Source organism: Malus domestica, chromosome 06 (assembly GCF_042453785.1).
Source record: "Malus domestica chromosome 06, GDT2T_hap1".
NCBI classification, from domain to species: domain Eukaryota; kingdom Viridiplantae; phylum Streptophyta; class Magnoliopsida; order Rosales; family Rosaceae; genus Malus; species Malus domestica.
In genome coordinates, this window is record NC_091666.1 from 21,787,101 (window position 1) to 21,859,189 (window position 72,089).

The window sequence follows — 72,089 nt, forward strand, 5'->3', positions numbered from 1 at the left end:
TTAAAGGATGAAATGATTAAAGGATTAAAGAAAGTACAAAATGTTACCTGTTTGTCCCTTGGAGGAAGATGTCAATGATGGATCCTTGAATTATGTCCTTCTTGCTTGCATATAGTACACTTCAAAGCACCTTGCCCTTTCTTTCCTAACTTAAGTGTCTTAAGATGACCTTCAGGATTATTTGGTGGGTTGGTAGGAGTTTGTTCACCATCTTTCTCCAATTCACCAGCTTCTTTGTTTCTCTTATTCCTTGGTTTTCCAGGTTGCCTTGTATATAATGGAGGAAAGATTGTTGGGTTTTCAGTATCCTCCCACAATGACATACCATTCATTGGCATTATTAAGTGAGAATAAACTTCCAAGTACCGTACCTTTGAATAGTAAGCATTCACATAATCCTCAGGTTTTTCTATCTTGAAATGGATGGTAGTTATTGCATGGTTGCAAGGTATTCCCTTCAAGTCATACTTCTACAAGAGCATGTCTTCTTAACCAAGTCCACCACATATTGTTCCCTACCTCCAGCATCCACTTGAAATTTGATCCCTCATAACCATTGTGTAATGCACCTGCCACTTAACAGTTTGGCCTCCAACTTCTTCTTTAATCTTAGGGCATATATCTCCTACTTGCTTCATCATTATACCTCTTCTCATTTGAATTATCTTCATCAACATAGTGTAAATCATTTGCAGCATAGTTATAATAGGCTTTTGCCTTGGCACTAGTATGATTGCATTGAATGATTCACAAAAATTATTTAGCAACATGTCACACTTTGGATAGCTTTCAAACTGGGACTTGCTCCATTGAGTTGCAAGCTTCTTTACTAGTCATTTGTAGGCCTTCTCATATAGCTTCTTCACATCCTTCATTGCCTTTTTGAAGTGTGGAACCGTTGTTGTTTTGGTAATTGCCCATAGAGCATCCTTTAAAGCTTTCTTTTTGAACAAATTCCTATAGTTTGTGTACAAATGGCTCACACAAAATCCGTGGTGGCATCTGGGGAGAACCTTTTGAAATGCTGGAATTAGACCCTTTTGCTTGTCACTGATAAATGTCCACCCATCTTGGTTTGCAATACCCACATCATCAACTAAGAGTTCTAAAAACCAAATCCAAGCTGCCTTATTTTCCATTTCCACCACTACATAAGCAATAACCCATGTCTCATTATTTGGATCAATGCCAACAGCACATAGCAAATGCCCTCCTTGTAAAACCTTTAAGTGGCACCCATCTAAACCTATCAAATATCTACATCCTGCCTTAAAGCCTTTTTTGCATGCCCTTAAGCAAACATATATCCTCAGAAACTTTTGCCCATCCAACTTCAACTTCACAATACTTCCAGGATTAGTCCCATTTACTTCCTCAACAAAATCCCACAGTTTTGTATATTGCTATGCATGTTTCCCTTTAATAATCTTAAAAGCGTTATCCAATGCCCTATAAGCCTTCATCCTTGTACACCCATGATTCTACTTAGATTCCACAGTGGCTGAAAAAGAATCCACAGGCCATGAGTGTCATATCCCAGTCTCGGCTCTGCCGTAGCACGATATTGTCCGCTTTCGGCCCCGGCCATGCCCTCACAGTTTTGTTTTTGGGAAATCAGACGAGAACTTCCCAGGGGGTCACCCATCCTAGGATTGCTCTCGCCCGAACTCGCTTAACTTCAGAGTTCCAATGAAATCCGAAGTCAGTGAGTTCCTAAAATGCCTCGTGCTATAGGAGATGAGCATGTACATATAAGGCATATCACCCCCTCTCCGTTGGTCGATGTGAGATGTTATAATCCAGTCCCTTAAGGGCCCGACGTCTTTGTCGGCACACTCGCATCACATGGCAGAGTGGCTCTGATACCATTTTGTCACATCCCAATCTCGACTCCGCTGTAGTACGATATTGTCCGTTTTGGGCCTCAGCCATGCCCTCATGGTTTTGTTTCTAGGAACTCAGACGAGAACTTTCTAAGAGGGTCACCCATCCTAGGATTGCTTTCGCCCGAACTCACTTAACTTCGGAGTTCCGATGGAATCCGAAGTCAGTGAGTTCTCAAAAGGTCTCGTTCTATAAGAGGTGGGCATGTACATATAAGGCACATCACCCTCTCTCCGTTAGCCGATATGGGATATTACAATTTGGAATTGAGCTATATCCTATCCAAGTACAAATCTATGAGTAAATGAGCAGTCATGTTCTTATTTGCCCAAGTTCTCCCATAGGTGTGGTTATCAATGACCGTCTTAATTTAGATGTTGTTTGATCCATGCATCTTACCAGCAACATACATCCAAGGGCAGTCATTTGCACACTTTGTAATAATCTTTAACTTCTTATTCCAGGAAAAATGAATTTCCCATATCCATTCACTAAGGAGTACATGATGACAGCTCCCTTGAATTGCACACTGTCTCTGAAAATAAGCCCTAGAGTAAGCTGTGGATTCTTCATGTCTATTTTCTTATTAAACTCTGGATAATGCTCTTTTTTTTTGCCCCATTCCTCATTTTCAGAGTGTAGACTTTCCAAATCATCATAATTATAATTTGGTTCATGAACTAAATTCACCTCCCCATCTCTAGCTTCTTCAATCTCTTATTGTCTGTCCCTTTCTCCTTCATTTAGTTAATCTTCTTCTTTTTCATTGCTCTCCTAAGGTTGCCTTTTTTCTTTTGTCAAATTTCCTTCTTGTTCTTTGCACAAATTGCACCTCATCTGCTTGTTGAATCCTATCATACTTAGCAAATTTTGGGTTATCTTCATCACTTTCATAATCACTCTCTACAAAGTCACTGTCTTATTCAGCATCTTCTTCATCATTTTCTTTATTGTCTCCTTCAAAATCGACAAGTACATCAAAGAAGGTATCACCGTCTTCCCCATTTCCTTCTTCACCAACTTGTACATTTTCTAAACCTCATTCTCGACCAACTTGTACATCTTCAACCTCATTCACACATGTGGCACCCACTTCTGCCACACTTGTACCAACCACCTCTTCTTGGTGTAAACCATCATCCGAGCACATAACAGTCACCTCTTCTTCAACAGACACCCCCTTATTATGTGAAGGTCCTTCAATAGCTAGCAACCTCTTTCTTTTTCTTGGTTTACAAGTTATTGCCCTAACATCATCTTCCTCATCACTTAATTCCTCAATAACCACTGTGCTTGGACCGGTGCACTCCATAGACTCCATAAAAGGTTGTTCCTTGGTGAGGCTTCTTCTACAGACAATTCTTCAATGTATATGTCTAACACTCGAGCCTTTGGAATAAAGTTGCACATCTTTTGCACATCAGCATCACTCTGAATGAGCTTCAAACCATCACAAATGTCCATGTTAGGAATCTTGTAGTAGTAGTTCATGAACATCTCACTATATCCTAGAGCTTCCACCATATCATCTATCACAAGGAGTGACATTAAGTCCTTTCGCAATAATCTATATATGCAACTTTCCCCCCATAGTAGTATTTATGACTGAGCTCCTCACCATGATGCAAACAAATGGAAAATAATTTTGGATAACCTGAAATTCACAACAGTTAATACCCTAGTCAGTGCAGCTAACAAACCCTAGGACCACAACCCACCCCAAATGTAAACAAAGCAAAGGAAAAAGGACACCACAGAAAAAAGCACAAGAGGACCCAAAAGGACCCCATTATCCAACAAATTAGTATGCATTTTGACTAAACAAAGAAAAGACTACATCTTCTTTACCAACAAACAAAGGACCAAAAGGACCCTAGTTAGTGCAGCCAATAAACCTTAGGACCACACCCACCCTAAATGTAAATAATTTCAATTTAACATATTCAATAGCCAACAACAAGGAAAAGGACAAAGCACATCACAGAAAAAAGCACAAGAGGACCCAAAAGGACCCCATTATCCAATAAATCAGTAAGCATTTTGAATAAACAAAGAAAAGACTACATCTTCTTCACCAACAAACAAAGCACCAAAAAGATCCTAGTTAGTGCAATCAACAAACCTTAGAACCACACCCACCCTAACTGTAAACGATTGCAATTCAACATATTCAACAGCCAACAACAGAGCAAAGGATAAAGCACATCACAGAAAAAAAGAAGCATAAGAGGACCCAAAAAGACTCCATTATCCAACAAATCAGTAAGCATTTTGAATAAACAAATAAAACAACCGACTCATCTCCAACAAACAAAGCACCAAAATGACCCTCCATTATCCAACATTAGAATAAACAAAACAAAAGCACCCAAATTTGAACTTTTGTTAAACAATTATCCAAAGGACCCCCAGAAGCCCCAACACCCAAGCTACCTTTTTCTCGATAACAATAAGCAAAGCACCCACTTGACTCCCAGCACCCAAACTACATTTTTCTCGACAACAATAAACAAAGCACCCACATGACCCCTATTTTACAACATATCAGTAAGCATTTCGAATAAACAATCAACAAAACCCACCCATCTCCAACAAAGATTTTGGAATCAACAAATCCAGAATAACAGGAAAAAAAAAAGGAAGCAACAAAGCACAAAACGAATTGAAATTTGTACTTACAATAGGTAGGCACCGTTTCCTCGAGATCCTCGCGCACATTCCACCCCATTTTGAATCCTTCGAAATACTGTCAAATCCTTCGAAAACCATAGAAACTTAAGGTTTTCAACAAAAACGAACAAAGGGAAGGTAGGCAACAACAAGACGAACTTAGGGTTTTCGCTGAATGAACTATTGATCGCAATTTGGGCGGCGATTTGGGGCGGGTGATATGATATTAGCGTTAGGGTTATTCTTTGATTTGGGAGCTGGAGCGAAATTCAAATGGAATTGCACGGTTGAGGCTTTCGGCTTCAATTCAAATTTGCACGATTTACGAGGCAATTTATTTTAATTTTTTTATTTTTGCAATTTTTTATTGTAATATACACCTGTCATCCTTTTAGATGATCCATGTGTTTCAGAAACCAACGTGGAAGTCCATATGTGGAGAAAGTGGGACCCATCATAAGGGTTTTAGAGTAAATTACATAAAACTACCTCAACTATTGGGCCAGTCACAGTTTTATACTCTATCTTTAAAAAATGTCAATGGTATACCTCATCTTACGAATTTGTTACAATTTCATACTCTTCGTCAAATTGTCTGTCAATTCTTCCATTAAATAGTGATGTGGCTTGAGACGGGGCCCACTTTCAATTCCAACTAGATTAAAAAATTAACTAAATATTAAAAAATAAAAAAACCAAACCCACACCCAGATCCCATTCCTTCCCCCTCCCTCTCATGGCTCTCCTTCCCCTCCCCCTCCTACACACCCATCACACTCATCATTACCCATCACCATTTCCATGTACGCCCACTCACCTTCCCCGTCGCCGTCGTCCGTACGATTCGTGAATCGCCTTGGATCTCCCGCTATTCAAATCGTACGGTATTGTTAAGAGTGGTGAGGGTGATGGGTGTGTCGGAGGGGGATGTTGATAACACCACAATTACACTGTCAAGTATGATAATTTGCATTTGTTATCTTGCCAAAACTATCTGACTCGAAATTCAAATTTTCCGACCTTATGCTGTCGGAAGAATCCGACTGGCGTGATTAAAAAACACTCATTTCCCAAAACCTTTGTAATTGTTGCCATTTTCCAAGAAAATTTGTCAAAAACCTCAATGACATCACCAGGAATTAAATTATCTGAAACTTCCAATAGAGGTGGGTAAGGCTTGATGGCATATTTGGATCCCTTCTCCACAACAACGTTATCAACATTACCCTTATATCCATCATATTTAACAGTGTAGTTACGGTCGTGACTGCATATTATCTTAACACAACACTAGGAGCCTATGTGGGGATGTATGGCAGTGGTAAGGGTGATGGGTGTGTGGTAAGGTTCACAAATCGTACAGACGACGACGACAGGGAATGAGAGTGGGCGTACATGGAGAGGGTGATAGGTAGTAGTGAGGGTGATGGGTGTGTAGGAGCGGGAGGGGGAAGAGCACCATGGGAGGGAGGTGAAGATGGGGGAAGAGAGGGCGAAAGTTGCAAACATATAAAGGGGAAGGAAAGGGATATGGGTGTGGGTTTGGTTTTTTTTTTAATTTTTTTTAATATTTAGTTTTTTTTTTTCTAGTTGGAATTAAAAGTGGGCCCCGTCTCAAGCCACATCATTATTTAACGGAAGAATTGACAGACAAGTTGACGAAAGGTATGTAATTGTAACAAATTCATAAGATGAGGTATAACATTGACATTTTTTAAAGATAGAGTATGAAACTGTGATTGGCCCAATAATTGAGGTAGTTTTATGTAATTTATGTTGTAGCCTATTTTATCTAACAAGGTTAAGGGGGGCCGACGGCAAGGGTAGAGAGATTGAGAGAGATGTGTTTGTAGAATTGTAAGGGAATGTGTGTGTTAACCTTCCTACATAGTGCCTTTATAGTAGTAAAAGGAGAGAAGAAATTCCTTCATCCCCAAGGAATACAAGTTGTAATAGGAAATGATAGCTATAATCAAATCTAAACTAGGATTTACATAATCACACTTAAACAAGGAAAGTTTACAACACTCCTCCTTGAGTGTGTAAATACTCAAGGTAGATTTAGCATCATGCAGAAGTTGAGGAAGTCGACTTGTCGGCACTGATTCTAAGGAACAACGCTTATTCTCAATAAGGTAGGAACTTGCATAAGTAAGTAAGTCTCACTAAAAAACCCTAAGGCTATGGAAAAAACCCGAGTAGGGACAAAATCCATAGTCTAAGGAAAAATGTGTGAGAAATACAAAGTCAAAAGAAACGTCTACGAGATGTCATAAGGGATATGACCAGCCCAAGGTGGGTGCCTCGTTAAAACCTAGTTAGGTAGCAAAAACCTAGTGTTAAAATGCTCCTAATCGTAGGAAAAAGAGTACATTAAGATCAAACAAGTATTCTTCAGGATACTTCCTCTGAGTTTGACACAATTCCAAAGAGAAATAGTAATGTTACAACTCAAAAAGTTTACGCATACCAATTCCATGAACAAGCTTCTGAAACGTCGTCTTCGATAGTGATTTAGTGAAGACGTCAGCCAGATTGTCTTGTGAATGGATTTGCATGACTTCAATCTTCTGATGCTTTTGTTGTTGATGTGAAAAGAAGAACTTCAACGCAATATGTTTGGTTTTGTCTCCTTCGATATAACCCTTCTTGAGCTGTTTGATGCATGCTGCGTTGTCTTCAAAGATCGTTGTCGAGACATCAATGGCAGGATAAAGATTGCAGGAGCTTCGAATATGGCCCACTACTGCTCTTAACCAAAAGCATTCCCAAGTTGTTTCATGTAGGGCGAGAATTTCAGCACGGTTAGACGAAGTTGTAACTAAGGTCTGTTTGGTTGACCTCCAAGAGATTGCGGTGCCTACAACTGTAAAGACATAACCCGTTTGAGAACAGCACCTTATGTGGATCAGATAAGTATCCTACGTCGGCATAACTAATAAGGCGAGAATCGACTCGAGCAGCAGAGGATGCAACATCACTCGAGGATCGGTAAGGATAGAACAAGCCCAAATTCGCAGTACCCTTATGGTAATGGAAGATGTCTTTCACGCTAGTCCAATGTCTGCGTGTAGGTACATTTCTATATCTTGCCAAAAGATTATCAGCAAAAGAGATGTCGGGTCTAGTGCATTGAGCTAAGTACAATATAGCGCCTATCGCACTTAGATAAGGAACTTCAGGCACCAAAATATCTTCATCATCATCATTTGGACGGAAGGGATCTCGTTTTGCATCTAGCGATCAAACGACCATAGGAGTACTCGAAGGTTTCGTTTTATCCTCATTAAAGCGACGCAACAACTTCTGGGTGTAGTTTGATTGATGTACTAGGATTCCATCCGAATAGCGCTCTATCTCGAGATTGAGACAATATTGAGTCTTACCTAGATCTTTCATCTCAAATTCCAACTTCAGGTGCGCGACGGTTCTCGCGAACTGTTCAGGAGTTCCAATGAGATTCATGTCATCGACACATATTAAAACAATCACAAATCCAGAATGTGACTTCTTAATGATCACACAAAGGTATAGTTTATTGTTCACATATCCCTGACTAATCAAATACTCACTTAGATGGTTATACCACATTTTTCCAGGTTGTTTCAAACCGTAGAGTGAACGCCTTAGCCAAATTGAGAGCGTGTTCTAGGGTTTGGAAATATTTGAACCAGTCAATGTAAGCCCTTCGGGAACTTTCATATAAATTTTCGTATCAAGATCCCCATAGAGATACGCAATTACTACATCCATCAGTTGCATACTCAGTTTTTTGGAAACTACCAAACTGATAAGGTAATGAAAAGTAATCACATCCATAATGGGTAAATAAGTTTCGTTATAGCCAATCTCGGGGTGTTTTGAGAAGCCTTGTGCAATAAGACGAGCTTTGTAACGTATAATTTCATTATTCTTATTACGCTTCCGAATGAAAACCCACTTGTAGCCAACGGGCTTCACATGTGGAGAAGTAGGAGCTACAAGTCTAAACACTTTACATTTCGCAAGCAAATTGAGTTCAACTTGGATTGTTTGTTTCCTGTTTGACCAATCAGTTCTACGTTGACATTCATCAACGGAGCGCGGTTCAATGTCATCGCTCAACATGATCTCAGTAGCTACTACATATGCTAATGCATCATCGACAATCATCTCATTTCTACGCCACACATCATCTAAGCTAGCATAATAAACCGAAATCTCACGATTCTCGAGATAAGGATTCGTCTCTTCAAGGACACTTCCATAATCTAGAATTTCCTCATGAGTTGAATAAAATGAGTAAGCAATAGCGGATTCACGGTAGGCTCTTCAGGACCTTGTGTCGTGGTTTTCCTCTTCCGGATGTGTGAATCATTTGACCTAAGGGGTCTGCCACGCTTTTGTGTAGGGGTTGATGATTGGCTAGCCGCTAATGTATGTGGATCACCAAGATTGGGGCCCCAAGCCTCCAGGAGGGAAATCCGTCGTACATTTGATACATCCATCTTTGCAGGTGTATTCGCAGCTAGAATATGTGATCTTGTCACTCGTGCTATATCAATGAAAACATCTGGCATGCTCTGAGATATGCTCTGGAGATTTAATATGCGTTGCACTTAAGTTTTAGACTGAGCGGTAAGGGGATCTAAATGAGACAAAGTGGGAGTCGTCCATAATAATTCGCGTCGTTCTTTAGGAACGTTGACGTTCTTATCTCCCTTTAACGACATGAAGACTATCTCATAAAAGTGATAATCCACGAAACGAGCGGTAAACATATTGCTTATCAAAGGTTCTAAGTAACGAATAATCGAATGAGAATCATATTCGACATAGATTCCCCCTTCGTTGGGGCCCCATTTTTATACGTAAGGGCAGTGAAATCGGCACATATACCGCACAACCAAAAATGCGCAGATGCCATATGTCGGGTTCGTATTCGGTAACCAACTGAAGGGCACTAAATGGTTGTGTCGCAACAGGCCTTAGGGGGACCAACTTTGTTGCATGCAATATTGCATGGCCCCAAGCAGCAATCGGGAGCTTGGTACGTATAACCAACAATCGAGCAATCATTTGTAAACGCTTGATTAAAGCCTCTGCCAAGCTGTTCTGGGTATGAACATGGGTACGGGATGTTCAACTTCAACCCCAACTGACTGATGCGAAAATTAACTTAACACACAAATTAAACCCTCTTGTATCAATTGTAGTAAAGAATGTAAGTAGGGATCGTTCTGGACCGGGGATTAGGAGGGCTTGTTAATAACCTCTAAACTGACTTAAAAACATAAAATTAAGTTTAAAACACCAAACTAGACTCAAAAGATGCAATACAAACTAAAAAGACTCAAAACTAGTTTAAAAGACTCAAAACAGCTTAAAACAATGAATTAGACTCTAAACTGACTCTAGGGATGGTTTTGGATGAAATTAGGTTCTAACTTGACTCAAGACACTTAAAAACACAAATCAAAACACATTTTGACTAATAAAACACTTTAAAGTAAAGGGGGATTTGATTTTGACGAATTTGAAAACAAAACAAACATATTGTAAACTAAAACAGATTTTGGATGAATTTGGGTAAACTATGGATGATGGGCTAGCTAGAGGGTTCTTCTCCACACATGGCACACTTGCACATAAACCAATTTTCAGTTGTTCTTTCGATAAATCATGAAACTCAACCCCCAGGTTAATTAAGTCCGCTTAAATTAACCTTCAAGTTCTCCTTAAGTTATTGAATTGGATGGGAAAGCGCATACAACAATTCAAGCATTCTTCAAAAGTCCTTTTCGTGAACAACACAATAAAGATACAATCAAATATCATTAAGCATTATGAAAACTATAAGTATTGACGAGGCATTCGTTACTATGATGAGCATGAAACTCCTGCCAAGAATTCATTTAACGCGATCGTTTATAAGTGACCTTCACTACTTGTGAATATAAGTTTGTAACTATTAGGTGAAACTCCCTTATACTCTAGCATCATATTCATGCATGCAAACTAAGTGTGCACTCTTAATAAACATACACGAATAAGTTATCAATCAAGCAGTTAAACAAATTGAATTCACAACTTATGAAATCACAACTGAAGGTAATCAATTCATATTACAAGTATGTTCATGGCTTTGAATTCCCCCCTAGCTAAGGGGGGTTTAGTTCCTCATACTCACAAAGCAAAGATAAACAAATTTAGACATTGAAAACAAAAGAATGAAAACACCTAAAAATGCTTCAACAATCCAACTTGAATGGCAAGCACGTCCAAGGGTCCTCCTTCTTCTCTTTGTTGCGACACAAGGTGTGGTTTGATGGATGCATATGGATATATGGAAGGGAATGGCTGAATGTGTTTAGGTTGGATGGAGGTCACGGCAAGGAAAGGGAAATGAAGGTGCATGGAATTGTGTTTTTGTTGTGGGAATGTGTAGAATGGTTAAGAAGAAAAGACTATGCCTTGCGGCAGAATATGTCTTCCTCCCTTCTCCCTAAACTCTCCCCCCGAATGTGTCTTTGGATGGATATATTTATAGGCTAGGGAGACGATGCAGTGGGTGGTGGTAATGAGTGGATGTAGTGGTAGGTGAATGTGTTGGGTGGTTGAAATGAGTGGATGTGTTGGGTGAAATGAGTGGATGTAGTGGTAGGTGAATGTGTTGGGTGGTTGTAATGAGTGGATGTGTTGGGTGAAATGAGTGTGCTAAAATGGTTATTTATAGGGAGAGGATGATGCACAAACTTCAAATTTCGTCCATTCCTTTTGCTCCAAGCATATGCTATCCATTCCATGCCCAAAAATGCTCCAAAATGCACTTCTTTGCCACATTAACCCTTTGGACCTACAAATACATGAAAAATAGCTTAAAATACAAAAATAACTACGAACTAACAACATAAATGCCAAGAAACAAGCTAACTAAGTCGCATAAATATGCTCCTATCACTGACATGCAATTAGTCATCAAAAATTTTAGATGTGAGTTCTCCAATATTATCCAATCAAATAAATTTGATTGGATAATCAGGTGGGGAGCCCTAAGCTTAATAACCTAAGCCAACAGTTTGGAGAATGCAGCATTCTTTGTGGACAACAAGCACACGTGTGACCAACATGTGGAAGCGTCAACCAAAACTATAAAGTATCTAAATGGTCCGCAAGGAGGGTGAATCGGTCCATAAATGTCCCCTTGAATCCATTGTAGAAAAATGGGAGGATTCGAACGAATCTTGTGATAAGAAGGCTTAGTAATAAGTTTTCCCATAAAACATGTTTGACATACGATTCCTTAGATCGAACCTAAACTTCGGGTTAGTGGACGCCCGTGTGATGATTTGAAGATACGGCATAACACTATTCATCCAGGATGTCCCAAACGATCATGCCAAAGTGTAATTTCGTGCGCGGTCCCAGTGATAGGGCCCGCCACATAGTGGCATTCTATAGGGCGTATGGACAACTAGGGACACGCTCCATCTTCTCTAGACAACTAGGGACACGCTCCATCTTCTCTAGAATACGCTTCTGGCCATATTCGTAGGAAGTTATGCATAAAAATTCAACTTCGTTTTCTACGTGGGTTTTAGCGTGGTAATTGTTATCTCTAATGTCCTTGAAACTTAACAACGTTCTTCCGAAACGTGGAGAATAGAGTACCTCATCAATGGTCAAGATTGTACCATTAGACAACATTATACATGCCTTACCGTATCATTCTATCAGGTTGGATGGGCCTGAGAGGGTTGTCAGAGGTGCATTCTTACGTATGAAGTTAGTGAAATAGATGCATTCACGTAAAACGGTGTGCGTGGTTGCACTATATGCCAGACAACTAACTTCCCCACTAGTCATACCTTGAATGAAAAATTAATTTGAATTGGTCACATCCATAAAAGTTCTAAAAACAAATAGCAATTCAAATAATTTCATTTATTCAAGGATGGTGATTAATTAAAACTTAATATCCAAAAACAAATCACCAACAAATAATCCAAACATAAAGGAAAATCGTTCAAAAATCAACCAAAAACAAAAGGGAGGGAAGGTTCGGCCACAAGGTGGAATTTGGCCCCATTGTGCAATTTTAACAAACTAAAATTGTTTATTCTAAGATTCTAATCTTCCATAAGGGTGGTATCATCTTGAAAGTCAGAAACCTCTATCTTTGTTGTCTCCGGTTCGTCCACTTGCACGAAGTTTGATTCAAACTTCTTACGATGAGAATGATATTCAGCTACAACCTTCTGGGGAGCTCGGCAAACATGGGACTAATGGTCCTTTGAACCACAACGATAGTACATGTCCGCATTCATGGTTTTAGGTGCTTTGCCCTTATTCTTGAAGTTCAGGGCTTTGAGCGCTTCTGGGCTTTGTTTCCTCCTTTGGATGGGCCTTGACTCTGTTGACCTTAGCGGGGTTGCTTCTGGCCACCCCTACCACACATCTTTTGGCGTTTTGGGCGTTGATTTGTGCTATAATGTGCTTCAGGCACAGCAGTAGCCCTAGTAGGTCGAGCTTGATGATTTTTCATTAACAGCTGGTTCTGTTTTCCAAGAGATCCTCTTCGGTCAAAGTTTCGTTACAAAACTTGAGAAGTGATCGGATTCGACAAACTTCAGAATTATATTCATTCACAGACTTAAAGTCTTGGAAGCACAAATGCTGCCAGTCATGTCTTGCTTTAAGCAAGAATATGTCATTTTGGCGATCAAAATGATCAACCAAAGTGACCCATAGTGCACGTAGATCCTCTTCAGTAAGGTATTCAGTTTGTAAGGTGTCATGGATATGTCTTCGGATGAAGATCATAGCTGTGGCTTTTTTAGCTTCACCACCAGGGTTTTTAGTCTCTTCTTCAATGGCGGGATACAAGTTCTTTGTAGTGAGGTAAAGCTTCACATCTGGGACCCACTTGAGGTAGTTCCTTCCAGAGACCTCCAAAGCGATGAAGTCAAGTTTACTCAAATTCGACATGTTCCTATCACAAAATAGATGGACAAGATGTGTTTAGTGTAATGGAGAAAAATCAATCCATTCACATAGGAGAAGAACATATAATTTCTAATAGACATGTATTGGTTTAATTTTGTATGAAAAAACTTTGGGTTTTCATATGTGATGTTTTTAAATGAAAACTTCAGGCTTTCAAACAAGGCATGTTTTTAAGAAACTTCAGGTTTCGAAATAATTATGAACTTCAGGTTCATATGCTCCTGCAGGCAAACACAAATATATACACAGAAATATGCAACAAGAATATATGCAAATAGAACTTGAAGTCTACAATTAGAATTGAATTAATTATTTGGACTTGGGGCCAAATTTTAAGGTGTGGGTGAAAAATATAAAACCCATTGGGCCTAAAATAATCAGGCAAATAAACTTGGGGCCTAAAAGAAGGCCTAACCCAGCAGGTGGCTTAATAAAATGGGTGTCATGCATCCCAAGCCCAAGAATGGGCTGGGTTTGGTCTTGGGTCAAGCAAGCATGAAGGCCCTTGCATCACAAGGTAATTGGGTTGGATGTGCAAGCACAAAAAAAAATTAATAAAAGGAAGGCCCATAAAGGGCATGGCTTGCCTGTGATACGGCGCATGGGAGACGGTGGGAGCCTAGTGGGTGTTGGAAGTATGCCCACAAAGCCACTCATTTGATGTAATAACTTTTGAAATACTTATTGTATTAAACTATTATATGTTTAATGAAGGGCAAAGCTTGTTGTTAATCACTATTTATTGTATCATGTGTTTAAGCAATAAGGGAATCCAAGGAAAGTATTTAATCTGAGAGAGAAGTGATCTAAGTAAGTTAGATTAACGAGACATTTCTCTTATGTTCATTCCTAAAACGTTCCTAGCCATACGATTGCCAATTGGGCATTGACAATCCGTTAAGGTTAGTATGTGTTATGTCAACTCAAGCGTGAGTATGACTAGTCTCAAGTCATTTAGTGTTGGACACTAAGACAAACACGTAGGTGCTCGAAAGGGTAATCGAGTACACTGAACAACGATCAAAAAAGAGTAAGAACATACATGTCATGTAAGAACTCATTAGTTGCAATATGCAAAGTAGTCCGTTGACCTAAGGCATCATAGATGTCTAATGGTTAGGTCCTTGATCTTTAATCATGTCAAAGACATTCCATCGAGAGTGTCCATGGCATTGTTAGGGTCAAGATATCTAGTCATGTAGGCATATGAATGCACAACAAATGATCTCTAACCTTCCATGATGGAGGGAGAATACTCTAAGATATGATTCGGGAGTCTTTGGCCAAAACATATTAATATGACTTAAGAAGTTTGTTCCAAATCATATTCAATTGAATCATATAAAGAAGTATCACATTGGATAGTAGACATGAAACAAACTATCACTCAAACAATGTGATTAAGAGTATTGTATTAGAGAATGATCGTATTGCATTGTAATTGTAACTGGATAGGTTCTCCAACCACTTCTACTTAGCTTGGGTAGCCATGACATACTGCTAGGTGTCACTCATGGTTTGTGGAAGCCCTGAAGATTAGCAAACACTAATCTTCAACAAAGGGAGAATTGAAATGTTGTTTCAATTCACAATCGATCGTTAAAAGTAACAATCGCCCACTACCTCGCTAATTAGAACCTAATGGATCGTACACTGAGTAAGGATGAAAGTGAAGAAATATAAATGAGATGGATAAGCGATTAAATGGTTTAATTGAGAATGGTCAAGATTAATTAATTAGTTAATTAATTTTACGAAAGGTTCGTATTGGGCTTTTAAGTTGGTTTTGGGTTTCGGGGCCCAAAAGTGTTTTGGTCCACAAGGCCCATTATGTTTAAGTTGTATGACAACTAAAACAAAATGGGCAATTAGCCCAATAACAAAGACAAGGCCGGCCATAAGGGTGAGTGGATGCAAACTTGAATTAATTACAAGTTTGCCACTTACATGTGATGTAGTATAAAGTCAACTTTATAGCTTTTTCTCATTAGGGTTTTCTTGAGGCAAAGAAGAGAAACACTTTCTCTCATTTTCTCTAAAAGGAGGCCGGCCACTTAGGGAAGAATTAGCTAGCAATATTTTTTTCTATAAGTCATCCATTTCATCTTCACACCTCATCCTTGGTGTGGAGACTTAGAGACACCAAATCTTTGGTGTTCTTGGAGATCCTTTGCTCACATCCTCAAGGAGCAAAGGAGCATCAAAAGGAAGAAAAACACAAGGAAGATCCAAGGAGCTAGGAGGTGACATGAAGGCCCTCCACTTGGGTGAATCCCTTGTGCAAACAAGGATGAGTTTCAAGGGTAATGAATCTCTAAATCCTTCCTTCTCTTTAATATTGTTAAAGAGTCTTGTGGTTCACCATTCACTAGGCTTTGAAAGTCATGGGTTTTAGAATTGTTTTTTTAATGCATGCCTACTTTAATGTGTTATTAGTTTGCATATGTGTTCAAATGTTTTCACATGTTCTTAGCTAGGACAAATTTTTTCCTTCAAGTGGTAGCAAGAGCCGAGGTCTAGTTTATGGTGAATCCTTTTGGGTTTTGTGTTTTTTCATGGTTTGTAATTTAAATGTTGTAAATGTTACAAGCTTTGTTCTTGCTTTTGAATATAAATTTTGCTTGAAAATTTAGCATCTCAAATGTTGTAGATGTAGTTCATTTAAGCATGAATATTGGAACTAAAATTTGGTGCCATGTATGTGGGGAAATTCGGCCAAATCCAAATGGTGGATTTTTGGGTTCATGTTTGTCTTGTTAAAAGAGTTTTAAAGTGACTTTAGGAACCCCCTAAGTGCCCTAGGATGTTAACCCTCTTTTGTATAGTGAAAATTTGAGTTTTATTGAGTGAAAACATTCATGGAGCTCTTATGAGTTTTCATGTATGTTCTTCAAAGTTCTTGAAGTTCTTACCAAGAACAAAAAGGTTTGGTGTTTTGATTCAAAGTGTTTGATGTTTTTCATAAAGTTTTGTTTATGGTGGTTGGTGTGGCTTTATTGTAACGACATGATTTGTCCTTTTCAATCAATTTTTACACCCATCCCTTTCACCCTTTTTCCACTCTTTAAAATTTGAATTTTCACCAAAACCTCCCCCCCCCCCCTTTTTCACTACCAAAACCAGCCACCCTACAAAGTAGGGTACTTTTGGGGCCTTTATTTAATTACATAAAGTTTTGATACTTTTGTGTATTTATACTTTGGCCCAAAAGTTTACGTTTTTACGTAAAGGCCCAAAATCACTAAAGGACAAATTGTTTTGCTCCTTTAATGAAGTTTTTGTTATTGTTGAAATTTTTGGGTTCTAGTTGTAATTACATGAAGTTGTGGACTCTTGTGATTTTACAAAGTGACCCCAAAAGTTTAAGTTTTAACATTGGGGCCCAATAGTTGTGGTCATTGTTTTTCGGCCCAAAAGATGATGAGAACAAAATGGTTTTGTCTCTTTAATGAGAATTGGATTTTCATTTCATTTAGTTCCATTTAAATCAATTATATGAATCCGAAAACCAATTGTTTAAGTTTCTTTCTTAGTTAATATGATTGATTAAGAAAATGGTGATTATGAACCAAAGGCCTCGATAATTGAGCTATATGATTGGCCGCTTTACATTATGAATGCTTGGGTTAAGTAGTTTAGATTTGAATGTAATTTGATTAGTTTAAATTTGTTGTAAATGGACATAAGTCCATCAAATGTGTTGTAAAAGGTCATAAGCCCTTCTTTTTTTTTCAAGTATTCCTATTTGTTTATTTGTATGCAAATTGGAATACTTGGGTCCATGCCTAATAGGAAATAACGGTTTAATTAGATTAAACGCGTAACTAAAATCAACAACTACCTACCTTAGACCCAAGGTCCAACACAAGGCTCGTGTTGGATCAAATCAAACAGTTCATAATCATCCTAAGACCTAATATGACTATATAGTCCATATGAGGATGCAAAGCATTCGTTAGTAGTTCCATATAGTCTCTCTTGTTTCATCGAAATAGTGGGAGTATTATATACTACTAATTCATATTAACTTGGACCAATGGTTGTGATAGGCCCAAGTTCTTTTAATAAGATTAAAATAAAATTGATGTAGCCCAACACTACTCCCTCAACAAAATGAATATTAAGTTGATAAGCGAGAGATGCTTTGAACATCTCTTCGTAGGCCTTCCACCATGGTGGGCTCCAATCGTTTGTGACTCCTACACCGACTTCACCCTATCATGGGGAAGTTCAAAGTATGTGCTTACATTCAGAAGGAGTCCATATGTACATACATGATGTGGTGAGGTAGGCAACGAGGATGGCCGACATCATATCATTGTAAGGCTATTCTTGAACCCCTACACGAACTAGCATGGTGGGAATAACTTAACTAAGTGCAATGGTGCCAACATCATATCATTGTGAGGCATCATTCTCTAGAGGCCAAAATAGATGGGTAATTACAAGAGTTGTAAATGACTAAAGCGTTATGCTCTCATCATTATTTTTGCTAACCAACATCGTATCATCGTGAGGTGGGCTTGGTAATGGTGAGCCTCCCATACCCCGCTAAGAGTTCAACATAACTCTCGAATTCCATTGAGGGATGTGGAAATTGCCAAAAATAGTGGGTGGTACTATTTGATTTAAGACCCAATCAAGTAGTTTTAAAATCAACAATCTAATACGATTTTTGTTATTTTATGTAGTTAAAGACATGCCTAAAATTACACCCACCATTATACTTGACAAAAGGGGCCTTAGGGGCCAACGTTTCCTTGCTTGGTATCGCCACATTGAGAATGTCTCAAAGGTGAAAGACATATTGTATGTGCTTAAGCAATCCCCTCCTCATGTACCGCCTACGAAACTAGCTTCAAAGGAAGAGTGTCAAAATTATGCTAAACACTATGAGGATGACTTACAAGCCAAATTCTTAATCCTCACTTCACTTAGTGGGGAGCTTATGAAGCTACATAAGCACATGGACACTTCTTATGCAATGGTTGAAAGTTTGCATAAGATGCATGACATTAAGACTAGTAATGTATGATTCTCAAATGTTTGTAGTCTATTGAATGCCAAAATGGCAAAGGGGACATCGGTCCATAAACATGGACAAAAGATGGAAAGGATCTTTCAAGATCTCAAGAGTTTAGGAACTTCCATCGATGGGAAAATGGCCCAAGACTTTTTCCTTGCATCTCTCTCGGATGACTTCATTAAGTTTATCACTAAGTTTATTGTAAACTATAAAGTGAATAGATTCAATCATACTTTTACTGAGATGATTGACATGTGCTGTAAGTTTGAACAAGGTTTCAAAAAGGACAGTGGGAGTGAGAATGCAATCACAAGGAAAAGCTTACATAAGAAAAAGGCAATAAAATCCAAAGGAACATGCTTTCATTGTGGAAAGGATGAACGTTGGAAGAAGAAATACAGGGTGCGTATTGCGAGCCTTATGAAACGAACTTTTGAAGGGACTATTTCTGTCATAGAGATTGCTTTTACAATGAGCTCTAATTCTTGGATATTTGATTCAGGCGCTAGTCAACATATCTACAATTCGTTGCAGGGACTAATAGGGAGCAGGACACTGCGCAATGGGGAGATGATTGTGTGAGTTGGGAACGGCACTAAGATCTCTGCAAAAGCAATAGGCACCTACATGCTTAAACTATCCTCTGGGAAGTCCTGGAACTTAAAAATTGTTTATATTTTCCTTCATGTATAAAGAATTTGATTTCTATCTCTATGCTTTTACGAGATGGGCACTCAGTATTGTTTGACAAAATGAGTTTCACTTTATACTTGAACGGTCGTATTATCTTTCATGGTAATATGATAGAGGGACTTTTTCACCTAGAGACAAGTAGTGGGATGCACTGTATTGAAAACGGGAATACCTCAAAACCCAAAAGGATAGAGAAGAAGTTAACCGAGAAAAGGTGTGGCATCTTAAACTTGGACATGTGAACCTTGATAAGATTCGCAAGATGTCAAAATATGGATATTTCCGCCCGTTAGGTAATGACCAAATGGGTACTTGTGAATGTTGCTTAAAAGGGAAAATGACCAAATCTCCATTCATTGGGAAAGGAAAGCGTGCCACTGAAATTCTAGGGTTAATCCACACTAACGTATGTGGACCTATGTCTACTACGTCGAGATGAGGCTTCTCCTACTATATCACATTCACCGACGATCACTCTCGATTTGGCTATGTGTATCTTATGAAGTACAAGTCAGAATCCTTTGAAAGGTTCAAAGAATTCAAGAATGAAGTTGAGAAGCAAACTGGGAAACAGATAAAGATCCTATGATCAGATCGAGGGGGAGAGTATCTAAGTAACGAGTTCCTAGATTATCTCAAAGAGTGTGGAATAATATCACAGTGGACTCCACCAGGAACTCCACAACTTAATGGAGTTTCTGAGAGGAGAAATCGAACCTTGATGAACATGGTTTGTTCTATGATAAGTTCCGTCGATCTACCTGTAACATTCTGGGGATACGCTCTATATACAGCAGCTTACTTGCTTAATAGAGTACCTTCCAAGTCAGTTTCACAGACGCCCTATGAGATATGGCACGGAAGAAAGCCAAGTCTTAATCACATTAAGATTTGGGGTTGTGAAGCATATGTCAAGAAGCTTAAAGCTACTAAGCTTGAAGAGAGATCAGTTAGGTGCTATTTTGTGGGATATCCTAGAGAAACTATGGGATATGAGTTCTACCATCCTGACAACCAAAAAGTCTTTGTCGCCAGAACTGCTAAGTTTCTAGAGGACAAATTTGTTCTCAAATGAACTATAAGTAAAACGATGGAAATTAATGAGATTAATGATGAACCACAAACGAGCACTCGACAAGTTGACAACCATGTTCCTGGACCCCTAGCTCCACGTAAATTTGAAAGGGTTAGCAAGCCACCTAAGAGGTATGGCTTAGATAATGACTTTGGGGAATTGCACCTTCTAGGTGACAATGACACAAAGGAGGACCCTAGGGACTACACTGAAGCAATGTCCGACATTGACTCAAAGAAATGGCAATAGGCCATGAAATTTGAGATGGATTCCATGTATCAAAATCAGGTCTGGACTCTTGTAGACCCTCCAGAAGGTATAGTACCTGTTGGAAACAAATGGGTCTTCAAGAGGAAGCTAGGCGCTGATGGGAACATGGAAACTTATAAGGCTAGACTAGTAGCCAAGGATTATAGGCAACGAGAATGGATTGCCTATGAAGAAACCTTCTCTCCTGTAGCCATGATTAAGTCCATTCAGATTTTGCTTGCTATAGCTGTGTACCATGATTATGAGATATGGCAAATGGACGTGAAGACGGCCTTTCTGAACGGCTACCTAGAGGAAGAGCTCTATATGACTCAACCCGAAGGTTTCGTGTCCAAGTCTGAAAGGACTAAGGTATGCAAGCTTCAGAGGTCCATTTATGGACTTAAGCAAGCCTTCAGGAGATGGAACATTCGTTTTGATAATGAAATCAAATCGTTTGGTTTTACTCAAAACGAAGATGACAATTGTGTTTATCAAAAGGTTGTTGGGGATGCAGTTATATTCCTAGTGTTATATGTAGATGACATATTACTATTCAGGAATGACACTGCAGTACTTTCTTCTGTAAAAGTGTGGTTGTCCAAAACCTTCCACATGAAAGATTTGGGAAATGCATCTTATGTACTTGGGATAAAGCTCTATCGTGATAGATCCAGAAAATTAATTGGATTATCCCAATCTATGTACATAGATAAGGTGCTAAGTAGGTTCCAGATTGAACAATCTAAGAAAGGTATTCTTCCTGTAAGACATGGAATTCACATTTCTAAGTCCATAAAACCTATGACTCCTGAAGAGATATGGCAGATGAGTGATATTCCTTATGCTTCCGCCATAAGAAGTCTCATGTATGCCATGATATGCACAAGACCTGATATCGCATATGTTGTGAGCATTACTAGTCGATAACCCAGGATCAGAACACTGGGCAACTGTCAAGACGATCCTTAAGTACTTAAGAACAACTAAGGACATGTTTCTCGTTTATGGAGGAGCGACAGAGTTGTGAGTGGAAGCCTATATAGACGCAGATTTCCAATCTGACGTCGATGATAGAAGTTCCAACTCCGGATATGTATTCACTCTAAATGGTGGGGCTGTTAGCTGGAAAAGCAAGAAACAAGATGTAATTGCTGATTCCACGACGGAGGCAGAATATGTCACTGTAGCTGAAGCCGGCAAAGAAGCGTTCTGGATGAAGAAGTTCATTACTGAACTTGGAGTGGTTCCAACCATTACATCACCAGTAACTTTGTATTGTGATAATAGTGGGGCGATAGCTCAAGCCAAGGAACCCATGGCTCATCAAAAGAAGAATCATTTTAACAGGCACTTTAATATCTTTAAAAGATATGTTACCGAGGGGAAAATCAACATTCTCACGGTTGCCTCAGCCGATAACGTAGCAGATCCACTGACAAAGCCAATGTCTAAAATCCAACTTGACCGCCATATGGAAAAGATGGGTATTAGATACATGGGAAGGTGGCTTTGAGTACAAGTGGGAGATTGTTGGAAGTATGCCCACAAAGCCACTCATTTGATGTAATAGCTTTTAGAATACTTATTGTATTAAACTACTATATGTTTAATGAAGGGCAAAGCTTATTGTTAATCACTATTTATTGTATCATGTGTTTAAGCAATAAGAGAATCCAAGGAAAGTATTTAATCTGAGAGAGAAGTGATCTAAGTAAGTTAGATTAACAAGACCTTTCTCTTATGTTCATTCCTAAAACGTTCCTAGCCATAGGATTGCCAATTAGGCATTGACAATCCGCTAAGGTTAGTATGTGTTATGTCAACTCAAGCGTGAGTATGACTAGTCTCAAGTCATTTAGTGTTGGACACTAAGACAAACACGTAGGTGCTTGAAAGGGTAATTGAGTACACTGAATAACGATCAAAAGAGAGTTCGAATATACATGTCATGTAAGAACTCGTTAGTTGCAATATGCAAAGTAGTCCTTTGACCTGAGGCATCATAGATGTCTAATGGTTAGGTCCTTGATCTTTGATCATGTCAAAGGCATTCCATCGAGAGTGTCCACGGCATTGTTAGGGTCAAGATATCTAGTCATGTAAGTATATGAATGCACAACAAGGGATCTCTAACCTTCCATGATGGAGGGAGAATACTCTAAGATATGATTCGGGAGTCTTTGGCCAAAACATATGAATATGACTTAGGAAGTTTGTTCCAAATCATATTCAATTGAATCATATAAAGAAGTATCACATTGGATAGTAGACATGAAACAAACTATCACTCAAACAATGTGATTAAGAGTATTGTATTAGATAATGACCGTATTACATTGTAATTGTAACTGGATAGGTTCTCCAACCACTTCTACTTAGCTTGGGTAGCCATGACATACTGCTAGGTGTCACTCATGGTTTGTGGAAGCCCTGAAGATTAGCAAACACTAATCTTCAACAAAGGGAGAATTGAAATGTTGTTGCAATTCACAATCGATCGTTAAGAGTAACAATCGCCCACTGCCTCTCTAATTGGAACCTAATGGATCGTACACCGAGTAAGGATGAAAGTGAAGAAATATAAATGAGATGGATAAGTGATTAAATGGTTTAATTGATAATGGTCAAGATTAATTAATTAGTTAATTAATTTTACGAAAGGTTCGTATTGGACTTTTAAGTTGGTTTTGGGTTTCGGGGCCCAAAAGTGTTTTGGTCCACAAGGCCCATTATGTTTAAGTTGTATGACAACTAAAACAAAATGGGCAATTAGCCCAATAACAAAGACAAGGCCAGCCATAAGGGTGAGTGGATGCAAACTTGAATTAATTACAAGTTTGCCATTCACATGTGATGTAGTATAAAGTCAACTTTATAGCTTTTTCTCATTAGGGTTTTCTTGAGGCAAAGAAGAGAAACACTTTCTCTCCTTTTCTCTAAAAGGAGGCCGGCCACTTAGGGAAAAATTAGCTAGCAATCTTTTCTTCTCTAAGTCATCCATTTCATTTTCACACCTCATCCTTGGTGTGGAGACTTAGAGACACCAAATCTTTGGTGTTCTTGGAGATCCTTTCCTCACATCCTCAAGGAGCAAAAGAGCATCAAAAGGAAGAAAAACACAAGGAAGATCCAAGGAGTTAGGAGGTGACTTGAAGACCCTCCACTTGGGTGAATCCCTTGTGTAAACAAGGATGAGTTTCAAGGGTAATGAATCTCTAAATCCTTCCTTCTCTTTAATATTGTTAAAGAGTCTTGTTGTTCACCATTCACTAGGCTTTGAAAGTCATGGGTTTTAGAATTGTTTTTTAATACATGCCTACTTTAATGTGTTATTAGTTTGCATATGTGTTCAAATGTTCTCACATGTTCTTAACTAGGACAAAATTTTTCCTTCAGTGGGTTCGACTGTGTCTGTGGGCTAGATCATCACCAAAGCCCAACAGGCTGGTGATGTGGATCGAAAAACTAGCAATACAGGCAAGGCCCAATGTCGTGGGTGCTGTGCAAATGGACCGAGAGGAAATCGACACTCGTTAGGGCTCGGGTGTGATTTCCAAGCTACCCCAACGACGCCAGGTGTGGGGATCCACCAAATTCAGTCGATGGCATCGCTTCAGGCAACGTTTCCATGGTCCATGCAAGCTATGGTTCGTTGGAGAACCAATTATTTGTCGGCGAAGATGAAATCTCAATGTCGGAGGAGGGGGAACCGAAGGAATTCAACCGAATTCGAATTAATTCAACAATTATGAATATAATGCATACACAATTTATGTAGAATCTAAAATTCAAAAAACGTAAAGTTAGGTCATGCATTATGTTGAATGTTCATGCTATCAGGGCTACAAAAATATCGAGATAAAAATCATTGTTTTGGAAAAACCTGATTGCGTGATGATATGGATGAACTGGTTTGATGCAGAAAATCTCCTCGTCAATTTCCTAAGGATAGTGGTAGGAGCGTGTTGATAACGTGTTGTAGCCTATTTTATCTGACAAGGTTAAGGGGGGCCGATGGCAAGGGTAGAGAGATTAAGAGAGATGTGTTTGTAAAATTATAGGGGAATATATGTGTTATCCCTCCTACATAGTGCCTTTATTTATAGTAGTAAAAGGAGAGAAGAAATTTCTTCATCCCAAGGAATACAAGTTGTAATAGGAAAAGATAACTATAATCAAATTTAATTTAGGATTTACACAATCACACTTAAACTAGGAAAATTTACAACAATTTACCCTTTTTTCTTGCATCTTTTGTAGAATTTTTCCAAGCATTCCACCGTTGTATCACTAAGGTTATGAATATCTTCTGCCATTGTATCACCAGAGCGGGTCTTGAGGTAAGATACGTTACTCCAAAGCTGCTCACATCTCTTGCTTACACAATTTGCAAGTAGTTGGAAATGTTGTCTTCAGTCGTCTTTTTCTTTAATTTTCAGAAGATGGACAACCGAATAAAAGAAGTAAAAATAAAAGAATGTCAGAAGTGGGATTTGAACCCACGCCCTCGTTAGAGGACCAGAACTTGAGTCTGGCGCCTTAGACCACTCGGCCATCCTGACTTATTTGTATAACTTCTATTAAAGCTTTATTTAACAGACAAACTATTAATTCTATTTATCCTACCTTCTCCTCCCTTGTTCGAAGTGTTTTTCAAGTAACCTTTGTTTTGGTGAACATTCTAAAATCCTTAACATACACCATTGGGCTTGAGAAATGTATCGACCAACAGTGTGGCTACAATGCCTCGTAGCTTACTAGCTTTAGCCTTTAAATCTCATCCCGTTCATTTCACATTTGAACTGAATACAACATGATATTGTAAATTTCCCCCTAACCGTGATAGGTTTCCGAAAGTTGGATAGGTTACATAATTTTCACATAGGTCAATAGTGTCTTTACAAATCAATAGTCTATTCTACATGCTAGTGGGGAAGAGAAATGAAAAATAAGAAGGAAAATGAAAACATCAGACAAAACAATCTAACAAAACTACAGGAGCCTGCTTTGCTTTGCTATGCTTGCTTTCTTGAACATCTTCTTGCCCAAACCAATATTTTCTCTTCATTTTTCTTCTTTTCCCCTTTGTTATACATCTTACATATGAACAAGGTATGATGCTGATCCTCTCTCGACGTTGGACGGACTTGAATTCGACGCTCAACCTCTGCGACTTCACTACGTTAATTTAGTGGACTTCAACTGCATTCTGCTGAAATTTTCTTAACCAACACCATCACTTAAAGAAAGCTAGCAGCTACTTGTGTGACGGTCCTCTAACCTCCAAGGAAATGCAAACCACAAATCTGGATGGATGCTTCTGTAAAGATCGGATTGGCAACTGATGAATGAATCCCAAAGTACAATTCTTGTGATTATTTCATTAAATCTAAAAATACAAAGCCATTCCAAAGGCTGTGCAAGAGCATCGATGGCAATAGATTCCTTGACCGTGCGAATACAACGCCCATCACCACCCCAAGGAAAATAAGCGGTAGAATCCTCTGTACATTCCAATGTGCTAAAGCAAATACAACCGAGCTCACCAATACCGCAGACCATACGGGCATGTACTTGGTTAAGGAAGGCAGTAAGAAACCCCTGAAGAGTATCTCCTCCCACATGGGAGCACACACTGAAACTACTACTGCATACATTGCCATAGCCACTGGATCACGTGCCATAATTGATTGCTCAACACTTGATACTGTGACCGGGGTGGAAGGCAAAAGAGGGAGCAGACTGAGGTTGAACTGTGAGAGCCGATTGACAAGGGGAAACATAAGGCATCCAAGAGCAACATCCAACTGCCAGGTCCCCTTCAAGCTAAATTTAAACCAATCAGGAGGAAGAGGGCGAAAACGAGATAAGCAGCGACAAATTATCATAATTCCAACAAGACCTTCAGTTACATCAGTCACCAGGCTAAATAAGGCTTGTCCTCTATTCGTTAATGATTCCCTGCTGAAACCTGCCACGTGAGCTGCAAATGGAACCATCCAAGAACCTGTGAAGCAGAAAGCAGCAACCCATAGTAGCATGACCTGCACTATTTATATATCAAATCAACTTTGCCAATAACAAAGGGCAACAGTCTCTTTCTTCATGAATTCCTGGTTATTAGACACCTTATCTTCATAACCTTTCTTTTTTATTCTTCCGTAAGAACTTATCTTTTAAAAGTAGATGGTGGATGTGACAGCCTGGAATTCATGACTATTGCCTAGCTGCGCTCAATTTGAAGTTCTAAGTTCTACCATACATTATTGAAACACTTACCTGCAATATGGTCTCTGCTGACCACGGCACACTCCAACGACTCCCAATTGCTCTAGACACTACATCTGCAGCCTGAAATTTAACCCCCCAGAAAAGGAAAAATGAGAACCTTGATGCAGCCATGGATATGTTTTCCAGATCAAAGCGATAATTGTGGTTACAGGATATTCCTGCCACATTTATAAGATTCAATCCTTGTGTGTGTGTGTACGTGTATCATTTATTTCGCTAAATCAGCTGAGCAACAAGGAAATTGGAATCAACATATTAGTTTTTTCCCTTCATTTTTCGTGACAACCATTGAAGCATAACTGCAAAGCAAATGTAAGATAATTTGTTGTCCTAATCATATACCCTATTATTAGTTCCAGTCCTTCTGGACATATATCCCATACAATCAACCTACCCTAGGTGTTTCGTTCACAAGGCCCACAAGGCGATTCGCTCACCAAAACTCACATACTGGAAGAACCATATAACTTATTCTAGTTTTCGGAACGGCTACTGCAAGTTATTACTGCCTAAAATTTCCATTAAACAACATACGCTCAAAATGTACGAACTTCGTCACTCACCTAGTATCTTAATAAGTCAACTGCAAGTGTGAAAGTTAAAGAACTCCTTCTAAGTGATGTGGCAAATATTTCAACGATCTTGAACGCTACTACCTCGATAGCTTATACTTGATATAACACTACTACGTTATGTAGATGGATCCATAATGCAGTTCGCCAACATGTCAGAAACTCAAATTCAACTTAACCGGTAATCCATAACAAGTTCATTAATGTAGTCGAAAACAAAAAATCCCGATGTTCTATAAGTTATTCACTATCCAGTTGCTTTACATACTACACGAACAACCTGGGATTCTCAATGAATAAGCAAATAAAGCAAATATGACTTTGTAACCGGGAAAAGGAAAGAAATATGACCTCTCGGAGCGTTCCTCCCCAATCCCTTTTAACCACCTTAGAATCATCGAACTCGGACTTGACTACTTCCTCGGGCACCAAGTGTTCAATATATTCCGGTTTCGGTGTTTCTGAAGGGAACTTCTCTTGCCTAAAACATGAAATTCTAGTCCACCTCTGCAGAAAAATAACCCGAAACACAGAAATGTAAACTTCCAGGTACAAATTTAACGGCATAATATAAAATTGGTCCCCGAAATTTTCAATTTTTCATGCAATTTTTCTAACTACTACTTCCCTGAACAATCCGTACAGCTCAATTAAACAGTCAATAGAAAAAAGGTCCAAATTTTTTTAATTTTTCGTGCATTTTCCCGGCAACCAAACAGTGAACAAGCTGTAAATTATCAACAGGAAACATGAATTCCAGAACTGCTTACCGTATTATACGGTCTGGATTGAGATTCGAAGGTCCTAAAACTCCGGGAAATTGGACGTAAAGCTCCGGGTCGGGTCGGAACCCTAGCTCTGGCGGCGGAGGAGGAATGGAGGAAGGGGCGGTGGATAAGAGAGTGAGAGCAAGTGGAGCTCAACATGTTGTGAGCGAGTCCTTCAGAGCTCCGTATGCCGTTGCATATCAGACCGGATTGCGAGGGGGTTTGTTTGTTTGGCGGGTTTGAATCTCTGTTTGTTTGGATGTCGGGGTAGAGGAGTCTTGCCTAATCCAATTCCCAGATTCCCAGAAAAGAGACAAGGGGAATTGGATTTTTTTCTCTCTCTAGGAAAGAAATGGAGGAGAGCGAAAGAAAGAAAGAAAGTTTGGAACTTTGGTTGGTAGTTGGTACTGCCCGGCTGTGGCTGCTGTAATCTATGGATTTAAGAGGGGTGTTTGGATACAGGGATAAGAGTTATTTTCAATGGAAATAAAATATAAGGAAAACTAATAAAAAGTTGAAAAAAAAAATTAATTTTAATGAAAAATGGAAAATAAAAGTGTAGTGAATAGTATCAAAAAATAAATAAAAATATAATTTTTTTTGTTAAAAATAAACAGTATCGAAATTGTTTCATTAAAACTCTTTAAAATATGAGATTTGGAAGTAAGAACACAATTTCCACTCCTCAACTGACTGTATAGACTTTAGTGGTCTGCTTTTGCTTACCCTAAAATAAGGGTGCTTTGATCTGGCTTGTCTCCTCGAAAACTTACACATAAATAATGTGGAACAAGTTTGACTCTCATTCTTTTCTTCTTTCTCAATAATTTATTTTAAGACATAAATGAGTTGAAAGATGAAGAATGAGTGCAAATCTCTTAGGCTTCATTTGGTGGGTAGGATGAGATGAGTTATTTCTAAGTAAATTGGATTTGTAACCCAGCCAATGTTTGGTGAGAAATAATTGTAACATGGGCTAGATTGGCGACAAATCCGAAATTGGGAAAATATGATGGGTTTATGTAACCCAACCACACACATAATTATGTAAGTGACTCCTGTCAATCCAATCTTATTCCAAAGGTCCAATCTCATACAACCCATCAAACGAGCCTCATTTGATCCATTCAAGCGTGTCCATTTTCAAGGGAAAGGCTTGGGCGTCCCCGGTCGTATACAAGAATCCCCCCATATCCAGGGTTGTTAAAAATGTACCGACACAAGGCGTGCAAAATAAAAATCCCTATCTTATTACCAGAACTTGGTCTAAAGTAGGAATCAAAAGAAAAAACAAACTCAATGAATCTGCTTTGTGATGAATTCTGAATGACACAATGTGTATGAACAACTCTCAACTCTCAATCTCCCTTCAGCTGAAAAAACAAAAACAAAAACAAGGAAAATCCTACCGTAAACAAACATCGATTCGAATGAAACAGAAAAATCCGAAAATTCTATCATGCTCTGGGTCTGGGGTACGGGGGGAAATATGTGGCTTCAAATTTTGTGGGGCCAAAATTCAATTATTTTGGAACCACTTACCCCAAAGAACTTGACATGGGCATGAAGTTAGGAACCTCCTCCACCCATGCTTTGTGCCAAGTGAGCACACATATCTTCCATACCAAGAATCTGAACTTATTCACACAAACCAAAAGTGCTTTTTGCTCCGGACAAAACCAGGCACAATGGAAGTTTTGCTGCCAAAATATGCAACCTCAGAAGACGTATTGCCGGAGGTTTGCGTTACACGATGTAGTTCATGCCCACCTTGATCAAACAAATATGAGGGATGTTCAGAGTAACAGCGGGAGAGCGGCAATTCTTGCGTAAGAAAGAGTAGGCAACATCAATAGCGCACTTCTTTAAGAACGATGAATTCCATTTCGCCTTTAAGTATGCCTGACCTATTACATATGCTACCCCGGCATGCTTTGCTTCCACAAGTTCCTGGAGCTGTTCCTTTAGGCGGGAGTCTTTGCATTTTGCATCCAGCAATCCAAACCGAGCCCGCCTCCAATAGTTGAGTTTTGGTGCTTCTTGCTCATAGTTGGCCTGCAAGTTCTGCAGCGTGGGAGACTTGGCACTGCTCACAATCGCTGAAGAACTTGAACTGCTGCTTTCTCCAAGGCCAGAAGTTTGTGCCATAACCAACACCGTGCCAAACTTCCCAGATGTCTTCACAACTGCCATACGGCGGTCCACAGTGCCTTCAGGGGTTCCAGAACCTTCTGCTTCCATTTGGATGAACTCTGCTATGCTCATCACCACATCAATTTCAAAGTCGTCCCCATTTTTAAAGACGTCTTTGTACCCATTCCGAACCATACAACGGTACATCCCAAAAGATTTGGGTCCAACACGGCCAACAAGATACCTTTCTTTTTGGGGAACATAAGGAACAGGAACAGTTTTAACGCAAACGAAGACAATCACTTGGTAAAAAGCCGGTAGGTTGGTTAAGAAATGAGTAAATGACGCTGGGACTCCGGTAGACAATTCAGTGTAGATGAGGCCAATTCCAGGGACCCTAACAATGCCAAGACTAGGACCCAGCGTGAGCATCCACTTCATTGAAACCTTGTTATGCAAGTCATACAAATACTTCTTCTGCGTGCCATATTGCCAGACATACATAACTACCAAGAAGACAGCAGACAAAACCAGGGGAAGCCATGTACCTTTGAGGATTCTCACGCACAAAGATGAAAGGTAGATGGCTTCAACTGAACCGAAAAGTACACAAAATAAAAGGGAAAGCATGAAACTCTGATGCCAAACAAGATCGATGACTAGCGATACCAACCATGTCGTTATGATTGTAACACCCAAAAATGCAATCCCTGATATTAGAAAAGCAGGATAAGCTTTCATTTACAAAAATAAAGAATAAACATGACATAGAAATTTACAGTTATTTTGACCATCACTTGACAAAAATTACAAGTCCTCTTACTTTAGCAATGGCACATATGTGGCTCAAACATACTCGTCAATAAGAAGAAGAATAATAATATCTTGTAATTTATTTTTTAGAGCAAAGATGACATACCATAAGCATTTGCTATACGAATTGTGTCTCGAAAACCAATTGTGACAGCCAGACTGATGATCATAAGAAACCAGTTCAACTCAGGGATGTATATCTGACCAGATATCCGTCTCTTTGTATGTACAACCTTGACGCGAGGGAAACATCGTATTGCCTGACATTGCTTGACAACTGAGAATGTGGAAGAGATAACAGGTTGACTGGCAACAATGGCAGCCAAAGGTGCAACCACAAGTACTGGCCACAACAAGGGAGCTACAGAAAAGACATGAGCATTCTTTAGGACAAAAATCAGCAGCTCTCAACTGAATAGTTCTTTAAAAATATATAATGCAACAATGCTCATCAATTTTCACAATGTCAAGTGTTAACGGGAGATGCAGGCTGTAAAGTATGCACACCAGTGCATTCCTGAATCGATGAAATCATCCAGACAGAAAGTTGACTTTGAGTTTCTAGAAGCTTACGTGGAATAGAAGCGAAAAAGCTCATAGATACTGCAGATAGATTTCTTGAAAGAAACGCAGCTTGTCCCATGTATTGAAGTATTAGGCATGGGTAAATCACAAAAGAAAATGCAACCTGCACATAGCAACATGTGTTAGTTTTCCCCTTGCCACCAAGGACTGCTGACGTAGAAACTAGTGGAGTAAGATGACGCCAGCTGGATCAAATTCAATCGTAAGATTCACTTTTCAAAAGAAATTGTTTAAAGTAGAAATGGCTTCGATCAGATTATGAAACGAGCTAGCTACTGGTGAAGGTGTGACATAATCTTTAAAGTCTAAAACAAAAATTTCCAGGTCTCGAAAAGTTGTTTAAATAACGATTTGTCAGACAACAACCTGAAATGAGATGTATAGAATTTTCTAAAGGCGAGAGGTATGGAATTTAGAGTTACTCCTGCCGGTTAAGGCCGCTTTTCAAAGCCAAAAGAAAAAGAGAATTGTATATATTACGACCAAACCATGAGTGCGTTTCTGCCATCAGATCATTCTCCATGTAAATTAGACCAGCCTATACCAGTGTATATTTCTCCTAAAAACAAGTTTCGTAACTATTAACCGGAAAGTTCGATTTTATTTCAGAAACCCATTCAGCATATCAACCTACGAAAAAGAACTACACGTCTGGACAATAAGTTTCACTTCTAACACCAGTGTGTTGTCGCCGTAATCTCAAGTCCTAAAACCTGTTCTTCACACCACAATGGAAAATCCCAAAGCAATGGGGCTCAAAGCTCTTATAAAACGCAAAAACAATTCAAAACAAACAAAATGATATTGTTGCTCATTCCTGACTTCAATGGACAAACCCACAGCTTATCACGAACTGAAAGACCTAATTTTACCAATAGTGGTAGTGCATACCCTTACTGGTGCTGTTCTGAAGTGGCCAAGATCCGCAAAGATGGCTTCAGTTCCTGCAATCGACAAACACTGCACAATTATGAGGAGCAAAAGCTAAGGAACAAAAAGAAAAATGCAACTGCTCTACTTACCAGTCACACATAAAAGTATTCCTCCAAGAGAAAGCCAGCCATCTTTTCCTGTCGTCTTAAAGAATATGTAAATGTAATACGGAGAAAGAGCCTGATATACCCTTGGATTCCACTCGATGATATTGTAGATTCCAACAGCAGCAATTAACAGTAGCCAAAGGATCATAATTGGAGTGAAAATGAAGGCCAATTTGTGGATGCCACGGTGTTGCAAAACAAAAAGGGCAAGCAATAAAATACAGGCAATAAGAACCACCACACCTGGTTGTGTAGAAGAGTTAGTAGCTAAAATGGCATGAGATAAAGTGAGGTAAATTTCAGAAGTGAAGAAAATTTAACGTGGAAAATAACGCTCACCACTATGCAAATTCGTTGCTTGAAATTGTAGCCCCTCCACAGATGCAAAAACTGCAAATGACCAAACACTTTTTAGCAGAGGTTGTAAAAGAACCAGGCGCGAACATACAAATCAATCATTACAGTCCCACCGGAACATTTAAAGGATCAATGAGGTCAGACAAAGAAATCTTACTTGATATTACAGGAGTGAGGATACCAACACAAATCACCATGGAAGCTCCAAATAAAACTACAAGAAGTAGACAGGTTTTTGCACTTTTATGTCTCTCGATAAACCTTTTCAATGGAGAAGTGGGCCTGTTCGTATTGGAACAACCGGGGTAGCGGTATGTGGAGATCTCCTCATCAGATGCCTGATAATTAGGCAGCAAACAGAATTTCGCATTTCTGCAAAGGAGCGCGTATAATGCAATAACACCACCTGAAAATGACCCAACAACACAGCGATAAATCAACGAAGCAAGCAAAAGGTTGTGCAAACGGTGAGGACAAGTGCATCAGCTCTTTACCTTGACCATTGTCGTCGGCGCTCAACATGACAAGGACATACTTTAGCAAAGAAATAAGAGTAAGAGTCCAAAAAATCACTGAAAACACCCCAAATATCGCATCGTCGGTTTGGTAATTGAGCAATCCTCCAGAAAATGCACATTTATAAACATAAAGAGGGGGAATGCTCAAAGCACCGAAAAGCAAACCAAAGCTCTTATACAAGAAAAGGGCATTTTCCCTACATTGACCTCTTCTGTTAACCTGTTTAAACAACACAAACAAAATGCTTAAATTCTCAATCTTTTTAAGCTAATCACAAAACATTTAACTAATTAAACACAATCAATTACTCTATTCCAAGGCAACCCTTCTCGCACTTTCTGGGTGATTTTTCTCGAGAAACAAACAGAAAAGTGAGGGATTTACCATGGCCAGCCGGGGACGGACCTCTGTGCCCTCCTTGCTGCTTGAATCTTTTAAGAAAATGATTAGAAAATCGAAACCACAGAAATTTTTGAGAAGAATTAAAAGACGGAATCGAGTTCGAAAGAGTCGAACGTTGTATCAGAGATCCAAATCTGGCGGGGTCTCCTTTGCGGCCGGGATTTTCTCGGTGTTTTTCAGTTTTTCAGTTTTTCTGTTTCGGTGGGCCCTCCCAAATGTCCAAAGCAATGGTTGCCGGCTTTTGATAAAACGTGTGTTTTTCATTGGGGTGCCAAAAGTTTATTTGCAGATTCATCCTTTGGAATTTTACGAAATAACACTTTTGACAGAAAATTAAGAATATTCTTATCCATACGTCCCTTTTTTTTTTTTTGGTACAGAGGAGGGCAAAGCCCGGCAAGCAAAACAAAAAAGCTAGGCAAGAACAGCCCTAGGAAGGGACTTGCCGATAGAATCAGAAGCTAGAAAATTAGTAGAAGTGGTAGGAGGAGAAACAAAAACATGATGGCCAAGGGATAGCCCATGACCGAAGTTAGCCATGTGATCTGCTGAGGCATTCTTTTCTCTATAAATATGCGTGACTTCGCATCTCCAATTTTTTTCGATGGCTTCTTTGCAGTCAATAATGAGATTGTAGAGCGGGTGCGAAACCAAAATATGTTTTTGGATCAAAATAACAGCATCCTAAGAATCATATTCAAGGATCACATCCCTGCAACCCTCATCTCAAGCTATAGAAAGGCCCATGAGAACACCCCAAAGCTCAGCTTCCATGATGGTTCCTTTGCCTAAATTAGCAGCAAACCCCTTAATCCAATCCCCTTCAGAATTGCAAATCAAACCTCCAGCATTTATGTGACTAGATGGGTCTTTACAACTCCCATCTGTATTGATTTTATATCTACCAATTGGCAAGCGGATCCAATGGATTGAGATGATTTGTCTAGAAGGCTTACTAGAAGAACACTTGTTGGCATCATACTAATCCCTTGCAAATTGAAAAATAAACTTCTGGGGTGAGACAGGCGGTTGTTGACCATTATTGAGGACAAAATTGTTCCTCCCTTTCCAGCAATACCATAGAGTTGAAGCAAAGATAAGGTTCCAAGGTAAACCATGTATGGTAGAACAGTGTGTCCTAAGGTTTATGGCCATCCAACTATGGAAATCAAGAGCAAGGGAATGGGCAACTTCATGAGGGATTCTAACACCATTCCAAAAGGAAAGAGAATGCCTACAAGACCTGAAAATATGATCCATTGATTCCTTAACAGTAGGGCAGATTGGACAACACAGGTTATTGGTAAAACCTCTTCTAGCTCTCTGCACATTGGTGAGAATTTTCCCATGACCAATAGTCCAGAGAAAAGTCACTAATTTGGGTGGGAACTTGAGTTTCCAAATGAAATTCCATTTCCAGGGAATGATATCATCATCGCCAAAGAGAGAGAGATAGGCAGTTTTCACGGAAAAGGTTCCAGAGTTGGTGAGGCTCCAAATTACCTTATCTTCCCTATGATTCGCAATTCCAACATGTAAACTGAAAATATGTTCCACAATATCAGGAGGAAGGCAGGAGTATAACAAGTCTACATTCCAACCAGAATCAGTAAGGAAGTCTTCAACAGTCCATTCAAGCATGTCATCTGAAAGAGGGATGGTAGCAAAATCTTCGAGTATGCCACACTCAAGCCAGTTGTCTTTCCAAAAATGAATTTGGCTTCCAGATCCGACTCTCCATCTTATACCATTAGGAAGGATTTGGGCACCAAAGAGAATTTCACGCCAAGTATGAGAACAATTAGTGAACTTAGCAAAGCAAGCACCCACCATGTCGTAGTGTTTGAGATACTTTCCATTTAGAACTTGCGCCCAGAGGCCCGAGTCTCTTTGCATAAGTTTCCAACCAGTTTTAGCAAGGAGGGCTTGGTTCATAACATGGGTATCTTTTAAGCCTAAACCACCCATGAATTTAGGCGTGCATACTGTCTCCCACTTAACAAGGTGAACCTTGGAATTTTCCTCAGTGTGTCCCCATAAGAAATTACTGTTCAACTTATCAATTTTATCACATATGGAAACTGGGAGGCGAGTAGATTGCATTGAGTAGATTGGAATGGCTGAGGCGACTGATTGGAGGTAAACAAGCCTACCTGCCACTCTTCCAAGCAGAAAGTCCATTGCTAGATAGCTTAACTAGCTTCCATTTCTTAGTGGCGAGTAGATTGCATTGAGTAGATTGCATTAAGTAGATTGGAATGGCTGAGGCTTCTGCAAACAAAATAAGATCATCTGCAAAAAAGAGATGAGAGACAAAAGGCCCATTGCTAGATAGCTTAACTGGCTTCCATTTCTTAGTGGTGATGCATCCATTAATGATATGAGAGAGTTTTTCCATGCAAAGCACAAATAAATAGGGAGAAAGGGGATCTCCCTGTCTGATTCCACAATGTGGGGAGAAAGAATCAGTGAGCTTACCATTAACAATGGCTTGGTATTTAACTATGGTAACGCATTGCATGATGAGTTCCAAAAATTTCCCTCTTAGCCCAATCTCCCATAGAACATCTCTAATAAAACTCCACTAAAGCCAATCATAAGCTTTGGAAAGGTCAATTTTCCAAGCAATGAACCCTTTTTTACCTTTGGTGTTTCTGTATTTATGGAGGATTTCTTGAGCAACAATGACATTATCAATAATTTGCCTACCCGAGACGAAGCTCACTTGAGTAGGGCTAACAAGTTTATGGAGAAGTAGTTGCAATTTACCCACCAAAATTTTAGAGATGACCTTGTAAAGCGTAAAACACAGACTAATAGGCCTCAACTGTGTCATGCCTGTAGGATTATCAACCTTAGGAATCAATGAGATGAAGGTGTTATTAATGTTGTCAGGGAGTTGAGTTGAATTGAAACAAACCTTAACCATATCACAAATATCCTTACCACAAAGATGCCAAAATTTTTTATAGAATCTAGCAAGGATACCATCAGGTCCAGGGGCCTTGAGACCACCAATAACAAACATACAAGCTTTAATCTCATCATCGGTGACTTCCCCATTTAGGACAACTAAGTCTTCGCCCATAAGACAAGGGAATAGATGGGGCAAATTCTCCATAGTTGTCGTCGTTATGCGAAAGGAAAAAAAATCTTTGAAATAATTGACAACAATCAACTTTAAAGTCTCTTTTTCATCTGTCCAAACTTCTTCAGAATTATTAAGGACTTCAAGTTTATTTTTTCTTCTTTGCACCACCGCAGAGAGGTGGAAGAACTTGGTATTTTTATCTCCCTCCCTAAGCCAAGTATTTCTTGATTTTTGAAGCCAAAAGAGTTCTTCTTGCTCAAGGATAGTACTATACTCATTGGTGAGCTGTTTTTCTAAATCAAACAGATACGGCACATGACAAACGCAAAGAGCCTTTTGGATTCCGCATATACGAGCTAAAAGCCTTCTTTTCTTTTGAAAAATACATCCAAAGACATTGTAGTTCCAACTTTGAAAAGCAGAAGAAAGAATGATAGATTTGCAACTAGCATCACCTTGAGCACTATTCCAAGTATCATTAACAAAAGGTTCAAAATCCTAATGAAGCATCCACATAGCTTGGAATCTGAAAGCTTTCAAATCAGGGTTAGGAATATGTTTGGAATGAAGGCCAATAAGCAAGGGGCAATGATCAGATTTCACTTTAGCAAGATGCCTAACATATGCCTCAGAGAAGAGGTGTCTCCAAACTATGTTGCAAAGGTCTCTATCAAGTCTTTCCCAAACAATATCACCATACTCATTTTTCTTACTCCAAGTAAATTTAGTACCAATGAACGCAAGGTCTACCAAGCTATTCCTAGAGATCCAATTACCAAGACCATTATTTTAATTAACAGGCCTACCCCCCTTTTTCTCTGAACTATGAATCAATTCATTGAAATCACCTGCAATAAGCCAAGGCATATTAGAAGTTGCAGAAACCCCATCCAGATAAGGCCATAAATGGCTCCTTACATGAGGGCATGGAGAGGCATACACCATTGTTAACATCCACTGAGTCTGACCATCCATTACAACAGCAATGATTGTTTGGGAGGAGCAAGCCACAACTGTCAGCTTCACAACCTCATTATTCCATAAATGCCAAACACCACCAGAGAAACCATTGGCATCAACAACATAATAATTTGGAAAACCCAAACCTTTTATGACTTCAATTGCCCTCTCACCACTGATCCTAGGTTCTAAGATAGAAAAGATGTTCACTTTGTTCAATCTGACAAGATCCCTAGCAATAACAGAGAAAGGTTTCCCTCCAGCACTTCTTACATTCTAGACCATAATCATCATAAAATAAATAAAGATATGTTATACCTGAGGGATGGACTCAATCAAAATGAGGATATTGACGCCTTTACCAGAGTAGAGGTGGCACCCACCACACCAGTTTGAACATCAATCATGGCTTCTTGAAGCCTATCTTTCTCAAATAACACAAAGTCATCATTAACATGGCTTCCATTTTCCAGCGAATTCACAACCGACATATCCGTATCATTTTTATCAATATCCGGTGGTTCGTGCCCATAATTTTGGATGCTTTTGTCTGCTGCGTCATTGGCAGCTTAGGGATTAGCAACATTAAAGTTAAAGCTCCCCAACTCACTTTCTTGAATGTCCATGCCATTAACTTGGATGCCATTGGAAGAATTTATGGCAAGCCTAGACTTGGCATTGGCTTTCCTCAGAGAGGATTTTGGCGGCAGGGATGAGATGTTTCCAAGCTTTAAATTGGAACTAGCTGCCCCCATACTAAAACCACTAGAGCCTCCCTTATCCTTGTTAGAGATGTTCCCTAGAGCCTTCCTAGGTCTACCTCTTTTTTGTTTCTTCTTTTTAAACCCCACAGTATTCTCCATTATATGTTCCTTGCCATGTACAGACTTAGCTTTGTCAATAGTATTCGGATCAACATCCTCTAAATCTAGCAGACATAATCTTGAGCCAGAATTACTCAACTTCATTTTGATCCAATTCAGATTTATTGATTGGCTTGGCTCGACGATTATATGTCACAATACTCCAGGGCCCGATCAAGGGAGAATCATGAAGCTTCTTATCCTTCCCAACCTCAGTAGGGCAACTCTTATCTGATTTACCAACATTTGAACTTATAACTTGGTCTTGGACTGAAACCTCATCCATAGGTTGGTTGGTTTCTGCATCTGGAACAAGAGTTGTGGATTGTTTCCTAATCAAAGAATGACACTGTTCACGACAATGGCCATAGCAACCACAGTTGAAACAAACAAGGTGTAAACTCTCATACTCCACAGCATACCAATAGTTCTCAACTTTGACATTAGCAATTAGGGGCTTTGTTAAGTCCAATTCAACACAAACTCTAGCATATTTGCCTCTAACTTAGGAGGCAGTGTGCGCATCAACACGAAGGGTTGTGCCAATAAGATCCCCAATTCTTTTCATGGCTTCCGGATTGAACCAGTCGACATGTAGCCTAACAATTCTCACCCAAATAGCCATACGGTTGATCGACTCACTATGAGGGTCAAACTCGGCTCTCCATTTTTGCATAACCAAATATTGTCCTGCAATAATCCAAGGTCCTCCGCACAAAATATTCTTCATATCACTTTCTAGAGCAAATTTCACAATAAAGAAATTATTTTCCAAATCAATTAGAGAGAACCGTCCTTAGAGCATGCTCCATCGTTGTTGTAGACGACCAAGGACGAAATTGTGAGTATGAGACTTACCCATGATCTTGATAATAATGGCATTTCGCCATGGACGAAGGAGTCAAGATTTGACTGGATCAGTGAACTTGATGCAAAGTCCACGTGGTTCCTCATAGGTTTCAAAATCCCCATCTCCAATTTTAAATTGGTCAGTCTCCTCACCTGGAATCCCTTCAATCCGTGGGTTAGCATCTACAAGACCCATCAATTTGGCCTTGAAGTCCATTTTTAGGAGTGGTTCCAAAGGAGATTTGGTCTCAGGATCCATTGCGAACACCTATCTCTCAAGCTGGTTGTCGGTACGAATTCGTTTCATACCAATCGATTTAGGTTTTTCTCTGCTTCCCGGCAGACCAGGAGCAGAGAAAATAAAACTTGGGCCAAGATTCACCACCGCAGAAGGCGGCAACGACACACGAAGAAGAGAAAAGAGAGGGTCAGTCACGCTCGGCTGAGAAAAGAGACCGTTTTTTTTTTTTTTTCGGAAGACTAGTATGTCCCATATGTCCATTTTTACTTCTCAGTTCTAATACATTCCTCTCAATTTTTTACCGTCAGATCGAATAAATTGAAAAAGATCAATAGCAAAAATTTGGCAAAGATATGTGCAATGTAAAATGGATGTGTGAAACACTATCCAAAATTAATTATCCTTGTGCACCAAGTACAAAAGAGACATCGGCAAAGCCACTGAAGGACAAGAGTAGTTTCGGGCCCATTCGGATCACTTTGTGAGAAACTTCTAGTGGCCTCAAGTATGAAGTTGTAGAACTGTGAGACATGAGGAATAATATGATTTGTTCTCGTGAAGTTGAGTCAAACGATATCAAGTTTTATTTTTTTCTGACAGTTTGTTTCTTTTGTCTTTGTGGTTTTGTGAAACTGAGAAATGAGTTTTAAAATCAACTTTAATGTTATTTCTAAAGCAACCTAATCAACTATTATTTGCAGTCCTCCTCTTTGCCCTTCTTTACCTGCCAAACGATTCAAACCAGATTTCTTTTAGATTTTGTGAAAATTACTTAAATTGCTCATGTTATCAGTTCAAAACCATAACCAATAATGTTCACGGTTTTTCCCTATTTCCAAAATATACCCAAACTTTTATATCCAAATCCAATCCATTCAAAAAATTATTAATGGTTTTCAGGTTTAACAATTAGAATTGTCATCCCTAACAACCCTATTTGGTTTTTCCATTTCTTTCTTTATACCTTGCATTGCTTGTTGAATGTTAATTTCATTTCTTTTCCAACAAAATTAATGGAGTTGAAACATTAAATGCTAAAAAACCCAGAAGAAATCTTCATCCATATATATAAATAGCTTTCCTTGAACAGTTCTTGAAAGCAAAATAAAAATGTAGGCAAAATCCAAATCATTACATTTCTAGCTTCTACTGCTTTGATATTGCCCTATTGATAGCGTGGCTGAAGAGCAAACCAACATTTCAGCTGCAAGGATAGTGTGGCTGAAGGGCAAACCAACATTTCAGTTACAAGGTTAAAAACCCACAAAACAGACGGGAAAAATAGGGAGGATTACATAACTTGGGAGTTGGGGTTAGAGAACCCGCATTTGCTCTTACACTGCACCGCATAAATTGCCAGAAAGGAGAAATCTCCCCTGCAAACAGCAGGAGGATTATCCCGCCGAAGGGCAGGCCAAGGACTCGCATTCCCAACCAGCTAAACTGAGATTGTAAGTGGTATATATTTCAAGGTGTATCAGGAACCCGCAAAATTAAGAAAACTGGTTAAGCCAGCCCAGCAAAACATTCAAACTGTGTTAAATTTATTTTCTTCGTCTATTTGTGACCAACTCAGGATTGCCTTTCCTCATCATGGCTGCAAATTCATCGTAGTTAATCCTTCCATCCTGCAAATAATTTCGGAATTCATTAACTGCGACGGAAACACTCTGGAAGAAACATCAAGGCTTCAAAACACTCAAGACATAAACAAGAACAAGGAGGTACTAGTCTATCAGTTTGTTAGTATGGTGCGATGGTATAACTATGAGATGATAAGGCGCATTCAGTAACATGATTTCTTTTCCCCATTCAAATTCACAGAGACTGCCTGATTTAATGATTCGGTTCAAAACACGGGAATTATTATATAGCCCCTGTCCCAGCATATGGCCATTACAGTTTTGGTAGGACGTCAACTGCAATTTTGTGGTTAAAATCAACACTGTAAGCAAAGTCGTCTTCTCAACATGATATTCACTATAATATTGAGGAACAGTCCAACCCTAATCCTATAGCCCTTATTTGTTACTTTGTTAGAGAGCATTGGCTTGGTTAGGACTATTCACTATATTGAAGGCATTTTGAAAGAAGAAATGGATGACAACTTTCTTATTTTGTCCAAGTTGAAGGCTACTCATGAAGAAAAAGTGTTCCTTTTAACCCTACAATTTTTGTGGGGATTAGTTAGGATAGCTTTTCTTCATGAGTAACCTTCTTGGACAAAACATGGAAGTTCTCATCATTTCTTCCTTCAAACTGCATTCAATATAGTGAATAGTCCTATCCTCTAACAAATGAGGCCTTAGTGACATATCTTCCTTGATGTAAATTTGTTAATCTCCCATATGTGGTAAATAGGAAGAAAATATCAATATTAAAAACACACACATAGAGAGAGAAGAAAATACATATCAAGATGTGTATATATATGTGTGTGTGTGTGTGTGTGTGTGTGTGTGTGTTTGTTAGGACAAAAGATTAGGCACGTACACGGTCCGTGTCAACTTCTGCAATGATTTCCTTAATTGTTTTCTCATCGCCCATATTATACTTCTTAAGTGCTTGCTCCAATTCTTCCATCGTGATGTACCTAAAATGAGAAGAGGTCAAAACATAATTTTAGAAAGTGACAGTTTGATATACAATTGAGAACGGGGTAGAACACAGCTATAACTATGTTACTGACAATAAACTGTTACCCGCTCTTGTCTTTGTCAAAATATTCAAAGGCTGTGTATAAATGGTCCTCTCTTTCCATTCTATTCATGTGCATAGTAGCTGTTATAAACTCGATGTAGTCAATTGTTCCATTTCCATCCACATCAGCCTGAAAATGAAACCAGAGTTTTAGGGAATAGGTCATCCAATTGAAGAATTACACATCAAGTATCTGAACAAGCCACACAGCTAACCGATGTAGACTTATAGGTTAACAAAGACTGAAGCACTTGGAAATTTGGAACAAAAGCTTGTTTAAAATTAACGAAATGGATGGGTAAATGTGAAGAGAATGATGTTTCGAAAATAGTTTTGAAGTCTTATTTTCTCTCCTCATTCACTTTCCTCCACAAATGGAGAGATTGGAGGGGAAAGTGACGTTCAGATCTTGTTTATTTTTAACTACTTCAAAAATGTCCTCAACTAATGTTTCCTCTCTACTTTTATCGGTAACTATCCAGCATGAGTAAGAGAAATCAAAAGTCTCTTCTCTTCATTTTTTTTTTTTTTGGGTTTCTCATATCTTTTGTTTCTCTTCTCTCTTAATGACGAAATCACCAAACACACTGAAATCATGAAGCTCACGTTGGACTAACAGTAAGAAGACTGGAGATATTACCGCTTCCATCAACTGTCTCACTTCTGACTCAGAGAGCTTGGTACCAAGTTTTGGAAGGCCAGCTTTTAACTCTTCATATGTAATTGTTCCACTGTTATCTGTGTCCATGGATTTGAATATTTCCTTCAAGCCTATGATTTCCTCTTCAGAAAGATTTTCTGCAATTACCTGCAAGAAAGAAATAAAGCAGTCATGAAACAAGCATGCATGAGGATACTGACAAATTTCTAGTCTCATGACATGGGCTGGACCAGCAGCATCCCCAAGCCCAGGATTCATTTCCACCAGCCTCATTCCAGTGCACAAAGAGGATGCTAATGATGTTGATAAAAGATGCTCTTACCTTCAATGCTACTTTCTTGAGTTTGTTCATTGCCCTGAACTGTTTCATTCTAGATAGAACGGCAATATCAAGAGGTTTATCAGATGCATCACCATCTTCTCGCATCCATGGATGGCCTGCATTGTGTTTTGAGTGGTTCAGAAACTGTAGCTAAGAAAAAGCCTCAACGCATGGAGGATGTTTAACACAGGAAGCACGAAAATCTAATGGTAGGAACTAGCAAAGATAATAAGTCAAACTACAGAACTAACAAAGATAATTATGAAACTAACTATTCAGAATAATTACTCAACACCATATCCATTGAGCTTCTTCATACTGTTCTCTTGATCCTCCTGATAAACCATATGGCTAGCCAGTCCGCTTAAATGGAATTGTACCAGGAGCATCCTCCATAACATTCACCCTTTAATTTGTTAACATGGTGCCAACAAGGAGATGATACTATGTCATCATTCCTAGAGCACGATCACAACTACATGTTATCCAAAATCATGCCCACTTCTACGTAGAGAAAGTAGGCATAAATGTTCTCAACAATTCTATTTTTATAATTTTTGGTTTTTGGGGAGGAGGGTAGGTAGGGTAGCTAGAGGGAAAGGCGTGGGAAAGTGAATCATCAACAGTTATAGAAACACTAAAACCAAAAAACGAAAAAAACAAAAAAAAATAGAAAGCATGCAATATTTAAAGTATTCCATGTCTAGAAATATGTCATTGTGAAACTTACTTAGGACATCAGCCGCTATAAGTCGTTCCTTAGGATCAGCTCGTAGCATTTTCTTCACAAGATCTTTGGCACTGCTGGATATGGAAGGCCAAGGGTCAGATGAGAAGTCAAGATGTCCCCGAAGGATTGCGTCAAAGATACCTTGTTCATTCTCTGCGCATGAAATACAATTTAGAAAAGTGAAACTGATGACCCCTTTAAGTGGCAACTTGTATCAAAGTGATAAACTGAAAATGGGTAATATCCTAAAATTCTAGCTGCTTCTGAGTGTTGACTTAATGCATACTTCCAGTCAATTCGCTTCTTAGGGAGGATGTAAAGTATTTATATATTACTTGGTTTAAGAAAAAAGGCTTCGACTTATCAGAATTGGATGGAAAAATAAAGCTAATTAGGAGCTCATCATGAGATTTTCTAGTATCAACCAAGAAACAAATGACGCATTCATGAAGGAATACTTAGAATTTTGCATTTCTAGTCTACTCACTAATAGAAACCACTGCATGGCAGTTGTTAAAGAAAATAAAAATCTCTGAATACAGTTACTCTTAAGGAAGAAGAGCCATACCTCCCCAGAATGGTGGTACCCCACAAAGTAGAATGTATAGTATCACCCCTGCACTCCAAATATCAGCCTCAGCTCCATAACGACGACGTAGCACTTCAGGAGCAACATAATATGCACTTCCCACAAGATCCTTAAATACATCTCCTGCATAAAAAATGAACTGTAAAGTCCTATGGTATGATAACAATGAAGGCGAGTAACAAGTTTCCAAATTCAAAATACAAGCAACATGGAAGGTTGACAGAAGACCCAAAACAATCAAAATACCGAGAAATATGAGTAAGGACACTCAGGCAAAGTGGCAACCATAACATGCTTGTTAGTTATTCATGGTTTACAAGCAGAGTAGGATTGTGCGCTCATTTGGTGCAATGACCACCAGAACAAAATGCTTGCCTCCCGACAATAAATTGATATCCCCACAAGCATTTGGGGTTCGCCCAATCCTGACAGACATTAATCGGAAACAAGTAACATATAACTCATGAGGGCAGGTGGTGGGGGCTTACACCCTTCAATTCCTAGTAATTTCCTCACAAGTTGTCAGCTTCAGCTCAATTTCATCACCCAAATTAACGCAAATGCTAATCTTCGAAAACTGATTGCTTTACCAATTATATATATGATCAACATACAAATTGAAGCAAACACATTGCTTGTTTCAACTCTCAAGATTGGGGGTTTTATATAACAGATCTTAAAATATACTGCAACAAAACTACACATGATATTCACACCCCCAAAGCTGAGCTCACCTGGCTTAAAAAACACCGAAAGCCCGAAATCGGTGGCCTTGAGCGGCGAGTCCTCGTCCTTGCTCAAGAGCAAGAAGTTCTCCGGCTTCAAATCCCGATGCATAACCCCCATCGAGTGACAGTAGTGGACCACGGTGACGATCTGGCGGCAGAGATTGGCCGCAGCTCGCTCGGAGTAATGCCCTTTGGCAATGATCCGATCGAAGAGCTCGCCGCCGGCGCAGAGCTCCATGACGAGGTTCACGGAGTGTCGGTCCTCGTAAGCTCCCTTGAGCTCGACGATGTTGCGGTGGCCGGTGAGGTGGTGCATGATCTGGACCTCGCGGCGGACGTCCTCCACGTCGTCTTGAATGGTGAGCTTGCGGGTGGCGATGGATTTGCAGGCAAACAGCTGCTTGGTCTGCTTATCAGTGACGAGGTAGGTGACGCCGAATTGGCCGCGGCCGAGCTCGCGGCCGAAGGTGTAGGTGGACCGGACGTCTTCCATGGGCCGGCCGAGGACCCGGCCGATGGGAGCGGTGCTGGAAGCGGAGGTGGTGGTTGGGGGTGTGTGATGTTTGGGTTTCGGTGGGGCGGGGGCATTGGGAGGGAGGATGCGGACGGCACCGTTTGATGGGTGGTGGTGGTGGTCGGCCGGGTCTTGGGTGGAGGAGGGGAGAGTGCCGCTGCTGCAGTTGTTGCCCATGTTTTTTTGGTCAATTGGGGGTCAACGATTTTTTTGGAAGATTTAGGGATGTTAGGACAGGGAAATGGTTGACGGTGGGTCGTCGTCAATGTCGAAGGCGTTTTGGGTGACGGAGTATTTAGGGCTGGTTTGGTATTGCTGTGCTTTGAAAAAAAACTGCTGTGAGAATAAGCGGCTGTGCTGTGAGAATAAGCGGCTGTGAAATAAAGCCAGTAGAGTGTTTGGTAAACTTTTTTGTGAAAGTGCTTTTGGAAAAAAAAAGCAGGATGATATGTGTCTTTTCATTAAAGGAGCACTGTAGCTCCGTGTGCTTTGAAAAAACTGGCTTTTTTTCAAAGCAGCAAATAGCAGCTTCAGCTTTTCCTTTGATTTTCAGCTTATTCTCACAGCAGCTTCCAAAATAAGCCCTTTTTTTTTTCAGTTTACCAAACACAAAAATGACTTCACAGTGGCTTTTTTTAAAATCACCTCAATCCCAAACGGGGCCTTAGAGTGGGGTGGTTGTGCGAGTCAATTGACCATAATGGACTTCTATAGGGGTGTATTGAGTTGATCTTGGTTAAAGGGTTTCTATTTTTATTTTAAAAATAAAAATAAAAATTAGGTTATAAGTTGGATTGGAAATTATAATTCATAACGTCAAAACTTTACGTTGGAACACGACCAAATCGTATCCAACACTTGAAATTTTGAAATCCGAAGAATTAACTTGTACGTTAACCTTGCCAGTCGTAGAACAACTGTAAAGGTACCATGAGGAAAAGACTGCACTATTCTCTAGCAATCTTGTAATTGTCAACAAAGAAGCACTATTTTAAATCATTTCTAACAAACGTCAAGCTTTTGTCTGAATTAGATCATACATTATGGATCATGTTACACTTCATGTGTATTAGGTCACGCATTAACAATTTAATCATAAATGTTGTGTACTAGTTTGAATTAAATTTGCCATCTGCTAATTGTTAGTGTGTCTGAATTATCATATACATCTACTTGGGGTGATGCTGGGAGGTGATCCATTGATTTGCATCTCCAGCAATCCCCTGGCCCCTCCCTGCACATGGGAGTAGAGAATGGTTAGGATCCTAATTTCAATCACCTGGTATCCATGGAAGAAAATGCCGATATTATCGGTTTTTCGCGCAATGGATATTTTAATAGGTATCTGAATGGTTTTCGTCAAAATATCGCGATATTTTTTTTAACGGTGTAATCGAACTCTGAGCCGAACGCCGGAGATGGTGTGCCTATTCCCGAGCCGATTTCGTCCCAAAAACCTTGCAAAAACACGATTTTTAACTTCAATTTCACATATAAACTTCAAATTTCACGCATGCAAGAGGTAATAAACGATTCAACATATGTGATGTCGGTTTAGAGTTTAGGGTTTCAATGGAATCTCACCTGAAAACTTGTTTTCTTCGAGTTGAAGAGGAACCAGATGACTGAGCCAACTCCTTGCTCAGCGGCGCACCGCCATAGACGACTGAGCCAACTTCGACTTCGCCAGAGCCACGATCAACGGCGGCGACACCCAGAAAGCTGGTTTCTGAAAAGGAAGAGGGATTCGAGATTGTCGGACTGAGGAGCAGAAGGGCGTGGTGTGTGTGTAGGGGAAGGGAGAAGAGAGATCGAGAGATCTCTGTGTGTGTGTGTGTGTGCGCGTGGGAGAAGGGAGAAGAGAGATCGGAGAAGGGAGAAGAGAGATCGAGAGATCTGTGTGTGTGTGTGTGTGGGAGAAGGGAGAAGAGAGATCGAGAGATCTTTGTGTGTGTGTGTGTGTGTGTGTGTGTGTGTGTGGGAGAAGGGAGAAGAGAGATCGGAGATCTGTGTGTGTGTGTGTGTGGGAGAAGGGAGAAGAGAGATCGAGAAGGATCGAGAGAGAGAGAGACTGAGGTCGTGTCTGCGTGTGTGATGTTTGTGTGCGTGCGTTGTGTGCCTGTGTGGTTGCGTGCGTTTGTGTGTGTGTGTGGGTTCCTCCTGTCAGGAGGACACATGACTCACTTAGTATTCCCGACAAGTTTTACAATTATTTTGACAATTTCAAACCACTTTTACAATTATAATTTGTATTCTTTTCAGACCATGGATGGTGGTTTCATTCAAAACCGTGTGCCAATATTGTTTTAAAAGGTGGAGTATCAGAGCCATTGTGATATTCTTTCAAAGCTACCATTGTGATATTCTTTCAAGAGGTGGAGTATCAGAGCCATTCAGAGCCTTTTCGATTATTTTATTTACCTTACCCCTTTCAAAGTCATTCCAGATCCATTCCAGAGCTTGAACACAAAGGGTTCCATATTTAAAGTAAGTTTACAAACTTATATTTATATTCTTATAATTTATACAACAACAAAAAAATTTGTGTGGACTCGTATGTTAATTTTTTTAAGTAATTAATACTTGCATGTTAGTTTTTGTAAGTAATTAAGTAATGTTAACAATTACATGTTAATTTTTTTAAGTAATTAATACTTGCATGTTAGTTTTTGTAAGTAATTAAGTAATGTTAACAATTACATGTTAATTTTTTTAAGTAATTAAGTAATGTTATATAATTATTCCCTAGGATACTTTTAATATGTTTAATGTTATTTATTATTTTATTTCCCTTACCATTTTCAAAGCCATTCCAGATCCATTCCAAAGCTTGAACACAAAGGGTTCCATATTTAAGGTAAGTTTACAAACTTATATTTATATTATTGTAATTTATACAACAACAAATAAATTTGTGTGGACTCGTATGTTAATTTTTTTAAGTAATTAATACTTGCATGTTAATTTTTGTAAGTAATTAAGTAATGTTAACAATTACATGTTAATTTTTTTAAGTAATTAAATAATGTTGTATAATTATTCCCTAGGATAATTTTAATATGTTTAATGTTATTTATTATTTTATTTCCCTTACCATTTTCAAAGCCATTCCAGATCCATTCCAAAGCTTGAACACAAAGGGTTCCATATTTAAGGTAAGTTTACAAACTTATATTTATATTATTGTAATTTATACAACAACAAATAAATTTGTGTGGACTCGTATGTTAATTTTTTTAAGTAATTAATACTTGCATGTTAATTTTTGTAAGTAGTTAAGTAATGTTAACAATTACATGTTAATTTTTTTAAGTAATTAAGTAATGTTGTATAATTATTCCCTAGGATAATTTTAATATGTTTAATGTTATTTATTATTTTATTAATATTAGGTTTTATTATCAAATAGGATTATTATTCATTAATATTAGGTTTTTTTTATTATCAAATTGGATTATTATTCATTAAATTGGATTATTCATTAAATTGGCTTATTATCAAATTGGACTATTCATTAAATTGGATTATTATTAAATTGGATTATTATCAAATTGGATTATTATTCATCACTATGTTTTATATTAGGATTATTTTTAAGATAATTGGATTATTATTAAATTGGATTATTATCAAATTGGATTATTATTCATCACTATGTTTTATATTAGGATTATTTTTTTATCAAATAGGATTATTATTCATTAATATTAGGTTTTTTTTATTATCAAATTGGATTATTATTAAAGTGGATTATTATTAAATTGGATTATTATCAAAAAGGAATATTATTCATCACTATGTTTTATATTAGGATTATTTTCATGAAAAATAATTATCACCATTTATATTAGGATTATTTATATTAGGATTATTATCAAAAAGGAATATTAGTCATCATTTATATTAGGATTATTTTTTTATCAAATTGGATTATTATTCATTAATATTAGGTTTTATTATTCCATATTATTTTTTAATTACTTAAATTTTTACAATCATTTTCTTTACTTCATATTTAATTCTTCTGTAGAATAACTTTATTATTTAGGTTCTCTTATATAACCGTCATCACTACTATATTTTTTGGCCAAAAAATATTTGTCTAATTTTCATGAAAAATAAACGTAGGTACATTTACGATGTCCAGTGGAGCTACTAAATGTGATCCAGCTTGGGAACATGGATACCCAATAGACGGAAACAAACATGGCACAATTTGCAAATATTGTGGTCGGGTAATGAAGAGTGGCGGAGTGACACGACTTAAGTACCATCTTAGTGGATTAGATCCAGCAAAAAAATGTCCAACGATGCGATAATGTCCCCCTAGAAGTGAAGGCATTCATCAACACATTATTAAAAAATAAAAAACAGCAGAAGGAAAAGATAACACAGGGAATGGAAAATATTCGAGCTAGGCTACGGGGAGAAGTCTATGGCCAAGCGATTAACAGTGATGATGATGACGATGAGGACGAATGTGATGATGACATGGGACCTGAAGAACAACGCAGTTTGAAACAAGCATTACGTGCCTCCAAACAGTCATCATGGGAAAGAGAACACCTTCATAAAATTCCTAATAGAGCACAAGGTTCCGGGACAAGTGGTGGTGCACAAATGAGACGGGGAGGCAATCTTAGAGAATCACAACCAACACCACCAATAGCCCCAAGTTTATATAAGTCATCCAAAGCACGTCAAAAGAGTGTTTGGAGTTATTTCACTGGAGGTAATGTGAAGGAGGGAATGGGGCGTCTAATTAGCAAGTTCTTTATCTATGAAAATGTCCCTGCTGCGAAGGCATCATCACATCATTTCAAAAATATGGTAGTGGGATGTCAACAGGCCGGTGTTGGAGTACAACCTCCCACTCCCTATGAGATAAGAAACAAATATTTGGATATGGAGTATAAAGACATTGGCGAGTATGTTAACAAGTTGAGGTCAAAGTGAGAAACTAATGGTTGCACAATCATGTGTGACGGATGGACCGGCCCGACCAGATTGTCTATCATAAACTTCATGGTATACTCCAAGGGAAAGACAATTTTTTTGAAGTCTGTTGATGCTTCAGACCATATAAAGAATTACAAGTATATTTACAAATTATTGAGGGATGTAATCATGGAGGTGGGAGAGCATAATGTTGTCCAAGTCGTGACCGACAACGGTTCTGCATTTGTCAAAGCTGGAAAAAAGTTAATGAAGCATCATAATGTGTTTTGGACATCATGTGCAGCACATTGTATTGATCTCATGTTTGAGGCAATGGGGAAGAGAGAGAATGTTGCTACTGTGGTCAAAAGAGTTAGAACGATCACAAATTATATTTACAATCACGGTTGGTTGTTGGCAAAGATGCGTGGATTTTGCAAAGGAGAAATTATTCGTCCAGCTACCACTCGATTTGCCACCAACTATATTGCATTAGACAACCTACTCAAGAAGAAAGCAGGGTTGAAGTAACTATTCACTAGTGACGATTGGGACAACCACAATTTGAGCCGCTCAAATACAGGTCGTATGGTGGAAAGTATAGTGCTTGATCATGCTTTTTGGACTCAATCAGAACATGTGTGTCAACTGTTTGAACCTCTTTACAAAGTTTTACGGATCGTTGACACAGAAGTGTATCCTACTATGGGGCAGTATATGAGTTGATGCGTGTGGAGCCAAAAATATTCACTAGGCGACACGTGGATTTTTGGACAAAATAGGATAAAAATACCTTCGAGGCATACCGGGTCTCCTACACGCGAGCAGTGGAGAATCATCCATCAACCAAGTCAGGAGTACCCAAAATGGGTAACAATTCAAAACCTATTTCATATATGTTTTTACCTCATTTTTTCCTTATTCAATTAGCCATTTATTTCAAACATTCCATAACATCCTCAACCAATTAATATAATCAATATATTAAAGGCTATTTATATCACCAAATCACCCCAAAATCACACCAAGGTCCGGCTATTCCCATCCAAAAAGAGCCTATCATATTCTCTACCTTTTCCACCATTTTCCCTTTTTAATTACCCTAATTAACTAGCCAATTAATTCCAAAAACCACCAAAACATTCATTTTATGTTTAAATAGCCAAATAAATTGACTACTTAAACCTAAATTAAACCTAAAAACCCTAGCCACCTCCTAACTCTATAAATAGGCACCTATTCTCATCAAAGAATCAATTCCAACACTTTGGCAAAAATCCCAAAATTCTCTAAACACTCTTTCTCTCTAAATTCTAACTTTGGCATCGGAGGTTCTTCGGCCAAAGCCCCCCCCATTCATCGTGGGCGCGTGAGGCTCTTGGCCTTAACCTAAGGTGTTAATTGTTTTGTAGGTGCAAAATCGTCCAAGATCGAGGAGGAAGAAATTTGCATCCACAAATTGGTGCTTTCATTGAGAGTTGAAATCCATACTCGTAGAAAACTCTCGCACAAAAAGGTTTTTTCTTTATTTTCTAGTCCATTTGAATATTTTTCATACGTTCTTATTATTAGAATTTTTTACTTGCAAAGGTTCTTTGATAAAACGTATAAGCAAAATATAATGGCTAGAAATTTAGAAAATTCCATAAGTGAAAAGTCTAATGTTCAAGAAATAGGATTGCGGAGATCCGTGAGGCTAAATGCGACAATAAGGGGAGCGGCATCATCATCACGAGCTTCCACCATGGGAACCACCGTGGTGGCTACCTCGGTAGCCACCCGCGGCGAGGTCCATGGTGCCTTCACCACGGCCACCATGGGAACCACCGCGGTGGCTACTTCGGTAGCCACTCGTGGCGAGGTCCATGGAGCCTTCACCACGGCCCAGAGATCCGTGAGGCAAAATGCAACAATAAGGGGAGCGGCATCACCACCACGAGTTTCCACCATGGGAACCACCGCTGTGGCTACCTCGGTAGCCACCCACGGCGAGGTCCATGGTGCCTTCACCACGGCCACCATGGGAACCACCGCGGTGGCTACTTCTGTAGCCATTCGTGGCGAGGTCCATGGAGCCTTCACCACGGCCCGAGCCGTGCCATCCAAGGCTCACGGTACCAAGACCACGATCCAAGCCGTGCCATCCAAGTTTACGTGGACCCAAGCCCAAGCCTCGCATTCACATGCACCGCGCATTGAGCAGCCTGTTTCCGTGATCCAGCCTGCTCCCGTCAAGCAACCCACTCTCACGGCCCAACCTGCTCCTGCCGAGCAGCCTGCTCTCGTGACCCAGCCTGCTCCCGACGAGCAGCCCACTCCCGTGGCCCAGCATGCTTTCGTCGAGCAGCCCACTCCGGTGGCGCAGCCGGCTCCTGCTAAGCAGCCCACTCCCGTGGCCCAGCCTGCTCCTGCCAAGCAGCCTGCTCTCGTGACCCAGCCTGCTCCCGACGAGCAACCCACTCTCACGGCCCAACCTGCTCCTGCCGAGCAGCCTGCTCTCGTGACCCAGCCTGCTCCCGACGAGCAACCCACTCTCACGGCCCAACCTGCTCCTGCCGAGCAGCCTGCTCTCGTGACCCAGCCTGCTCCCGACGAGCAGCCCACTCCCGTGGCCCAGCCTGCTTTCGTCGAGCAGCCCACTCCGGTGGCGCAGCCGGCTCCTGCCAAGCAGCCCACTCCCGTGGCCCAGCCTGCTCCTGCCAAGCAGCCTGCTCTCGTGACCCAGCCTGCTCCCGACGAGCAACCCACTTTCACGGCCCAACCTGCTCCTGCCGAGCAGCCTGCTCTCGTGACCCAGCCTGCTCCCGACGAGCAGCCCACTTCCGTGGCCCAGCCTACTTTCGTCGAGCAGCCCACTCCGGTGGCCCAGCCGGCTCCTGCCAAGCAGCCCACTCCCGTGGCCCAGCCTGCTCCTGCCAAGCAGCCTGCTCTCGTGACCCAGCCTGCTCCCGACGAGTAACCCACTCCCGTGGCCTAGCCTGCTTTCGTCGAGCAGCCCACTCCGGTGGCCCAGCCTGCTCCTGCCAAGCAGCCTGCTCATGACCCAGCTTGCTCCCAACGAGCAACCCACTCCCGTGGTCTAGCCTGCTTCTTTCGAGCAGCCCACTCTCACGGCCCAGCCTGCTCCCGTGGCTTTCCAAGCAGCCCAAGTCGGCCCAAGACTATCTCAACCATCCGGACCTACCATCGAGCCGGGGGCATTCTCACCATATTTTTTCACAGATTTGACATTTCCCAACTCAAATCTCACGCCCGGAGTCTACCACCTTTCCACTGCCCAAGGAGGCGCATTCTTTCCAAGCTCTTCCAATCCAAATGGCGAACAACACTTGTCTCGACAAGTCATAGAGTTGACGAGCGCCCTTGCACAACAGAAAACCTTGGTGAATCAACTTTTGCAACGTATCAGGATCCAACGTGCCCCGGACGAGGTATCCCGAAGTAGGGCAAGGGCAGACGAACATTTCCAGCAGCGTCCCGGTAAGCAGCCACTCGACCAGCCACGAGCCGAACGTTTGGGCAGTGTACATTCCCGTCTTAGAGCGCGAGGGAGCATGCACTCTCGACTAGGCCCACGGATGAGCATACATTCACGGTTGGGGTCATACTCCGATAGTCAACATGAGCAACCTTCCGGGGAAAGTGTCTATTCGCAGCTAAGCCCACAAGGAGCGTCCTCCACCTCACATCAGAGTAGGCAGCACGACGAACGGAGAGAAGCAGTCACTCAATCCAGCTCAAGTGCAACCAGCAGCCTGCGAAGAACTCGCTCGCCTACTAGGAACGCACCACATGCACGGCATCCGCGGCATAGACGAGCCAAACACATGGAAGAGTAGCCTAGACCAGCAAGTCATGACTGGGGGCAGCCGAGAGCTCCGCTACCCCAACAAAGGCAAATTCAGGAAGAAGTAGAGAGACTCTTGACCAAGCGATTGCATGATTTCCAACGCAACGAGGTTACCGACGAGGCACTACGACGGAACATAATCAACATAAGCAGGTCACCCTTCACGGAGGAGATCGATGAGGCAGAGCCTCCACGCGAGTTCAGCATGCCACATTTCACATCTTTCAAAGGGGATGAAGACCCGGAGAGACACTTAAAACGTTACCAAAGCGCAATGATCCTTTATTGAAACAACGATGATCTCATGTGCAAGATATTCGCCACCACTCTACAAGGCGAGGCGCAAGATTGGTTCTACACCCTGCCACCACAATCCATCCGGAATTTCTACGAACTTTCTTTGGTTTTCACCAAAGAATATTCATCCTATCGCTCGATCAAAAAGAAGTCTGACCATTTGTTCGACGTCAAGAAGAACCCAAAGGAGTCGCTTCGCGACTATGTGAGGAGGTTCAAATTAGAGAAGGTAAAAATAGTCGGATGCAACGACTCGATAGCTAGAGCAGCCTTCCAAAAAGGACTTCCAGCAGACCACCCGCTATTCGGAAAATTGATCATGAAAGAAGATCTAACTCTGGCAGACTCTTTTGCTTTAGCAGAGAAGCATGCACTTTGGGATGAGGCTCGCCAATGCACATTCAAGGACTTGAAGAAGTACCCGACATCACCTCCCTAGAAGCAGCGGAGGACTTATTCGCATGTTTGACGGTATCTAAAGTAGCAATAAGCTCTACCATCATGCGAGAAGAGCTGGGAGCCCGACTACCTGTATTCTACAGTTACCTGCAGTCATCATCATGACGCACTATTCCGCCGAATCCAAACCGGCGACGATAAAGGCGTAGACCCTGGCAGATGCAAAGTTTTCTGACGAACGCAACAACTCGGCCCAACAAATGCCACGGCTGCTCGCAAGCCTTTGTAGTTGGATGCGTCGTTGACATGCGAATGCCAGAAATCTCCATTAAGGGAATATGTGCAGCTAAAGTGTGCTCGACTGCCTTCGGGGCATCGTTGGGCCGATTTGGCATCCCTTAATCCATCGTCACCAACAACGGCCTGCAATTCGTGGGCAAAGATTTGGCGAAGTTCTTCAAAAAATATGGCATCAAGCAGCATATGTCCATGCCGAGATATCCTCAAGGCAATAGGCAGGCCGAAACATCCAAAAATATGGATCTCATCTGGGAAGGTCCATACAAGCTCAGCAGAGTAGGCGGCAAGAGTAATTACATCTTCGCCACCATGAAACGACAAAAAGATCGAAAAGCAGTGGAACGCCTACAATATGAGGAAGTACCATGTGTGACCTCCTGCTACATCAAAGCCTGAAGACTCAAATAGCTCGACGGGCACCACCTCACAAACTGAGGACTATCCAGTTGTTATGCAGTTCCTACCTTACAGTTAAGTTCTCGTTCGTTTCACTCATTTCTCAATGAGAAATTCAGAAGTAATCACAACTTGGCTCGGCTGCATGCTTACAACAACTGATCATTCCTGCACTTCAAAAGAAGAATGCGCCCTTCTTAGGAACTCATCGCAGGAATTGCGCCCCCCGAGGGAGCAACCATGCTCTCCAGTGCGAGAGGGTAAACCAATTCCCCGACACCCATATGGGTTAGCTCTCCAAGACGGGAGGATAAACTTTACACTCCGAATATCCAGACGTGGATGAGTCTGGCTGCCCTAGTATAACTAGATGCACGATGGCTTGCGCCGGGATTCCTAGAAATAGCCACAATGGTCTTTTTCAAGGCTTAGCTAACTGAAGGATTTTGGGCCTCTTGGCCTAATCCGTAGGGAACCGGGCCCTAGAGACGGAGGGGGCACATTATGCAGTACGCCCTACAGACGACTGCCCTGGAACCCTAAAGCTGCTACCGAATGCACTAAGGTAGCCTACGGATTCCGGAAGACTGCCTACGGCTTGCCCTTCGAGCAGTAAAGCCGCGCTAGACTTATACAACTGCACATTCTTGTGAAAGGTTAAACAAGCTAGCGTGCATATACGAAGTTTTATCCACTGCCGACATGCTACGTAGTCGATAAGCTTCACCTCTGCCAAGCGCGGAACAACCTACACCAAGTCCTAAAGTGTTGTGATACTTGCTATGCAACCTACGGAATTGAAGAAAGTCAAGGTTAACAGCCTAGTGGTTACGCGGACTTGTCTGCTTCTGTAAGTAAGGCATCCGGCTGCCAACCCTATGGCTAACAACTTTGCAAAGTTCTACACCAACACCTACGGCTGCATAGGCTACGCGAGCTTGTCTGCTTATAAAAAAGTAGCATGTCTGCCACTGGTCTATCAAGTCTAAAGGTTAAAGCGTGAACAAAAGAAGCGAAGATGAAGGAAAACATGTTTATAAACAACTAGCAAAGGCCGAATGAGTTCAAGAAAAACAAGAGCTATAAGGAAAAACAAAGAAAATCCTAAAGGCTACGTAGAATACTACACTACACCAGCTTGGACATCCCACGACTACTCGGTCGCTACACCTTCAGCAGCCGTAACGCTCTTAGCAGCGGCATCATCCGGTGCTTCACCCCCGACTGCCCAGCCTGGGCACTAACTTCTCCAACTACTTCACCAATGGAAGCCTTAAAAGTAAAAGCAAGCAAGTCTTCCGGAGAAATAGAGAAGGTCTTAAAACCTCAAGCCCATCATTCTCACCCTTCAGCTGCTCATTCTTCTTAAGCAGACTAACACGGACGCGCTGCAGCTCATCCACTACCTTCTTAGCATAAGCAGCGAAACGAAGCTCAGAAACTGCAAACTCAAGATCTTGAATCTGAGGTATGTAACATCCAATCTCCTTCTATGCACTTTCATGCTTAACTTGGATCGCGTCAAGCCTAGTCTTCAAGTCAACGATCTTTTGGCGAACGGTCCCAAGCTGCAAAGGAGTGGGGGCAGACATATGAGACCCCTTCAAAGCAACGAGCTCAGAATTTGCCATAGTATTTGCCGTCTCCTTAGTAGCCTTGCTATATCTGCATCATAGCAAGTAGAGAAGTCATTCTATAATTGGGTCATATGCTTCGCAAACGAGCTTAGGCAAACACCTTTCTAACGCCATCAACAAACTTCGCACAAGCATCCATGTTTTCAAGAGATCTGGTTTCAAAAGCACATAGATCTCAGCGGCCTCCCCATAAGCAGGCTTAATGGATTTCTCACAGCTGCCTACGTGAGCAGTCTCCTCATTCCCAGCAGGCGAATTAGTCTCAACAACATAAGGAATGGGCCTTGACGCCACTTTAGCAACAGAGTCAACCTTATCGCTCTTCATAATAGCAAACCTCTCCAAAGGCGCCACATGCTCAGATCTATCAGCCTCATTTTTCGTCCCCTTGGAAAAAGTCAAGTCAATCACAAGCCTGAAGGCAGTCGGCGAACCCGTGCGAGCGAAAGAAGCCTTTGGTTTTTTCTCAGCCGGCATCTCTTGAGCAGGCAAGGAATATCCCTTTTCCTACCTTCACTTGTAGCAAGATCCACAACAGTGATTGGACGAGCCAATGCATCTGCCTTGATTCTACTCACCTCCTCTTTCGGGAGCAGCCCACATTTCTCTCAGCGAAGAGGACTAAACAGCCAACGACATTTATGGTACTCAGCAGGGGAGCTCAACCAGCATTCCAGCAGGCAGAAGGCTTGCATACCCAACATTCCAGCAACCCATGAGACCCACAATCTCCTCATTTCTCTCAATCACCAGTCTGGCTCGAGTCAAGTCCAAGAGCCCAAAGGACATGAGCCATGCGGCTCGCCTAGCACTGCGCCCCAGCGCCACAATCCGCGACCCCAGCCGCACAAGCTGCCCTTGGCTCAAGCCAAGCTAAGCCTGCCCAAGCAGTGGTCCCTGCCATGACATCTCCTCGGCCCATGCCAAGCCAACTCCTGGCCCCTGCCAGCCGACGTACTGCACCACCCCGACGGCTGCCCCGCAATAGCACTAATCCAAGAAAAAGGCAAGAAAAATTAAATTTTTCTTACATCGGTGCGGCACGGAGAAGATGAAGAAATCAACGAAAAACGGTCCTTTGCACGGGCAAGATGTAGAAGATTGCTAGAGGAGGGGGAACAAATATCCTCTAACTTTCTCTCTCTTGTGGGGTAGAATAAATTGCTCTTCAAAGTTGATTTAATAACCCACTTAAGGTGGACTTAAATAGGCTTTGAGTGAAGTTTATTTCCCTTTCCTAGAAGGGCCTAATTTCCAATTAAAGAGAGAATCAATATCAAAATAAGAAGCAATCCTACGTTTCCTAAAGCAAGAAGATCTCTACACCTGCTGCCCTTTCCTACGAGCAGCCCAACAGGTGTGGGGGCATTTGTGGAGCCAAAAATATTCACTAGGCGACACGTGGATTTTTGGACAAAATAGGATAAAAATACCCTCGAGGCATACCGGGTCTCCTACACGCGAGCAGTGGAGAATCATCCATCAACCAAGTCAGGAGTACCCAAAATGGGTAACAATTCAAAACCTATTTCATATATGTTTTTACCTCATTTTTTCCTTATTCAATTAGCCATTTATTTCAAACATTCCATAACATCCTCAACCAATTAATATAATCAATATATTAAAGGCTATTTATATCACCAAATCACCCCAAAATCACACCAAGGTCCGGCCATTCCCATCCAAAAAGAGCCTATCATATTCTCTACCTTTTCCACCATTTTCCCTTTTTAATTACCCTAATTAACTAGCCAATTAATTCCAAAAACCACCAAAACATTCATTTTATGTTTAAATAGCCAAATAAATTGGCTACTTAAACCTAAATTAAACCTAAAAACCCTAGCCACCTCCTAACTCTATAAATAGGCACCTATTCTCATCAAAGAATCAATTCCAACACTTTGGCAAAAATCCCAAAATTCTCTAAACACTCTTTCTCTCTAAATTCTAACTTTGGCATCGGAGGTTCTTCGGCCAAAGCCCCCCCCATTCATCGTGGGCGCGTGAGGCTCTTGGCCTTAACCTAAGGTGTTAATTGTTTTGTAGGTGCAAAATCGTCCAAGATCGAGGAGGAAGAAATTTGCATCCACAATGCGTGTAGTGAAGGATGAATTGGAAAGAAAACATGGTGCAAGGTGGGTCATAAAGATAATTGAAGACCGATGGTATAAAACATTATACCACGATTTGCATGCAGCAGGTATAAATTATGTCATAATTTGCAATTCATTTCTTTAGTTGCATAAGTATTATTTCTCTTATTAGAGTATGTGTTTCTTTGAACAGCATATTATTTGAATCCCCGATACCAATACAGACCCGGTGTTGGAGATGATGGTAACCTTATACGTGCTGTACATAATGTATACTCTAAATTAGACCCTGCATCACCAGCAGTTGGCCAATTTGGAAATGAGGTACACAATTACTTAAATTATAATAATTACTTTGTTGGATTAAACTAACACAATTTATTGAATTCAGCTAACATGGTTTAAAGATGCAAGAAGAACTTTTGGAGAACCAACATCAATTGCTGCTCGAACAAATATGTCTCCTAATGAGTATAAACATATTTCACTATAAGTTTATAATAGAATTTGTTGGAGTTATTAGGCTTATCAACATTGTTTTTCATTGTAGCTGAATGGTGGATCATGTATGGGACCGATGCACCAACTGTGAGAAAGTTAGCAATCAAAGTATTATCACAAACAGCTTCCTCATCTGCTTGTGAAAGAAATTGGAGCACATTTGCACTCATACACACAAAGCAAAGAAATAAGTTGGCTCACAGTAGCTTGGAAAAATTAGTTTATTGCTACTACAACATAAAGCTTCAAATTCGAGATAAGGAAGCAGAAATAGATCATGTCGACCGTGGTGACCCACTAGATGTGTTTGATATTGTTGGTGAAGATGATGATACAGAGGGTAACCAACTTTTTCAATGGATTAAACCTCTTCATTTAAATGATGATTAAGGCAACCCAGCTCCCAGAGTTGCTGAAGAAGCACGTAATGAAGGGATAAATGTAGAAAGAGTATTAGAGGAGGAGGTGGGATCTAGCAGCGCTGACTCTTTGGAAGAACTTTTGTACCCAAGACCAAGAAACACTGGAATTCCACCTTCTTCCAATCCTACACAACCACAACATCGTGCTGATACTAATGATAGCTCTAGTACAAGATCAGGAGACTCACCTACCACCGGAGGTGGGAATGATGAAGGACGTAGTGGAGCTGGAGGTAATGGTGGTGGATATGGAAACTATTATGGACCACCTCCCGGATTTATAAGCCCCTTCACTGGTGAGGCAAACTTCACGCATGCAACACAGGATGATGACCATGGCAGTAGGCAGGCAGGACCAGGAATTGGTGCCATAGGGAAAGACTATACTCGCAGAGAAAGAGGCAAGGGGATTTTGTCAAGTCAAGAAGATGACTCGTTATCTAGAACTTCGGACTCTGTTGGAGTGGGAAGTAGTAACTATGGTAATACTCATAACCAACCATTTCCCTACCCTTCATATCCCATTCCTTTTGGGATGGAATCGAGCGACTCATGGAAACAATCCGAGACTCAATCTTCAAATGATTTTGCTTATGGACAAGGTCAACCAATCTCAGATCCATATGGGTGGCATGTTAACAATTACATGCAAAATTATTTTGGGGATTTATCATTTGATAACTACTCTTCACAATACACTCACTCTACACATAGAGATGATGAAGATAGTCAAAATTTTGAACTTCATAGGAACTCTATATGGTACTAAGTCACTCATGTATCTTACCATGCAATGTATAAAGTGTAAAATATTGTACTAATTCATTATATATAAATGATTATGGTGTGTTTAGACTTCTTTCATTAATTACTACATATTTTCTACACTCACAATGTTTGTCAGCTCGCTATATAATCAACTTGATAATGTTAAATCCATCATGCAATGTATTTCCTTCCAATTTTTTGTGATAAACTAATAGATAATTGACTAAATAAACATCCTGCAAAGTTTCAATAAAAATTTCCAAGTTTTTCTTACAATTTCCGTGATTTCCATGTAATTTTTATCGATATCGATATTATCCCGATATTTCCATCGATATTTCCGTGTTTTCGGACTACCGATATTTCCGATATTACCGATATTTTCTTCCTTGCTGGTATCCAATGTTGAGAACGAGTTTTACATTGATGAGAAGATGACTTTGCATGAGTTTATAAGAGGTTGAGCTACTCTCTATATAGCCAATTGGTTTTATGGTAGAACCTCAACTTTCTTCATGGTATCGTAGTAAGTTGTCATACGTGTGAAGTTAAACAGTCACACGCGCTTCACATTACCCTGTTATGTTGTCCACGTTAGGCTTGCAAATTCATCACACGTGAGGGGGCGCATTGAGAATGAACCCCACATTGATGGGAGGAGAGACCTTGAATAGGTTTATGAGAAGTTGGGCTACTTCCCATATTACTAATTGGTTTTATAATGAAACCCCAACTTTCTTCATCCAGTTCCACCATCTCTTGGGTTTATTTTCCAACACAATTGATATTTGCGTGTAATATTATGACAACATATATACGAAAATGTTCTCGTTTTGTTTCTATGCATCATATTATATTAGACTATCGATTTGAATTATTAGTACTCCGATGTAATATTTGCTAGATATGTGATAAATGATACGATTTAGTAGGAGTGGTTCGGTATGGGATACCAAACCGAAACTAATATCCCAAATCCCCAATTGAAATTTTTCGAGACGAGAATTTGAAGACCAATCCCAAACCAAATTTTTGGGAATCCATAAATATTTTCGGAATTTTGGGACAAATCGGAAATCCCAAATTTAAATATGAAATTTTGAATTGTTGTTCAAATATATAATTGAAGAACACATTCATGAACTAGGAATGTCATTTCATTCACACTATCATTTAATCTAAAACTAGCATGTCTGACTGTTTTTATCAGAGTCAAAATTCAAATTAATTAAACCCTTTTTGCAATCTGTTGAGAGACAAAAGAATCAAGTCTTCTGAAATCATCAGTCATGGCAGCAGCAATAATAAAATCCAAATGAATATCAAACAGAACATGAAAAATATGCGAGGTGTAGGGCATTCCAGGTTGCGGAGCATGAATTAGAAACTACTAGCATTAATTATAAAAGAATAATATATATAATATATATGTATAAGTATATATATATATATATATATAATAATTAATATTATATATTTTCGGTTCGGTATGGGATTCCCAAAATATCGAGAAGCCAATCCCGAATCCCGTACCGAAATTTCGGGATTGGTTCGGGATAACATCCCGAAAATTTTCGGGAATTTTGGTTTGGGAAATTTTTGGTTTGGGATCGGGATTTTTTCGGTTCAGTTTGGGATTTTCAGGAATTTTTTCCAACCCTATGATTTAGTATGTATGATAATAAGAAAACATGCCATGATTAAAAGTATTTCTTTAGAATTTGGCATACCAAAATTTACTAATTTAGTTAATCAAATCAAATACACGTCAAAGTTGGGAAAAAATAAACAAAAGAAGTGAACCTTTTGAGCACAAAACAGCACTGGAATCTGCATGACTCAAACTCCACATGCACACAGGGAAGAAGATCCATTTTCAAGGAAAATATTTGAATCAAGCAAACTGAGCATTTGTCATGTGTGACGCTTATGTCATTTTCTGGACACAAAACATGAAGGCGTTACGCGACAAATCATGGGTTTGAAAAATATTGTGCATGTCCCAATATGTCAACTTAAAGAAGTACCAACTGACCACGTAAATATATAAGGCCATCTCCAATCGAAGGAGGGCCAGATGACTCTCTTTGGTCCTATAGCTTTCCAATAAATTATATTTTAATGAATAGTATAAGGCTATATTTCATATCATCTCCAACTGAAGGGGTCGAAGGATCATAGGCCAAACATAGCCCTATGACAAAAAATCATCTCCAACCAGGCCAAACATAATTTATTATTTTAATTGAATTAATATAGTTAATTAAATTAAACTACCATATTAAAATAAAATTTTCGGACATATTGGAAGATTATTGAAAGAGGTGGTCATTTGAAAATTATTGAAAAAATTAAAGGAAAGATTATTGGAAGAGAATAAAATGTGAAGAATTAAAATAAAATGAGGTAAGATAATATGAAATTGTGAAAAGTTTGTGAGAAATGGTGTAGGAAAAAATTAGAAATTTTTTATAAAAAAAAAATCGTCAAAAAAAAAAAGTAGGCTGGGCTCATCTAGCTGGTTGGCTGGAAATGCCCAGCCGGTTGGCCTGATTGGCTGGTTTTGGTCCGATGGGGCCCACAAGCCATTTGGCCTAGCCTTCATTGGAGATGGTTTTCGTGTCATTTCGAGCTATTTTTAGCCTTATAGCCCTCTAGCCAGATCAATTGGAGATGACCTAAAAGTAACTCCACCCCTAAAAAAATACGTCAGCATCCATCCCATTTAATCCACTCAGTGAACAGTGATATACCCAATGAACAGTAACTGGCCAAAAGCATATCCACTCCTAAAAAATGCGTTGGCACCCAGCCCATTTAAAATATTATTAATTTTTTTTATAAAATAATATATTAAAAATGTAGTTTTAATTTCAAATAGGATTTTTAACCAATCTTGTCACGCCACGTGTCATTATCTGAAAGTACTATTTTGTAGATAGATGTCCTATAAGATTTTCAACCAATCTTGTCATGCCATGTGTCATTATCCGAACGTACTATTTTATGGATAGATTTCTGATAAGATTTTCAACCAATCCCGACGCACCACGTGTCACTATCTGTTTACAATAATTGAGCCAAGATTTCGATCAGATTTTCAACCAATCACGTAGTGCCACGTGGCATTGTCAAGAACAACATCCTTTCTTTTCTTTTTTTGTTTATATAAACCCTACATCCATCCTCATTCATACACCAAACTCAATCCTTCTTTTTTAGTTCATAATCCTTCTTCATCGTTTTTAAATCTTGAGTTCTTATAATGTCTTCTTCAAGGAGATCGTATGAAATCGATGAGCATCAGAAAAAATTGTTGGCACAACACGAAGAATTGTTCAATATGGGGGAAAGTGGAGACGAGGTAAAGATCTCTTGGAAAATTATTTTATCCCCAACAGTGTATTCCCTAAACATATTTTTAGACGTCGTTTTAGAATGCAACGAAGTTTGTTCGACAAAATCATGAGTGATGTTGATGCATAAAACCAGAGGGGTCTTGGAACAACGTAAATCCGACCGTGAATCTGCAAGAAAGTAAATAACACAAGATGTATTGTGGTTCACCTCAATGTTTGGGCTACATCCACACTGATATTGTATTTCTCTAACTGTATGTATGGATTACAAGGGTGAGGGGGAGTCCCCTAGAGAAAGAGAGAGCTTGAGAGGGCTCTCTGTTTGTGAGCATCAGAGCTTGAGAGAGATGAGCTTTGTGTGGGTGAGAGGGCTTGAGGTTTGTGAGGGTGAGGAGGCCATTTTATAGAATAAGGGCTCCTTCCATTTTTACATATTTACCCCTCCATTTATTACATAATTACATTTGAGTCCCCCGAGTATTTATACGAGGTCTAAATACGGAGGCCCTAAGTATGGTACAAACAAGTGCTATTTGCAACCATAATCCATACTTTGTGAAAAAAAAGAAGATGTTTTTCATGTTCTAGGTATTCTTCCTAAACAAAAAATTACGGTTGCCTTGCGGATGCTTGTATATAGAGCATCTGCAGATCAAGTGGATGAGATAGCGAGGATGGAAAAAACAAATGTTCTGAAGTCCCTCATACGGTTTTGCTCTGCAGTCAAAGCCCTGTACACCAATTAGTACCTCCGGAAACCCACGCCAAGGGACATGTAAAGGCTTCTGAATAAGGCTGAGATGTGAGGTTTTCCTTGCATGATTGGAAGAATCGACTGCATACATTGGACTTGGAAAAATTGTCCAAGTGCATGGCAAGGAGTTTATGGCGACAGAAAGGAGCCAAAAGTATCATTTTAGAAGCGGTGGCTTCATTTGATACATGGATTTGGCATGCTTTTTTGGTGTTCCAGGAGCTCAAAATGACCTCAATGTTCTGGCTTAATCTCCAGTGCTCGACGAGGTTCTGCAAGGAAAAGCAATGAGAGTCGCATATTAGGTGAATGACCATAAATACGAATGAGCATACTACCTAGCAGACGACATTTACCTAAAGTGGTCAACGTTTGTCAAAACAGTGCCACATCCACAATGTGAAAAAGAAAAACACTTCACAAAATGTCAAGAGGGGTGTAGGAAGGATGTGGAGCGTTGTTTTGGTATCCTGCAAGCTCGTTAGGCGATTTTTAGGGCTGCTACTAAAATATTTGTTGTCGAGGATCTTCGATCCATCATGATGACGTGTATCATCCTCCACAACATGATTGTGGAAGATGAGTATGATTATGATGCCGTCGATGAATACGAGCAGGACATGATAAACAACTCAAGAACACGTATCTATTATGCTCATGACCATGCTGAAGATCCTGTGCAACATGAGTCATTGGAACGGGATGGGTGTTACAATCACTTGATCGTTGAGCGGTACACAAATATGCCACTACCATACTAACACCTAACCCATCAAACTGACTTGATTGAGCACCAGTGTGTAAAAATGTAGAGCCTCTAAATGGTGCCAAGTGTCAACAAGAAGATAAATGAGTTTGTTAAGTTTGTTAGTAGTAGTTTACTTAGTGTATAAGGAAACTTGTTCATATATATATACTAGTACTTTGAGCTGTAAGATTCGTTAAAGAGAACAATTCAGTTGTTCTTCTTTCTCTAAATTTCTCTCTTTCTAGAATATACAGAAACCGCAATTGTTGTTCTTCAAATTCTGTAGCTTTACATGGTATCTTTGCCGGCCTTTATTCGGTCCTGAGGATTCCGACTGCTTCCACTCTTGATTCTCGCAGCTTGGAGTCCTAATTTGGTGTTCTGTGTTGTTTTCTTGGAATTGCGCTTTGTCTCCATTGTCCATATTGATCTCCAAAATCGTTTATAAGCATGCTTATTATCTGCTCGATGAAATGTATGATTGAAACTTTGCATCTTGACTATGTGCTCTCTCTCTGAATCTTGTTTTTATTGTGATCTCTTTTTCTTAAATCTCCTGAATTTTTCTTTTAGAACCCTAATTTTCTCAATTTCTCCAAGAAAACAAAAATGGTAACGGCTGCACAATTGAACATAGTTCAGTCTCCGATTACGAATCTTATTACAAATGTCTTTACTTCTGTTACTGTAAAGCTTGATGATACGAACTATCTTGTTTGGCAATATCAAATTTGATTGCTTCTTGAAAGCCATGGCATCTTAGGCTTTGTGGATGGTACTTGGCGGTGTCCTAAACGGTTTGATGATGATGCTACTGTTGAAGATGTTGAAATTGATGATTTTCAGATTTGGAAAATGCATGACCGTGCATTAATGCAACTTATTATTGCTACAGTGTCTCCGACTGCTATGTCTTGTGTGATTGGGTGTTTAAATTCTAATGATATGTCATATGTGGATAAACTTAAAGGATAGATTCTCCACTGTTACAAAAGCCAGTATATTTCAGTTAAAAACTGATTTGCAGAACATTAAGAAAGGGTCAAATTCAGTTTCTACATATTTACAAAGGATTAAAGATGTTAGAGATCATCTTTCTGCAACCGGTGTTACATTTGAAGATGATGATATTGTGATTTTGGCATTAAAATGACTTCCTTCTGAGTATAATACCTTCAGGACAGTTATAAAGGGCATGGAGAATGGTGTTTGTACCATACTTGACCAATCCAGAAACTACTGAGCACCGATCAACGTTATACCGTCAAAGACCCATAAGAGTTTCCCTCCAACCAGGAGGCCAATCACAGCGCGACACGTGTTGACATCAGAAGCCAATCATAGCGCAACACGTGTTAACATCAGAAGCCAATCACAACACAACACGTGTCAATGTCAGAATGAAACTAGAAACTCTCTTCTATAATTAGAAATCATTCTCACAATATTTCCAAGTGTCATTTGTACTAAATCATTCACTAGTACTCACTAAAGGAGAGCTTGAACCTATGTACTTGTGTAAACCCTTCACAATTAATGAGAACTCCTCTACTTCGTAGATGTAGCCAATATGGGTGAACCACATACATCTTGTGTTTGCTTCCCTGTCCATATCCATTCACATACTTATCCACATTAGTGACCGAAGCAATCTAGCGAAGGTTATAAACTTAACACTTTCTGTTGTACCAAAGTCCTTACCGATTTTATGCATCAACATTTGCCGCCGTCTGTGGGAACGACACTTATTCCCACTTTCTTCAGCTTTGCCAAGTTGGTTTCCACCATTTGTACACTCTCTTTTGACTAGGCATCCCTCTCCAACATGGGGAGCAAAGGAAGCCACATCACACATAATGACACCCCTCTTGCACCTAGTGCGAAGCAACGAAAGAAGGAAGGAAAAAGGGTTGCTCTTCAAGCTAAAGTCGATGAGCTAGAAGCTCAGAACCACATGATAGCAATGAAGAATGAGGTCCTCCAGGAGCAATATGAGAAGCTCTTTAAGACGCTCCATGAAACTATGCGTACTCAAACACGTGAGCTCGTTACCCTTATGGACATTAACCATCATCTGGGTACCCCCAACACGGAGGGTCACCTCCCTTTGACATGGGTATCCCTGATGAGGAGTGAGCTAATCATCAAAACATTGATCAACATGAGACTTCTCTCAACCCAGATGCTTCGACCCGAAGCAGGAGAAGTGGAGGAAGACACCTTCTTGCAGAAGGGTTGGAATGATCGAAAGCCGTTTATCGTGACTGTCGAGATTTCCTAAAGCAACGTCAAGAAAATCCCCTCCACATATGCTCGAAGATCAATAACCCAAGGATTTCTGAAAAACTCGGTCCCCTCCCACGACCCAAGCCCACTACCAATCTAGAGAAGGAACAACAGGTCCTAGAGGAACATGAAGGTACATGAGACTCTGAGGTATTCTGACATACTCGTCCTAGAAGTCAGTACGGCGAGTATAAGAAAAAACCACACGTCCTTGCTCAAACTTTCTTACTTCTAAGAGGCGATGGAGATTTACGAAAGAAAATTCCAGTGGTACATGGCTCCACTCAGGACCTCCTTGTCCTGCAGCTCCTTGAAGAAGTAAACAAGTTGAAGGCCGAACGTCAGGCTGAGATACCTGACTGGAACCAACCCAGGCCTGGCCCTCTCACAAGGAGGAGCCTCGACACATTCTTCAAGCGAAGACAAAACAAAAGCTTGGTTTACAACTATGTACTGGAAGGGATGACCCAATTGAACACCTTAACCTCTTTGAGTCCACCATGGCATATCAGATGCATATCGATGAAGAGAGATGTCTTCTCTTCTCCTCCACCTTCTCTGGCTGAGCTCTAAACTGGTATTGCCGTCTTCCACTTGAGACAGTAGACTCATTTGAGGAACTGAGGAAACTGTTTGTTTCTCAACACACCTTCCAGACCGATCGCTTGTATTCTACAGATGACTTGTACATTATTCGCCAGAAGCCGAACGAGTCACTACGAGAGTATGCTGGTCGTTTCAGCCATGAGTATTCTCGCTGCGCTGAGGTAGATGACAAGATCGCCCTCAAGGCCTTCACGGCAGGCCTACGTGATTGTTTCTTCAAGTACATGATCAATGCCAATACTGGGAAGACTTACTCTGAAGTGATGGCACAAGCTTACAACCACGCCTCCGCTGAAGCAAGGACATACCAAAGGAACCCCCATATGGTTAACCCCTATCAATAAGTGGGAAGTGGAAGTCAAGTTCTACCAAGTGAGGAGATCTTGGCCATTCAGACACCCATTGTATCATCTCCTGCCTCATTTAGCTACTCGCTAAGTCACCAAACGTATCTGTCTCTTGGTAAGAGGAAGGATTTTTACTATCAGCAAGCCCAGTACAACAAGAGGGATAAAAGTTCGTATCAAGACAACCAGGGGTGAACGTACCGTCGACTATTATGACTATGGGGCTAAGCCTCACTCTTTCAAAGTGGAGGACTAGGTACTGAAGGAAATGATATTATAAGAAGGCATACACATTACAAATGTTTTGACTCTCAACCGCTTGAAATATCTTGTCACACAAGTGATGCGAAAATTACTTAACATACAAATTAAACCCTCTTCTATCAATTGTAGTAAAGAATGTAAGTATGGATCGTTCTAGACCGGGGATTAGGAGGGCTTGCTAATAACCTCTAAACTGACTTAAAAACATAAAATTAAGTTTAAAACACCAAACTAGACTCAAAAGATGCAATACAAACTAAAAAGACTCAAAACTAGTTTAAACGACTCAAAACAGCTTAAAACAATGAATTAGACTCTAAACTGACTCTAGGGATGGTTTTGGACGAAATTAGGTTCTAACTTGACTCAAGACGCTTAAAAACACAAATTAAAATAGATTTTGACTAATAAAACACTTTAAAGTAAGGGGGGATTTGATTTTGACGAATTTGAAAACAAAACAAACAGATTGTAAACTAAAACAGATTTTGGACGAATTTGGGTAAACTATGGATGATGGGCTAACTAGAGGGTTCTTTTCCACACATGACACACTTGCACATAAACCAATTTTCAGTTGTTCTTTCGATAAATCATGAAACTCAACACCCCAGGTTAATTAAGTCTGCTTAAATTAACCTTCAAGTTCTCCTTAAGTTATTGAATTGGATGGGAAAACGCATACAACAATTCAAGCATTCTTCAAAAGTCCTTTTCATGAACAGCACAATAAAGATACAATCAAAGATCATTAAGCATTATGAAAACTATAAGTATTAATGATCGGATCATATTTATATATATTTTTACTTCAAATTCACTCGTATTTTCTTGTTTAGTTCCTTATATTTTTGAGCTATTTACGTTATTTTTGTGTTTATAGGATCTGTTATGCAAAGAAAATAAAAATAGCACAAATGAGTTTTAAATAATAAACAGAAATTATTTTATGTAGGAGATTATTTTTGGCTGATATGTTGACCATTTTCAAATGTTTCACTAAAATGATTAAGGTCACACCACCAATAATTTATATTGCTTTCCAGCTCACAACTTCCACATGCTGTTGGTGCTGCGTATTCTTTAAAGATGGATAGGAAAGTGCAGTGAATGGAATAGGGTTGGTGAAGTTAATGGACCGAAGAGAAATGGGACGGTAGTGGGGAGATGAGTGCGCACAAGGCGCGGGTAGATGCTGGACAGCAGAAAAGAAGAATAAAAGGGAGACTGCGAGGGGAAAAGAAAGAAGAAAAAAATACAAGCTGCCTTTGGCAGCGGGATGGGTGAGAGAGACTGACAGCGAGGTCAGGCGCGTAGAAATGAGGTCAGAGAGGACTGCGCAGCGAGAGGTCAGGGTGGAACGAAGCTGCGGGGAGAGAGGAGAGGTCACGGACCAGAAAGAAAAAGAAATAAAATAATAAAAGTCAGAGGGAGAGTGAGGGAGCTGCCCTTGGCAGCGGGTGAGAGATCAGACATACTGACTGGATAGAATGAGTAGGCTGTCTTTGGCAGCATGAGAGAGCAGTGCGCACGGATTGGAAGCAGATCACAGAGGCACGGACACAGCAGATTTTCTTTTCTTGGTTTTATCTTCTCAAACCCATGTTTTACTTTTGGTTTAATTTGATAATAATGTGTAACTAGATTTATTTTGGCTAGAGGTTAATTCAAAGCCATGAATATATTTGTAATATGAATTGATTACCTTCAGTTGTGATTTCTGAGTTGTGATTTAATTTGCTTAACTGCTTGATTGATAGCTTATTGTTGTATGTCGATTAAGAATGCATACTTAATTTACATGCA

At 40.0% G+C, this 72,089-nt stretch overlaps 4 protein-coding genes and 1 non-coding gene across 5 annotated transcripts; all 5 read right to left on the reverse strand.

Annotated features, from left to right (window-relative positions):
* Window positions 1-13,077: 13,077 nt before the first annotated feature.
* Window positions 13,078-13,521, reverse strand: LOC139196873 (uncharacterized). The gene has a single exon (XM_070823224.1). The coding sequence runs from the start codon at window positions 13,519-13,521 to the stop codon at window positions 13,078-13,080; it is 444 nt and encodes a 147-aa protein (XP_070679325.1).
* An 11,542-nt stretch (window positions 13,522-25,063) lies between these two features.
* On the reverse strand, window positions 25,064-25,147 carry TRNAL-CAA (transfer RNA leucine (anticodon CAA)). The gene has a single exon. It is a non-coding gene; the product is annotated as a tRNA-Leu (tRNA).
* Window positions 25,148-25,347: 200 nt separating this feature from the next.
* Window positions 25,348-28,628, reverse strand: LOC114825673 (uncharacterized). The gene is made up of 4 exons (XM_029104720.2): window positions 28,219-28,628; window positions 27,800-27,955; window positions 26,865-26,936; window positions 25,348-26,629 (listed from the first exon to the last, which is right to left on the reverse strand). The coding sequence occupies exons 1-4, from the start codon at window positions 28,372-28,374 to the stop codon at window positions 25,961-25,963; spliced, it is 1,053 nt and encodes a 350-aa protein (XP_028960553.1). The 5' UTR covers window positions 28,375-28,628; the 3' UTR covers window positions 25,348-25,960.
* Window positions 28,629-29,511: 883 nt separating this feature from the next.
* Window positions 29,512-34,297, reverse strand: LOC114825674 (potassium transporter 3). The gene is made up of 9 exons (XM_029104721.2): window positions 34,047-34,297; window positions 33,638-33,881; window positions 33,301-33,549; window positions 33,126-33,176; window positions 32,769-33,029; window positions 32,638-32,690; window positions 31,735-31,849; window positions 31,268-31,522; window positions 29,512-31,058 (listed from the first exon to the last, which is right to left on the reverse strand). Exons 1-9 carry the CDS (start codon window positions 34,047-34,049, stop codon window positions 29,962-29,964), a joined length of 2,328 nt encoding a protein of 775 aa, XP_028960554.1. The 5' UTR covers window positions 34,050-34,297; the 3' UTR covers window positions 29,512-29,961.
* A 6,817-nt stretch (window positions 34,298-41,114) lies between these two features.
* LOC114825675 (calcium-dependent protein kinase 1-like) lies at window positions 41,115-46,607 on the reverse strand. The gene is made up of 8 exons (XM_029104722.2): window positions 45,805-46,607; window positions 45,050-45,193; window positions 44,482-44,634; window positions 43,752-43,867; window positions 43,409-43,576; window positions 42,771-42,898; window positions 42,562-42,661; window positions 41,115-41,696 (listed from the first exon to the last, which is right to left on the reverse strand). The coding sequence occupies exons 1-8, from the start codon at window positions 46,487-46,489 to the stop codon at window positions 41,613-41,615; spliced, it is 1,578 nt and encodes a 525-aa protein (XP_028960555.1). The 5' UTR covers window positions 46,490-46,607; the 3' UTR covers window positions 41,115-41,612.
* Window positions 46,608-72,089: the final 25,482 nt, after the last annotated feature.

Bases quoted from the DNA above. Each gene is read 5' to 3' on its own strand.
- LOC114825673 (XM_029104720.2), bottom strand. From the start codon at position 28,374: ATGTTGAGCTCCACTTGCTCTCACTCTCTTATCCACCGCCCCTTCCTC. The intron at 27,956-28,218 runs GTAAGCAGTTCT...ATTTTTCTGCAG, and splicing joins AATCCAGACCGTATAATACG to AGGTGGACTAGAATTTCATG. The intron at 26,630-26,864 runs GTAAGTGTTTCA...TAAATAGTGCAG, and splicing joins CAGCAGAGACCATATTGCAG to GTCATGCTACTATGGGTTGC.
- LOC114825674 (XM_029104721.2), bottom strand. The intron at 31,523-31,734 runs GTAAGCTTCTAG...TCTTTTCTGTAG, and splicing joins CTTTTTCGCTTCTATTCCAC to CTCCCTTGTTGTGGCCAGTA. The intron at 31,059-31,267 runs GTATGTCATCTT...TTCTAATATCAG, and splicing joins TCGTATAGCAAATGCTTATG to GGATTGCATTTTTGGGTGTT.
- LOC139196873 (XM_070823224.1), bottom strand. From the start codon at position 13,521: ATGTCGAATTTGAGTAAACTTGACTTCATCGCTTTGGAGGTCTCTGGA.
- LOC114825675 (XM_029104722.2), bottom strand. From the start codon at position 46,489: ATGGGCAACAACTGCAGCAGCGGCACTCTCCCCTCCTCCACCCAAGAC. The intron at 43,868-44,481 runs GTAAGTTTCACA...AACACAATGCAG, and splicing joins TATAGCGGCTGATGTCCTAA to GCCATCCATGGATGCGAGAA. The intron at 43,577-43,751 runs GTAAGAGCATCT...TCTTTCTTGCAG, and splicing joins TCAAGAAAGTAGCATTGAAG to GTAATTGCAGAAAATCTTTC.